We start from the raw sequence: 72,089 nt of genomic DNA, 5'->3' as shown, positions 1-72,089 counted from the left end.
AGTCCGTCCGGGCGCCGGCCGCTCTGGTCCTCAGCCCAATAGTGGATGGCTTTCGCCTCACTAAAGTACTCATGGACGGTGGAAGCGGATTAAACCTAATCTATGAAGAAACACTTAAGAAGATGCAGATTGACAAAAGCCGCATTGAACAAAGTGGCACGACCTTCAGGGGTATTATCCCTAGTCGGGAGGCACGGTGTGCGGGAAAAATCACGCTCGATGTGGTATTCGGTACCCCAAAGAATTACAGGTCCGAAGAAATCACCTTCCAAGTGGCTCCCTTCAACAGCGGATACCACACCCTTCTAGGGCGGGACGCGTTCGCAAGCTTTCAAGCCATACCCCATTACGGGTATATGAAGCTTAAAATGCCCGGACCAAATGGAATCATCACTCTAGCTAGTGATCCAGACGTCGCACTCCACGCAGAAAACAAAACCGCAGCACTAGCCATGGAAGCACTATCCGAAGCCCTAGCGGCAGAAGAATTAATGACGTTGCGCGCCACCGTGGACAGGGACGACGTGATACTCGACAAGCGACCCAAGTCCACCTCATTCAAACCCACAGATGATATAATCAAATTCCAAGTCCACCCAACGGACCCCATGAAGACAGCCTCCATCGGGACACAGTTGAACCCCGTTATGGACGCCGCACTGCACGACTTCTTACGCGAGAATTGGGATATCTTCGCCTGGAACCCATCGGACATGCCGGGCATCCCACGTGGATTGGCCGAACACAGACTTAACATACTGAAGGGATATAAACCTGTTAAACAGACCCTAAGGCAATTTTCGGAGCCCAAACGACAAGCCATGGGGGAGGATCTAGCCAAGCTACTTGAGGCCGGATTCATCAGGGATATCAAACATCCGGATTGGCTGGCGAACCTGGTAATGGTACCAAATAAGGACAAATCCTGGCGCCTGTGCGTCGACTTCAAAGACCTTAACAAGGCTTGCCCCAAGGATCCCTTTCCCCTCCCTTGCATCGATCAAATCATCGATGCCACAGCTGGACATGACTCGCTGTGTTTCCTCAACGCATACTCTGGATACCATCAAATAAAGATGGCAGAGTCCGACCAAGCTGCAACAGCTTTCATAATGCCATATGGCCCTTTCTGCTTCAACACTATACCTTTCGGGCTTAAGAACGCCGGAGCAACCTATCAACGCATGATTCAAACATGCCTGGAAAAGCAAATCGGCAAAACAGTGGAGGCATACATGGACGACGTAGTCATAAAAACAAGACACGTCGAAACCCTAATTGACGACTTGAGGCTTACGTTCGAATACTTACGAACATACGACATCAAGCTGAATCCGGAGAAATGCATTTTCGGCATCCCCTCTGGAAAATTGCTGGGCTTCATCGTTTCCAATAGAGGAATTGAAGCTAATTCGGCAAAAATCCGAGCTTTGTCATAGTAGGCTATACCAACATACCTCAAACACATCCAAAAATTAGCTGGATGCGTGGCTGCTTTGAGCCGCTTTATCTCCAGGTTAGGAGAAAAGGCATTGCCTCTTTATCGCCTCCTTCGGCGCACCGAACACTTCGTGTGGACGGTTGCAGCCGCGGCCGGACTAGATGAAATAAAGACCTTATTGGCCTGTAATCCAGTCCGAACAGCGCCAACTATCGGCGAACCTATGCTGTTGTACATAGCTGCAACACATCAAATTGTAAGCGCGGCACTCGTCGTCGAACGAGAGGTTGACGGATAAAAATTCCCGCTACAGAAGCCGGTTTATTACGTATCCACTAGCCTCACCCCATGCAAATCCCGATACCCACACTATCAAAAAATAGCATACGCAGTCTTCATGGCATCCCGAAAGCTACGACACTACTTTCAAGAGTGTTCGATTACGGTGGCCTCCGAAGTACCACTCAATGATATAATAAATAACCGCGATGCCACAGGCCGGATTGCTAAATGGGCCATCGAACTCCTTCCGTTTGACATAACGTACAAGCCTCGGTGGGCTATCAAGTCGCAAGTACTAGCTGACTTTGTCGCTGAATGGACGGAAGCCGAACTCCCTAAAGAGTACGGCGCGTACTCTAACTGGATCATGCACTTTGACGGCTCTAAACTGCTGGCCGGATTGGGAGCAGGTGTAGTCCTGACTTCTCCCACCGGGGACACGGCGCAGTACGTCCTCCAAATATTATACACAGACTCCAACAATGCAGTCGAATACGAGGCTCTCTTGCATGGTCTCCGGATGGCGGTCTCTATGGGCATTCAATGCCTAGAAGTGCGCGGGGATTCAAACCTTGCAATATCACAAATAAATGGAGACTTTGATGCCAAGGATCCAAAAATGGCGGCCTATCGCAATGCCGTCCTTAAAATGTCAGCTCGGTTCGAGGGGCTCGAATTCCACCATGTGGCTCGAGAAAACAATCAAGCGGCAGATGTCCTTGCACGCATAGGCGCTAAACGCGACCCCGTCCCACCTAACATATTCCTGGAAAGGTTGTTCAAGACATCTGTGGTATGGGAAGGGGAGTCCGGCAATACTAGCACGGATCCGAATACATCCCCAGATACCGAACTACTAGACATAGTCGGAGGTTCTACCACCGAAATAACATCGTCAGCCCACGAAATAATGGTTGTTATCGCCTCGTGGACTGAGCCTTTCTTGGCCTACCTAAATAGGCAGGAGCTCCCTGAAGACCAAAATGAAGCACGCTGCATAGTCCGGCGTTCTAAAGCTTACAAAGTCCATGAAGGAGAACTTTATAAGAAAAGTGCCACCGGAGTGCTCCAAAGGTGCATCTCCGAAGAGGAAGGGCGGCAGCTCTTGGCTGAAATCCACGCCGGGCTGGGCGGCACCACGTTGCGGCTCGAGCACTTGTCAGCAAGGCCTTCCGTACAGGTTTCTATTGGCCGACGGCCCAACCAGACGCACAGGACCTTGTCCAACACTGCGTCGGTTGCCAGCTCTTCGCCAATCAGAGTCATATGCCCCCTACCGCTCTCCAAACAATCCACATAACTTGGCCCTTTGCGGTTTGGGGGTTGGATATGGTCGGACCCCTTAAAGGGGGGAGCCATAAGAAAAAATACTTATTGGTCATGGTTGACAAGTTCACCAAATGGATAGAAGCCAAACCAGTGAAAACGGCCGAATCCGGACCAATCATAGACTTTATATCCGGGGTCGTACACCGATACGGTGTCCCCCACAGCATCATCACCGATAATGGCCCGAATTTCACGGCCGATGAGGTGAAATCTTGGTGTGGCAAAATGGGCATTAAGCTCGACTATGCTTCTGTCTACCATCCTCAAACAAATGGCCAGGTCGAATGGGCAAACGGTCTTATCATGAGCGGCATCAAACCCAGAGTAGTGCGATCCTTGACAGAGTCGGATACTCAGTGGGTCGAGGAGCTCGACTCCGTACTCTGGGGGCTGCGGACCATGCCGAATCGCACCACCGGATACACACCCTTTTTATGGTGTACGACACGGAAGTAGTACTACCATGCGCCATAATACATGATTCGCCACGCGTACGCATGTACGAAGAGAAGGAAGCCGAGTTAGATCGGCATGATAATTTGGATGCCCTGGAGGAGGAGCGCGATGTCGCTAAGGCCCGTTCCACATTCTATCAGCAACAGGCTCGACGATATCAAAGCAGAGAAGTGCGGGCCAAAACTTATAATATTGGAAAACTCGTTCTACGCTTACCAGAGAAGAAGAAGGACAAGCCCAAACCCAAGTGGGAAGGCCCCTTCATCATCAACAAAGTTCTCACAGGAGGAGCGTACCGCTTACATAATGCGTCCGATAATAGACTCGAGCCGAACCCATGGAACGCGGCCAGACTCCGGTGATTCTACGCCTAGCGTCGAACTCAGTGTTCGTCTCCTTAACCCTCCTTTTTCAATTATGCTCCCTCCATTTTTCCTTTATCAATCTCTTTCTTTTCACACAAGTATTTCATACAGTGCGGATTTCTGGATTACTCTGGCCGCACTATGTGTGTAAACTTTACCTGGGGGCTTCCTATACGGTAGCTTAATATAAATTACTTTAAGGGCTTTTTGCCCGTCACACATGCGTTTCTTTTTCCATGTGTGCCTTTTCTTCACCATTATATGCATCGATATGACTTAAGACGTGGCCAAGCTAGGTTGCCTGGCTCCTGTCTTTATGCCCTACGTTCCCGTTAATTCGGCTAGGGCATAAGGGGAGCACCTCTGCGATTGTTACTACCGGTTGAGCCGGATGTGTACCTCAGACTGGGTGAAGCCGAAAGCTAGTTTTCTTAAGAGAATATTCGGTCGGTGAACAAAAGATGTCTTCGTTTATTATAACATTAATCCCCAGAAGTTTCGTACCCTGCGCTTTGGTTCACAGTCCGGACATGTGCCTTGACACATGCTTACCCAGGGAAAGGAACCCTTAACGGAACTATTCTCCCTGGAAGATGTTTCTTGCTAACCATGCAATATAACATAACTAGTTGGGTACTTGTCTGTTCAAGCACTTATGACCCCTACGCCTGATCTCCACGCATACTCCGGTTTTATATAACCAAGCAGGTATTCGGACACACCCCGGACTTCAGGATCCGGGGGCTGAAGCGAAAAGGTCCGCCACGACAAATGATTTTAAATCCGGCTAGGGGCTACTTACGTCCATCAAATTACACAGTCATTTGGACTGAGTATATTCATCCTCTATACCATCCAACAGGCTATCTAACTTACAATCCTGTTGAGAATACATTGCGGCTAACGCCACCTGGTTATATACCAAACTCACGGGAATTTCTTGCCCATCTGGCCCGGCCGGTCCAACTTCGGCCATATGGTTCGGGTCCATCTTGGTGTAGCGCGTCTTCACCATCGCCCATGCTTCTCTTGCACCTTGCCGGCAGGCAGATATCTTCCACAAATGGAAGCGCTGCCGTGATCCCTGAAGCATGTCCACAAGCCCCCCCCCCCATGCCCTTTGGCAGGGAGCTTGACGGCCACAAAGACCGCGCAATGCCCTGCATCACCTGCCGAGCTCGCTCGTGCAGTTGTGAGAGATCCTGCAGTAAATCACCTACACAAGCGGGCATCTCCTCCTCAAGGCAACCCGTCAGCACTCCTGCAAACATAACTTTTTCAATATGCTTCCTCGCCGAACTATACTACAGTTCGTTTTGGCACTTACGATAAATGTCGCGGCGAAGCCTTTTGTTCTCCTTCACAGAGTCCGCCAGCTGTGCGCGGACGTCTTTCAATTCCACGTCCAGCCGAACATTGGCATCTTGGAGCATATTCTTATCATGCTTCACTTGCGTAAGAATGCGCTCACCAGCCTTTAGTTGCCTCTGGAGATGCGACTCGTCGTCTCCCCCGCCCTCCGGATTCACTCCGGGGTTGCCTACAGAACTTTCCGTTAAAATTGCCATACCAGCCAGTTGCCAGCTGGTGCACTTTCATATAGTTACGATAAATGTTACCATATGAGGCCTTCTGGGATTCCTCTAGTTTGGCAACTGTGGCCCTCGGCTGGGTCTTGCACTCCTCTAGCTCCCGAAACAATTGCTCATTCTTATCAACAAGAATCTGCGCATGTATTGATACTTAAAACTGTTGTTTCAACCGTTTCAAGTCTTAGGGGCTACTACTATATATATGCTCATCTAGCTTTCTTACCCGTATATCTTTGGTATATTGGACTGTCGCCCGAGAAAGTCCGCTTTGAGCAGCTCGGATGCATGCGTCTCCAGAATTGAAGGCATTAAACGCCTCTTCAGAAAAGATGTTGTTGCGAAGCACGGCCCGTCGACGCCGATGATCCATGGCGCTCTCTACCTCCGAATTGGTGGTGGAGAGCATATCTGCGTCCTCTGTCGGAGGACTATGCGGCGTCGGCCCTATGTCCGCCTCCTCTCTCGAAGTTGGTCTTGGAGCCCGACTGGTGGAGGTGTGGTTGGCAGGATCTCCGGATATAGTTCGGATACTCCTCTTCCTGCCAAGATGTACGAAGGGCGCTGTTATACTTCAAACGACAACAAAATCGCATGACATGTTGTTTTCTTACCTCTGTAGAGGCGTGTCGGTTCTAATCGCCTTCCTCTTGAGCCTACCCGATCCGGACGGCTGTGGCTGATGGGTCCCTAGGGGCTCGGCCCTGCGCTCTGAACGTCGCTTCTGCAAAAGCATGACATATCAGGGATAAGGTGTGACATCAGGAAAGAACTCTCTTCGGAGGATCAAGTTTTTGGTTTGGCCTACACGTGACGAAGGTAACAGTCCGGGATAATCGGCGGTAATAGCCACTGAGGCGCCGTCATGGCTCACCCGATAAAATATCCCGTTGATAAACTCCACGGCCGCATCTGGGTCTTCTTCGAGTCCTGGATCCAGGGCCCTTTCGGGGTCCTCTAGCTGCAGAGAAGGGCTGGTGATTCCTTCCACGTCCCTCCTCAGTTCCTGCTTGGAAATATCGCCACAGGTAACTTTAGCAAAGAATGCCACAATAAGTGAAGCGATAAAATAAACGACGACTCACCCAACTTGGGGGATTGTACATGGAGAATCCGTCCCGCGGTTTGATATGGAGGAATTCTTCCTCTTCTCCTTGGTACAGGTCGGACAGTATCCTTGCCAGAGCGGTGGGGGAGTCCGGACCCTTACGGCCGCAGCGGGTGGCATCGTCTGTCCCGTTGTAGTGCCACATGGGATTGCTCCGGTATTCAAGCGGTTGCACTCCCCGCATTATGCATACTGCCATCACCTCGACTATCGTCAGTCCGGATTTGGCCAGTAACTTTATCCTATTCATCAGGAAATGTACTTCCCTGGAATCCTCTTCTTGGGGGCCTCGGGGGCGCCAGCTTAGACGTGCCCTCGGCGGGGAGTTACTAAACTTGGGGAGTCCTGTCCGGACTAGATCCGGAAGGGGAGCGTCATCAATATAAAACCACTCTGAAGCCCAGTTGTCTGGAGCCTTCTTGGGAGTACCGGACAGGTATCCAGTCTCAGCAATACGCCATACTTCGGCCCCGCCCAGTTGACATAGGGATTCTCCCTGGTTTCGGGGGACAAGGCAGAACAACTTCTTCCACAATCCGAAATGAGCCTCACAGCCTAGAAATAGCTCACAGAGGGCAACGTACCCTGCTACATGCAGTATGGAGGCTAGGGTAAAATTGTGCAGCTAGAGGCCGTAGAACTCTAGAAGCCCGTGAAGGAATGGATGAATAGGAAACTCGATGCCCCTTAACATATGCGGAATTAAGCATATTCGCTCCTCTGGAGACGGATTGGGGGATCTCTCCGCTTGCTCTCCACCGTTATAGGTGGCAACTCCGGCTCGAACAGGGACCATGAATGTCGGCGGGAGGAGCCCTTGAGTTTGTAACTTTATCAAACGGCTATGAGAAACTGAACACTCTCCCCAGTCTCCCGGCTTGGGGCAAGGGGAGCGAGCAGAAGAGCTGCGACGACCGGCCATGCTGGAATGGTTTTTTCGGGGCGCTCTGTTGGATGCTTGCTCGAGGAGGGAGAGTGAGGTTTGGATCTGGGAACCCCCGTCTCTTCAAATAGACGGCTAGCCCGAAGGACCGAGGGTGGCAAATGCAAAAATGCCTCGACTCCTCACATTTGCTCGACACGTGTAAATAATCATTATGGATGCACTGAAGCCGAGGAGCACAACATTGATGAAGATGCCGGACACTATTCGTCATGATGGGAACCTTGGAGTATTCGGAGAAGGAACCCACCTTGCAATGTCGAAGACAAGACTGCACGTCGGACTCATCATCATTGAAGCCTGGTTCAGGGGCTACTGAGGGAGTCCTGGATAAGGGGGTATCCGGACAGCCAGACTATATTCATCCTCCGGACTATAGAAGCGTCAAGATACAAGACTCAAGACTTCAGCTCGTGTCCGGATGGGACTCTCCTTTGCGTGGAAGAAAAGCTTGGCGATCCGGATATTATGTTTCCTTCCTTGTAAACCGACTCCATGTAAACCCTAGCTCTCCGGTGTCTATATAAACCGGAGAGCATGGTCCTTAGAAGGCCGATCACAATTACAATAATACCATCATAGGCTAGCTCTTAGGGTTTATCCTCTATGATCTCGTGGTAGATCTACTCTTGTATTCCACATATCTTCAATATTAATCAAGCAGGAAGTAGGGTTTTTCCTCCATCGAGAGGGCCCGAACCTGGGTAAACATTGTGTCCCTTGCTTCCTGTTACCATCAGCCTAAAACGCACAGACCGGGACCCCCTACCCGAGATCTGCCGGTTTTGACACCGACAAAGACCTCGGGCGTTTGAGGAAGCCCATCATCGGAATATACAAGCCAAGTTCTATAATGAAAATTCCCACTAGTATATGAAAGTGAAAGCATAGGAGGCTCTCTCTATGTAGAACATGGTGCTACTCTGAAGCACAAGTGTGGTAAAACGATAGTAACATTGCCCCTTCTCTCTTTTTCTCTCATTTTTTTTCTTTTTCTTTTTCATTTTTTTCATTTTTTTTCTTTTTTTTCTTTTTGGTGGACTTCTTTGGCCTCTTTTTTTATTTGGGCTTCTTTGGCCTCTTTTATTTTTCATAAAGTCCGGAGTCTCATCCTGACTTGTGGGGGAATCATAGTCTCCTTCATCCTTTCCTCACTAGGGCAATGCTCTAATAATGATGATCATCACACTTTTATTTACTTACAACTCAATATTACAACTCTCGAACAAAGATATGACTCTTATATGAATGCTTCCGGCGGTGTACCGGGATGTGCAATGATCTAGCATAGCAATGACATCAAAAAAGGACAAGCCATGAAAACATCATGCTAGCTATCTTACGATCATACAAAGAAATATGACAATGAATGCTCAAGTCATGTATATGATGATGATGGAAGTTGCATGGCAATATATCTCGGAATGGCTATGGAAATGCCATGATAGGTAGGTATGGTGGCTGTTTTAAGGAAGATAAATAATGGGTTCATGATACCGGCGAAAGTTGCGCGGCACAATAGAGGCTAGCAAAGTGGAAGGGTGAGTGTGCGTATATCCATGGACTCACATTAGTCATAAAGAACTCATATACTTATTGCAAAAGTCTACTTAGCCCTCGAAGCAAAGTACTACTATGCATGCCCCTAGAGGGATAGATTGGTAGGAAAAGACCATCGCTCGTCCCCGACTGCCACGCATAAGGAAAGCAATCAAAGAGCACCTCATGCTCCAACTTCGTTACATAACGGTTCACCATACGTGCATGCTACGGGACTTGCAAACCTCAACACAAGTATTTCTCAATTTCACAATTACTCAACTAGCACGACTCTAATATCACCACCTTTATATCGCAAAACTATTGCAAGGAATCAAACATATCATATTCAGTGATCTACAAGTTTATGTAGGATTTTATGACTAACCATGTGAATGAACAATTCCTGTTATCTCTCTAAATAGATATAAGTGAAGCAAAAGAGTTTAATTCTTTCTACAAAATATACGCCCACGCTCTACCAAATATAAGTGAAGCAAAAGAGCATTCTACAAATGGCGGTTTTCTTTGTGAAGAGAAACAGGCAATCCAAACTTCAAATGATATAAGTGAAGCACATGAAGCATTCTATAAAGCCACACTCAAAAGATTTAAGTGAAGTGCAATGAGCATTCTATAAATCAACCAAGGACTATCTCATAATAGCGTGGTGCATAAAAGAAAAGAGAAAACTAAATGCAAAAGACGCTCCAAGACTTGCACATAATGCATGAACGAAACGAATCCGAAAACATACCGATACTTGTTGAAGAAAGAGAGGATGCCTTCCGGGGCATCCCCAAGCTTAGACACTTGAATCTCCTTGAATATTTACTTGGGGTGCCTTGGGCATCCCCAAGCTTGAGCTCTTGCCTCTCTTCCTTTTCCTCATATCGAAACCTCCTCGTTTAGACACTTCATCCACACAAAACTTCAACAGAAAACTCGGTAAGATCCGTTAGTATAATAAAGTAAATCACCACTCTAAGTACTGTAGCAACCAATTCATATTTTATTTTTTCATTGTGTCTACTGTAATATAACTTTTTCATGTCTTAATCCACTAATATACATTGATAGATTCATCAAAACAAGCAAACTATGCATCAAAAACAGAATCTGTTAAAAACAGAACAGTCTGTAGCTAGCAATCTGAACATCCACCATACTTATGTTATCCCAAAAATTCTACCAAAATTAGGACAAATAAACAAGTTGTATAGCAAGACAGTGCAAATGGAATCAGAACCGTTTGACATTCCAGGTAAAAATGTCAAATCGCGCACTACAGCCAAAGTTTCTGTCCTGGACCATACAAACCAACAAGCATTGTAAACATCCTAAAGGCAAACCTTGGCACATATTTTTATAATAAAAAGGAATTGTACAAGGGTATAATTATTTTTGATGAAAAGTTTCTGTAATCAAGATTCACAAAGTTTCCGTGAGCATGAACAAAGTTCAAGGCTAGCTCCCACTTCAACAATGCTTGTCTTTCTCACTTTCACTTTCCTTTTTGAAAAGTTTTTAGGTTCCCCTCTTTATTTATTTTTTGTTTTTAAACTATATGAAAGCACTCAACAGAAATAAATGAATCTAAAACTTCCGGGTTGTCTCCCTGGCAGCGCTTTCTTTAAAGCCATTAAGCTAGGCATTTAGTGCTCAAGTAATGAATCCACCCGGATCCCAAGGTATATCAAAGCCAATTTTAATTAACAATGATTTGTAATTTAGTAGTGAGCACAAAGTAACATATATCATGCAACAACGAAGTCTAACTCTCTTCCTATGCATCGGCATGTCATAAAAGAACAATTCATGCACACCAAGTAAAGGCCAATGCATAGTATAAGCAGATTCTTGCAATTCTATCGTGTTGGAAACATAAAGAGGCGGAGATGTAGTTCCTCATAATAATTGCAAGTAGGGAAGCAAGCACATCATATTACATTCATCAAAATCATCATGTGCAATGGTAAAATGCAACCCATCAATATAATCCTTAATAAGCGCAAACTTCTCCGATAAAGTGTAGTAGGGAGAATTCAAAAAGATAATAGGACTATCATGTGAGGGTGCAATAGCAACAATTTCATGTTTAACATAAGGAACTATAGCAAGTTCATCTCCATAAGCATAATTCATATTGGCATCTTGGCCACAAGCATAGCAAGCATCATCAAAAGGGGATATTTCAATAGAATCAACGGGATCATAGCTATCATCATAGCAATCATCATAGTAATCATCATAGCAATCATCCTTCGGTAAGCACGAAGGGAAATTAAACAATGTATGAGTTGAAGAGTTACTCTCATTAGAAGGTGGGCACGGGTAGCTAATCCGCTCTTCCTCCTTTTGTTCTTCGCTCTCCTCATCATCGTTTTCATCCACAGTTTCATCAATTTCTTCTTCCATAGCTTCCTGCAAAATATTAGTCTCTTCTTGGACAGCGGAGAAGACCTCAATATATGGTTTAACATAGGCATTAGAAGCATAATTATCATAACAATATTCAAGTATGGCAAATTTTTCAGATTTGTAAAGAGTAGCATCATACTTTTCAATCAAAGAAGCAATTTCATAAGCACCCTTAAATGCAACAAATTCTTTAATTTGTTGAACAGCATAGTAATTATAAACACCCTTAGCATAAGAAGATACGATTCCATTATCACTAAACAAGCATTGGTAGAGTAGGTGTTTCTTAGGGTCTTCAGAACAACAAGTAAAATCATATAATTCACATAAAGTCCAAGCATAGCATTGCAAACATTGAATTTGATCCCATAATAGTTTCCCTTTTTCAGATATACGGTGTCGCACATAACAAGCATGCTCATCTAAAGATTTTCCCTCAACTAAGCTAGTTTGGTTTCAGCACGAGCACAAAGGGATCGAAGATTATCCAAGTAAAAAGCTTCAGTAGTGTGATAGATTTTGAGTGGTTCTTCAACCATTGGTGCAGTAGGTACAACTAATTTTTTTGGTATTTTGCGTTTCCTACCCATAACAAAAGATAGAAAACAACTAAGAACGGTTGGAAATATGCCCTAGAGGCAATAATAAAATGGTTATTATTATATTTCTTTGTTCATGATAATTGTCTGTTATTCATGCTATAATTGTATTATTCAGAAATCGCAATACACGTGTGAATACATAGACCACAACATGTCCCTAGTGAGCCTCTAGTTGACTAGCTCGTTGATCAACAGATAGTCATGGTTTCCTGACTATGGACATTGGATGTCATTGATAACGGGATCACATCATTAGGAGAATGATGTGATGGACAAGACCCAATCCTAAGCATAGCTCAAAGATCGTGTAGTTCGTTTAGCTAGAGCTTTTCCAAATTGTCAAGTATCATTTCCTTAGACCATCAGATTGTGCAACTCCCGAATACCGTAGGAGTGCTTTGGGTGTACCAAACATCAAAAGTAACTGGGTGACTATAAAGGTGCACTATGGGTATCTCCGAAAGTGTCTGTTGGGTTGGCACGAATCAACACTGGGATTTGTCACTCTATATGACGGAGAGGTATCTCTAGGCCCACTCGGTAATGCATCATCATAATGAGCTCAATGTGACCAAGTGTCTGGTCACGGGATCATGCATTACGGTACGAGTAAAGTGACTTGCCGGTAACGAGATTAAACGAGGTATTGGGATACCGATGATCGAGTCTCGGGCAAGTAACGTACCGATTAACAAAGGGAATTGCATACAGGGTTGATTGAATCCTCGACATCGTGGTTCATCCGATGAGATCATCAAGGAGCATATGGTAGACAACATGGGTATCCAGATCCCGCTGTTGGTTATTGACCGGAGAGGCGTCTCGGTCATGTCTGCATGTCTCCCGAACCCGTAGGGTCTACACACTTTAGGTTCGGTGACGCTAGGGTTGTAGAGATATGAGTATGCAGTAAACCAAAAGTTGTTCGGAGTCCCGGATGAGATCTCGGACGTCACGAGGAGTTCCGAAATGGTCCGGAGGTAAAGGATTATATATAGGAAGTCAGGTTTAGGCCATCAGGAAAGTTTCGGGGGTCACCGTTATTGTACCGGGACCACCGGAAGGGTCCCGGGGGTCCACCGGGTGGGGCCACCTATCCCGGAGGGCCCCATGGGCTGAAGTGGGAGGGGAACCATCCCCTGGTGGGCTGGTGCGCCCCCCCCCCCTTGCCCCCCCCCCCTGCGCCTAGGGTTGGGAAACCCTAGGGGTGGGGGCGCCTCCACCTGGCTTGGGAGGCAAGCCACCCTCCTGGCCGCCGCCCCCTCCCCCTTGGAGATCCCATCTCCTAGGGCCGGCGCCCCCCCATAGGGGCCCTATATAAAGGGGGGGAGAGAGGGCAGCCGCACCCATGCTCTTGGCACCTCTGTCTCCCCTTGCTACACCTCTCCCTCTCGCAGACGCTTGGCGAATTCCTGCCGAGATCGCTGCTGCATCCACCACCACGCCGTCGTGCTGCTGGATCTTCATCAACCTCTCCTTCCCCCTTGCTGGATCAAGAAGGAGGAGACGTCTCCCTGACCGTACTTGTGTTGAATGCGGTGGTGCCGTCCGTTCGGCACTAGGATCTCCGGTGATTTGGATCACGACGAGTACGACTCCCTCAACCCCGTTCCCTTGAACGCTTCCGCTCGATCTACAAGGGTATGTAGATGCACTCCTCTCTCTCGTTGCTAGATGAACTCATAGATTGATCTTGGTGCAACCGTAGGAAAAAATTTATTTTCTGCAACGTTCCCCAATAGTGGCATCATGAGCTAGGTCTATGCGTAGTTCTCTTTGCACGAGTAGAACACAAATCTGTTGTGGGCATAGATGTTGTCAACTTTCTTGCCACTACTAGTCTTATTTTTCTTCAGCGGTATTGTGGGATGAAGCAGCCCGGACCGACCTTACACGTACGCTTACGTGAGACAGGTTCCACCGACTAACATGCACTAGGTGCATAAGGTGGCTAGCGGGTGTCTGTCTCTCCCACTTTAGTTGGAGCGGATTCGATGAAAAGGGTCCTTATGAAGGGTAAATAGAAGTTGACAAATCACGTTGTGGATTTTACGTAGGTAAGAAAACGTTCTTGCTAGAACCCTATTGCAGCCACGTAAAACTTGCAACAACAATTAGAGGACGTCTAACTTGTTTTTGCAGCATATGATTTGTGATGTGATATGGCCAAAAGTTGTGATGAATGATGTATGATATATATGTGATGTATAAGATCATGTTCTTGTAATAGGAATCACGACTTACATGTCGATGAGTATGACAACCGGCAGGAGCCATAGGAGTTGTCTTAATTATTGTATGACCTGCGTGTCATTGATTTAAACGCCATGTAATTACTTTACCTTATTGCTAAACCGTTAGCCATAGTAGTAGAAGTAATAGTTGGCGAGCAACTTCATGGAGACACGATGATGGAGATCATGGTGTCATGCCGGTGACGAAGATGATCATGGAGCCCCGAAGATGGAGATCAAAGGAGCTATATAATATTGGCCATATCATGTCACTATTTAATTGCATGTGATGTTTATTATGTTTATGCATCTTGTTTACTTAGAACGACGGTAGTAAATAAGATGATCCCTCATAATAATTTCAAGAAAGTGTTCCCCCTGACTGTGCATCGTTGCGAATGTTCGTCGTTTCGAAGCACCACGTGATGATCGGGTGTGATAGATTCTAACGTTCACATACAACGGGTGTAAGACAGATTTACACATGCAAAACACGTATGTTAACTTGACGAGCCTAGCATGTATAGACATGGCCTCGGAACACAAGAGACCGAAAGGTCGAACATGAGTCGTATGGAAGATACGATCAACATGGAGATGTTCACTGATGATGACTAGTCCGTCTCACGTGATGATCGGACACAGCCTAGTCGACTCGGATCATGTATCACTTAGATGACTAGAGGGATGTCTGATCTGAGTGGGAGTTCATTAAATAATTTGATTAGATGAACTTAATTATCATGAACTTAGTCTAAAAACCTTTGCAAATATGTCTTGTAGATCAAATGGCCAACGCTCATGTCCACCTCAACTTCAACGCGTTCCTAGGGAAAACCAAGCTGAAAGATGATGGCAGCAACTATACGGACTGGGTCCAGAACCTGATGATCGTCCTCATAGCTGCAAAGAAAGATTATGTCTTAGAAGCACCGCTAGGTGAAGCTCCCATCCCAGAGAACCAAGACGTCATGAACGCTTGGCAGTCTCGTGTTGATGATTACTCCCTCGTTCAGTGCGGCATGCTTTTTATAGCTTAGAACCGGGGCTCCAAAAGCATTTTAAGCAACACAGAGCATATGAGATGTTTGAAGAGCTGAAAATGGTTTTCCAAGCTCATGCCCGGGTCGAGAGATATGAAGTCTCCGACAAGTTCTTCAGTTGTAAGATGGAGGAAAATAGTTCTGTCAGTGAGCACATACTCAAAATGTCTGGGTTGCAGAACCGCTTGACTCAGTTGGGAGTTAATCTCCCGGATGACGCGGTTATTGACAGAATCCTTCAGTCGCTTCCACCGAGCTACAAGAGCTTTGTGATGAACTTCAATATGCAGGGGATGGAAAAGACCATTCCTGAAGTATATTCAATGCTGAAATCAGCAGAGGTAGAGATCAAAAAGGAACATCAAGTGTTGATGGTGAATAAAACCACTAAGTTCAAGAAAGGCAAGGGTAAGAAGAACTTCAAGAAGGACGGCAAGGAAGTTGCCGCGCCCGATAAGCCAGCTGCTGGGAAGAAGTCAAAGAATGGACCCAAGCCTGAGACTGAGTGCTTTTATTGCAAAGGGAAGGGTCACTGGAAGCGGAACTGCCCCAAATACTTAGCGGACAAGAAGGCCGGCAACACTAAAGGTATATGTGATATACATGTAATTGATGTGTACCTTACCAGTGCTCGTAGTAGCTCCTGGGTATTTGATATAGTTGCCGTTGCTCATATTTGTAACTCAAAGCAGGAGCTGCGGAATAAGCGGAGACTGGCGAAGGACGAGGTGACGATGCGGGTCGGGAATGGTTCCAGAGTCGATGTGATCGCCGTCGGCACGCTACCTCTACATTTACCTACGGGATTAGTTTTAAACCTCTATAATTGTTATTTAGTGCCAGCTTTGAGCATGAACATTATATCTGGATCTCGTTTAATATGAGATGGCTACTCATTTAAATCCAAGAATAATGGTTGTTCTATTTATATGAGAGATGTGTTTTATGGTCATGCCCCGATGGTAAATGGTTTATTCTTAATGAATCTCGAACGTGATGTTACACATATTCATAGTGTAAATACCAAAAGATGTAAAGTTGATAACGATAGTCCCACATACTTGTGGCACTGCCGCCTTGGTCACATTGGTGTCAAGCGCATGAAGAAGCTCCATGCTGATGGACTTTTAGAGTCTCTTGATTATGAATCATTTGACACATGCGAACCAGGCCTCATGGGAAAAATGACCAATACTCCGTTCTCCGGAATAATGGAGCGAGCAACCAACTTATTGGAAATCATACATACTGATGTGTGCGGTCCAATGAGCGTTGAGGCTCGTGGAGGATATCGTTATGTTCTCACTCTCACTTATGACTTGAGTAGATATGGGTATGTCTACTTGATGAAACACAAGTCTAAGACCTTTGAAAAGTTCAAGGAATTTCAGAATGAGGTAGAGAATCAACGTGACCGAAAGATAAAGTTATTATGATCAGATCGTGGAGGATAATATTTAAGTCACAAATTTGGTACGCACTTAAGGAAATGTGGAATCGTTTCACAACTCACGCCGCCTGGAACACCTCAGCGTAACGGTGTGTCCGAACGTCGTAATCGCACTTTATTGGGTATGGTGCGATCTATGATGTCTCTTACCGATTTACCGCTATCTTTTTGGGGATACGCTCTAGAGACAGCTACATTCACTTTAAATAGGGCACCGTCTAAATCTGTTGAGACGACACCATATGAATTATGGTTTGGGAAGAAACCTAAGCTGTCGTTTCTAAAAGTTTGGGGATGTGATGCTTATGTCAAGAAACTTCAACCTGAAAAGCTCGAACCAAAGTCGGAAAAGTGCGTCTTCATAGCATACCCTAAGGAAACCATTGGGTATACCTTCTACCTCAGATCCGAAGGCAAGATCTTTGTTGCCAAGAACGGGTCCTTTCTGGAGAAAGAGTTTCCCTCGAGAGAAGTAAGTGGGAGGAAAGTGGAACTTGATGAAGTACTACCTCTTGAACCGGTAAGTAACACAGCTCAAGAAGAAGTTCCTGTGGTGCCTACACCGACTGGAGAGGAAATTAATGATGATGATCAAGGTACTTCGGATCAAGTTGCTACTGAACTTTGTAGGTCCACAAGGACACATTCCACACCAGAGTGGTATGGCAACCCTGTCCTGGAAATCATGTTGTTAAACAACGGTGAACCTTCGAACTATGAAGAAGCGATGGTGGGCCCAGATTCCAACAAATGGCTTGAAGCCGTGCAATCCGAGATAGAATCCATGTATGAAAACAAAGTATGGACTTTTGACAGACTTGCTCGATGATCGGCGAGCGATAGAAAACAAATGGATCTTTAAGAAGAAGACGGGCGCGGATGGTAATGTTACCATCTATAAAGCTCGACTTGTCGCTAAGGGTTCTCGGCAAATTCAAGGGGTTGACTACGATGAGACTTTCTCTCCCGTAGCAAAGCTGAAGTCCGTTCGAATCATGTTAGCAATTGCCGCATACTATGATTATGAGATATGGCAGATGGACATCAAAACGGCATTCCTTAACAGTTATCTTAAGGAAGAACTGTATATGATGCAGCCGGAAGGTTTTGTCGATCCTAAGAATGCTAACAAGGTATGCAAGCTCCAGTGATCCATTTATGGGCTGGTGCAAGCATCTCGGAGTTGGAACATTCACTTTGATGAGATGATCAAAGTGTTTGGGTTTATGCAGACTTATGGAGAAGCCTGCATTTACAAGAAAGTGAGTGGGAGCTCTGTAGCATTTCTCATATTATATGTAGATGACATACTTTTGATGGGAAATGATATAGAACTTTTGGACAGCATTAAGGCCTACTTGAATAAGTGTTTTTCAATGAAGGACCTTGGAGAAGCTGCTTACATATTAGGCATCAAGATCTATAGGGATAGATCAAGACGCCTCATAGGTCTTTCACAAAGCACATACCTTGATAAGATATTGAAGAAGTTCAATATGGATCAATCCAAGAAAGGGTTCTTGCCTGTATTGCAAGGTGTGAGATTGAGCTCGGCTCAATGCCCGACCACGGCAGAAGATAAAGAAGAGATGAGTGTCATCCCCTATGCCTCAGCCATAGGATCTATTATGTATTCCATGTTTTGTACCAGACCCGTGTAAACCTTGTCGTAAGTTTGGTAGGAAGGTACCAAAGTAATCCCGGCAAGGAACACTAGACAGCGGTCAAGAATATCCTGAAGTACCTGAAAAGGACAAAGGACATATTTCTCGTTTATGGAGGTGACGAAGAGCTCATCATAAAGGGTTACGTCGACGCTAGCTTACACAGATCTGGATGACTCTAAGTCATAAACCGGATACGTGTATATTTTGAATGGTGGGGCAGTAAGCTGGTGCAGTTGCAAGCAAAGCGTCGTGGCGGGATCTACATGTGAAGCGGAGTACATGTCAGCCTCGGAGGCAGCGCATGAAGCAATCTGGGTGAAGGAGTTCATCACCGACCTAGGAGTCATACCCAATGCGTCGGGGCCGATCAAACTCTTCTGTGACAACACTGAAGCTATTGCACTTGCCAAGGAGCCCAGGTTTCACAAGAAGACCAGGCACATCAAGCGTCGCTTCAACTCCATTCGTGAAAACATTCAAGATGGAGACATAGATATTTGTAAAGTACATATGGACCTGAATGTGGCAGATCCGTTGACTAAACCTCTCCCTAGGGCAAAACATGATCAACACCAGAATTCCATGGGTGTTCGATTCATCACAATGTAACTAGATTATTGAACTCTAGTGCAAGTGGGAGACTGTTGGAAATATGCCCTAGAGGCAATAATAAAATGGTTATTATTATATTTCTTTGTTCATGATAATTGTCTGTTATTCATGCTATAATTGCATTATTCGGAAATCGTAATACACGTGTGAATACATAGAACACAACATGTCCCTAGTGAGCCTCTAGTTGACTAACTCGTTGATCAACAGATAGTCATGGTTTCCTGACTATGGACATTGGATGTCATTGGTAACGGGATCACATCATTAGGAGAATGATGTGATGGACAAGACCCAATCCTAAGCATAGCTCAAAGATCGTGTAGTTTATTTAGCTAGAGCTTTTCCAAATGTCAAGTATCATTTCCTTAGATCATCAGATTGTGCAACTCCCGGATACCGTAGGAGTGCTTTGGGTGTACCAAACATCACAACGTAACTGGGTGACTATAAAGGTGCACTACGGGTATCTCCGAAAGTGTCTGTTGGGTTGGCACGAATCGAGACTGGGATTTGTCACTCCGTATGACGGAGAGGTATCTCTGGGCCCACTCGGTAATGCATCATCATAATGATCTCAATGTGACCAAGTGTCTGGTCACGGGATCATGCATTACGGTACGAGTAAAGTGACTTGCTGGTAACGAGATTAAACGAGATATTGGGATACCGACGATCGAGTCTCGGGCAAGTAATGTACCGATTGACAAAGGGAATTGTATACAGGGTTGATTGAATCCTCGACATCGTGGTTCATATGATGAGATCATCGAGGAGCATGTGGGAGCCAACATGGGTATCCAGATCCTGCTGTTGGTTATTGACTAGAGAGGCATCTCGGTCATGTCTACATGTCTCCCAAACCCGTAGGGTCTACACACTTAAGGTTCGGTGACGCTAGGGTTGTAGAGATATGAGTATGCAGTAAACTAAAAGTTGTTCGGAGTCCCGGATGAGATCCCGGACATCACGAGGAGTTCCGGAATGGTCCGGAGGTAAAGAATTATATATAGGAAGTCAGGTTTCGGCCATCGGGAAAGTTTCGGGGGTCACCGTTATTGTACCGGGACCACCGGAAGGGTCCCGGGGGTCCACCGGGTGGGGCCACCTATCCCGGAGGGCCCCATGGGCTGAAGTGGGAGGGGAACCAGCCCCTGGTGGGCTGGTGCGCCCCCCCTTGGGGCCCCCTACGCCTAGGGTTGGGAAACCCTAGGGGTGGGGGGGCGCCTCCACCTGGCTTGGGGGGCAAGCCACCCCCTTGCCGCCGCCCCCCCTTGGAGATCCCATCTCCTAGGGCTGGCGCCCCCCCCCCCCCCGTAGGGGCCCTATATAAAGAGGGGGGAGGGAGGGCAGCCGCACCCATGCTCTTGGCGCCTCCCTCTCCCCTTGCTACACCTCTCCCTCTCGCACACGCTTGGCGAAGCCCTGCCGAGATCGCTGCTTCATCCACCACCACGCCGTCGTGCTGCTGGATCTTCATCAACCTCTCCTTCCCCCTTGCTGGATCAAGAAGGAGGAGACGTCTCCCTGATCGTACGTGTGTTGAACGCGAAGGTGTCGTCCGTTCGGCGCTAGGATCTCCGGTGATTTGGATCACGACGAGTACGACTCCCTCAACCCCGTTCCCTTGAACGCTTCCGCTCGATCTACAAGGGTATGTAGATGCACTCCTCTCTCTCGTTACTAGATGAACTCATAGATTGATCTTGGTGAAACCGTAGGAAAAATTTTATTTTCTGCAATGTTCCCCAACAAGAATAGCAAATAAAAATTATTTAGTGATAAAGGAAACAAGCACACACGAGAATAGTCACCCCACGCTATGACTCCCCGGCAACGGCGCCAGAAAAAGGTCTTGATAACCCGCAAGTATACGGGATAGTTGTAGCCTCTTTCGATAAGTAAGAGTGTCGAACCCAACGAGGAGCTAAAGGTAGAACAAATACTCTCTCAAGTCCTATCGGCCACTGATACGACTCTACGCAGGCTTACTTTGTAGGTGTTGTTGGATAGGTTTGCAAGATAATAAAGAGCACGTAAATAAAAGCTAGGGGCTGTTCAGATAAAGATGCAAGAAAGTAGATATAGCGAGTGTGGAAAAGTGGTGGTAGGAGTTGTGAAATTTTCCCTAAGCAATTGACTACTTTACTATACCGATAGCAAGTTTTATGTGGGAGAGGCCACTGCTAGCATATCATCCCTGACTTGGAATTCTATGCACTTATGATTGGAACTATTAGCAAACATCCGCAACTACTAACGTTCATTAAGGTAAAACCCAACCATAGCATTAAGATATATTGGTCCCCCTTCAATCCCGTATGCATCAATTTCTATGCTAGGTTGAAGCTTCTGTCACTCTAGCCCTCCAATACATAGTCCTATCAACATACAACTAACCCTATGGTGTGATCCACGCGCGCGCTCATATGATGAGCACCAAAGGACAGCAACATAACCACAAGAAAATTAAACCAATCATAGCAATTCATCAATCACCAATAGGACAACGAAAATCTACTCAGACATCATAGGATGGCAACACATCATTGCATAATAATATGAAGCATAAAGAACCATGTTCAAGTAGAGGGTATAGCGGGTTGCGGGAGAGTGGACCGCTGGATATAGATGGGGGAAGGTGATGGAGATGTTGGTGAAGATGGCGGAGGTGTTGGTGAAGATCGCGGTGATGATGATGGCCCCCGGCGGCGTTCTGGTGCCACCGGAAGCAAGGGGGAGAGGGCCCCCCTTCTTATTCTTCTTCCTTGACCTACTCCCTAGATGGGAGAAGGGTTTCCCCTCTGGTCCTTGGCTCCCATGGCTTGGGAGGGGCGAGAGCCCCTCCGAGATTGGATCTATCTCTCTGTTTCTGCGTTCCCTGATTCTACCCCTTCACTGTTTCCCTTATATCTAGAGATCCGTAACTCCGATTGGGGTGAATCTTTCGCCCAGATCTTTCTCATAAAATTAGCTTTCTTGCGCCAAAAGAAGAGCATCAACCGCCTTACGGGTGGCGCACGAGAGCCCAGGCCGCGCCCAGGGGGGAGGGCGTGCCCCCTGTCTCGTGGCCACCCAGGACACTGTTTCGAGTTGATTTTACTTCCCAAAAATCATAAATATTCCAAAAAAAATCTCCGTCCGTTTTTATCCCGTTTGGACTCCGTTTGATATTGGGTTTCTGCGAAACAAAAAACATGAAACAGACAGGAACTGGCACTGGGCACTGGATCAATATGTTAGTCCCAAAAAATAGTATAAAAAGTTGCCAAAAGTATATAAAAGTTGAATAATATTGGCATGGAACAATCAAAAATTATAGATACGACGGAGACGTATCAATATCTTCACCAACTTCGCACTCATATAGTTGGTCTTCACTGGGATGAAATGATCTACTTTCGTCAATCGATCGACTACAACCCATATAGAGTCATAGCCTGAACGAGTCCTAGGCAATCCCGTGATAAAGTCAATGCCAAGCTTGTCCGACTTCCATCGACAATGGTTGTAGCAATCCTACTGGCTTCTGATGCTCTGCCTTAACTCTCTGACATACATCACATAGTGCTACATACTCAGCAATATCCTTCTTCATTCTTGTGCACCAGAAACTATCCTTCTAATCCAAATACATCTTAGTGTTTCCTAGGTGAATCGAATACCGCGAATCATGGGCCTCCTACAGAATCAACTTCCTGATGTCAGGATCATTAGGCACATATACGTGATCCTCAAACCATAAAGTATCGTTCTCATCCTCATGAAATCCTTTAGCCTTTCCTTTGCTCACCCTTTCCTTTATCTTGTTAATCTCCTTGTCAGTCTTCTGGGCTTCTCTGATCTTATCCATCAAAGTGGAATGAACTTCCAATGCTTCTACATAACCTTTCGGAACTATTTCCAAACATAGCTCATGAAGATCCTCTGCTAACTCCTTGGGTAATCCTCCATTCATGAGCGTATTAACATAACTCTTGTGACTCAACACATCGGCTACTACATTAGCCTTTCCGGGATGATGGTGCAATTTCATATCATAATCCTTAATGAGCTCCAACCTTCTCCTTTGCCCGAGATTCAACTCCTTCTGCGTGAAGATATATTTCAACTCTTGTGATCCGTGTATACCTCACAGTGGTTTCCGATGAGGAAATGTCTCCATGTCTTCAACGCATGCACTACGGCTGCTAACTCCAAATCATGAGTAGCATAATTTAAATCATGAGGTTTAAGCTGTCGTGAGGCATATGAAACAACTCTTCCCTCCTGCATAAGCACTGCTCCAAGTCCTCGACGATAAGCGTCGCAATACACTTGATAATCCTTACGTTGGTTTGGAACAATCAGCAACGGGGTTGTAACTAAACGTTTCTTCAACTCCTGAAAACTCGCTTCACACTCCTCAGTCCATTTGAACTTGGTGTCCTTCTTCAACAACTCTGTCATGGGTTTTGTAATCCTGGAGAAATTCTCAATGAAGCTCCGATAATATCCTGCGAGTCCAAGAAAACTTCTGATCTCTCCAAATGACATGGGTGCCGCCCATTTAGTCACAGAAAAAACCTTGGTAGGGTCTACTGCTATTCCTTCTCCTGATATAACATGTCCGAGAAATCCAAATTCCTTCAACCAAAACTCACATTTGCTGAACTTGGCATATAACTGATGTTCCCTGAGCTTCTCGAGAACCAAACGCAAATGCTCCTTATGCTCCTCTTCATTCTTCGAGTAGACCAATATATCATCAATGAACACCATGACGAACTTATCCAAAAACTCCATAAACACCTTGTTCATCATGTTCACCCTGCAGCGGTGAGCTCCTTTCCAATCTTGCAGAGCCAATCATCTGCAACAATCTGCTCGGTGCTACTACAGAACACCGGCGGATTCAGCCTTAGGAAACGGGCTAAGTGATCAACAGGTGGTGGTGATTGTGGATTGTTGTTGTTGTTGTTGCCTTGGTTCTGATTCTGGACTAGTAGCTGCATCAATGTATTCTGCTACTGGATCAATTGGGTGAGCTCTGGTGGGAAGGCAAATCCATTGTCACGTCTCGGAGGCATCTAATGGGTTTAGAAAAGATGAGAAAACGAAATATAATGAGGGCTAAAGGGGGAAAACACTACCCATATGCACATGATACAAACACAATCATATCACACCAATCAATTCAAACAAGGGCTTATAATCGGTCTAACTATCGTTACAAAAGTGCTCGGACTACTCTATATACATGGGGTATACTGCTAATAATATGGTGGTCGACTAGAAGTTTTGATCGGTGGAAGACTCCATGATATCCGCTCCAGCTTCATCAACGTAGTCATCATCGCTATCGTCGGGGTCAGAATCGATGCCGTCGGTGATGATGTTGTCCTCTGAACGAATGTCCTTGGAGTGGTCATCATCTCCTCCTAGCGCAGGGTCTCCCATGAATACTCCCAGCTTCCTTGTCAGGTCATCATTCTCCTCCACTAGTATCGTCATTTCCTCCTCATATCCGTCGTGTGTAGACTTGAGTTCCTCTTCTAGCTCCCAAAACCTAGTCATTGCCTTCTTCAGATCTATCATGCTTGCGCACATCTGGTTCTCCTGGCGGCGAATGTGCTGGTTTAACTCCTGGATGAAAGCTGCAATGGACCTATCCCTCCTGGTGTTGATCATCTCCCGTTGCTCATCTCGGCGCCCACATATCTGGTAGATAGTGCCCTTAATATCCTTGTGATAAACTTCTCCAATGCGTCCCATGGCGATGTGGGCTACCATGCTCTTTCCTAGACTCCAGGTTGGTGCATCAAAGGAAAACACTATGGGCTCAGTGACTGGCATGAACGTCCTTCCTGGAGCTTGAACTCGAATCATCCAACGCTCCTCTTCTGGTAAAGTGGCAATGTAGGTCCCGGTGAAGCTTGGTATTCCGATGTTCAGGTACCCAGTAACTTCCTTCAAGTGTCATTCAAAAAGGGTATCTTCATCCGGTTGTGTAAACTTGTTCCTTGAGTCCGCCATCCTATAGAGTGGAAAAGGGGAGAGGAGTCAGAAATGAGTAGAGAAGAGTGACCTATGGTTTATCTTAATGGTCGTATCCTACAGTTAGTGTGTGCTCTGATACCATCTTGTAGCGACCAGACCTCAAACAGTCTAGTCTCTGTGCATCAGTGTCATCCCTAGATCGGTAATGCTAACACGCACAGTACTCAAGGATTTATAATAGAGTTTCAATCACACACTTATTACATCGAATGTCTCAAAAGAGACTTTATTAGAACAATATGGCTTAAGGCCATCTAAATAAGATAACAACGGAAGGCTTGGAAGATAAAGTGAGTCCATCAACTCCAACGGCATAGCTGACTGAACGACAACGACCTATGGCACCTTACTCGCTGTCTGAAAAGTCTACAACATGATATGTTGCAGCCCGAAACGGGTTAGCACATGGAATATGCTGGCAATGTAACACATACAGTACTGAACAGAATAAATGCTATCACTACATGCATATATGGCTGGTGGAAGGCTCTATGGTTATAGTTTTGCATAAAGCCAATTTTTTCCTACAACAAAGGAATATATTTTATTTAACTATCATGGTGGTTGTTAAACATTGAGAAGGTTCCTCCAACTCAATCCCAATTAAACAATATCAAATACCCAACAAAATTTACTTAGAGTGATGAGATCAACATGATAATCCAAGAACCAGATACTCAAGATGTCCATAACCGAGGACACGGCTAACCATGATTAGTTTGTATACTCTGCAGAGGTTTGCGCACTTTTCCCCACAAGACTCGATCTCCTCCATTGAATTTCTCGCACTACATTGTGTTTGAGAAATGGATGATGAAGGCACAGTCTTTCAGAAGCATTAATTCTCTACTCCAGATAGACAGTACCACCTACATCCCCTACATCTGCTAGTCTACCTCTTCAAGAGCTCACGCAACATACTCAACTATGCCAGAGCCCATAATGGCTTGTGGCTGCACATGGAAGTTTCTAGCATGAATAATCTTATGATCCCTTTGAGCATGGGTGGCGAACCGTAGGATGATCACACGGGTACTCCGGGATATCCTAGGACAACACTGGATTCTCCAGGTGCCCGCAACCAATCCACCCAGATTTGTACTTAAGTAGCCACCTTAAGTTAAGCATTAATTAAAAATTCTCACATCTGTCATGGATACACTCACCCAATCCACGTCTACGAGCATAGCATAGCAATCCTAAGCATAACGTAGAAGTAACTCCCAAAGGTTTTATAGTAAACAGGACAATAGGTTCTACCTCATCATCTACTTCCCAAACCCACATGTTAATCAGATCCTAACCATGCAATGTTTGAGGATTGAACTAATGCATAAAAACTGGGTAATAAAGGGATATGATCAAAGTGTTACTTGCCTTGCTGATGATCCGCAAAACCTAGAGACTCGTAGTAGCGCGCTTCGCACTCCGGGAATTCTATCGCAAACAAACAATAGCATACATAATCACTCAAACAAGAAGCACGGGTAAAACTCAAATAAGAATATCTAACTAGAAAGTTCAACTGAAGAACTCTGGTTTGCAAAAAGAATCAAATCAAACGGAGCAACGAAACTCAAACTACGAACGAAACAAGCTTCGTTTACTAATCTGGATTAAAGTCAAATTTTAAAGTACCAAAATCATGTTTAAGTTGGTTAAATAGAAAGAGGGCTTCGAGACGAAGATTTAGGCGTTGGTTTCATCTAATTTGGATAAACGAGCGAAAAGTTATACTAGATTGAAGATCAGGACAGAAATCGCGATTGAAAATAATCACAGATAAACCCTGGAAAATAAAACGAGACGAACAGGCTAACGAACGAACCTTCGCTGTCTGAGACTAACCGACGAACATCGTTAGTTAAAACGAATGAACGAGGGGATGCTCGCTAAATAACTAAACCGAAAAAAACCGGGTCAATCTATTTAAAAAATAGATCTAGGGTTTAAAAAAACAAACGATTAACCGGAAAAAAACGACGAATGGTGGCGGCTACCTCCGGCGAGGTCCCGCAAAGCAAGGCGCGTGCGGCGGCGGCTCCGAGCGACGGTGGGCGGCGCGGGAGGCGGCGGGTGGTGCGGCGGCGGCGTGGAGCGGCTGCGTCGGCGCGGCAGGAGGTGGCGGCGGCGGCGGCGTGCTGCTGCTGCAGCTTGCGGGGCGGGGCGGGATGGCGATGTGGGGCGGTGGCAGCGGTATTTAAGGAGGGAAGGGGGCGAGGTGGCTTGGGGGAGGGGTTGGCGGCGGCGGGAGTCCGAGGTGGCGACGGCGGCCGGCGCGCGCGAGCGGGAGTCCGGCTCGGGGTCGGAGGCGCGAGCTGGGCCGGCTGGGCTTCGGCCCAGTCGGTCCGAACAGATTTCTTTTTTTAATAATTCTTTCGAAACAGAAAAATCCTAATAAATTATACAAGAATCTAAAAGTGCCAAAAATAATTTTGAGTGTCTAAGTAGAATATTTAGAACAAACTGAACATTTTTCTGGCCTAAAAATGCAGTTTGGAAAACATGCATATTTTTCTAATTCAAATAAAATAGCAATAAACAACCAAATAAAATAAAATTTGATTTTAATATTTTTCCTCCAATATTTCTTTTATTTTGGAGAAGTCATATTATCTCCTCTCTTTTGTTTTGATATTGGAAATATTTTTGGAGAGAAAATGATTAAAACCAAAATGATCCTCTTTTCAATATTTCAGAAAATTCAAATATGAAAATAACGAAATCCCCAACTCTCTCTGTGGGTCCTTGAGTTGCTTAGAATTTCTAGGATAAACCAAAATGCAATAAAATATGATATGCATATGATGACCTATGTATAACATTCCAAATTGAAAATTTGGGATGTTACATTTCGAGAATGCCGGTTGTAACATTATCGATCATTGGTTGCCGTTTTTACTGTTGCGCAACGGCCAACCCAACTTTCTCGTTGCCAGTGCTAGCTTCTCTCGTCGCCGGCTGCAACGTCGTCGTCTGTGGTTGTAGCTTTTCTCATCGCCGGTCGTAGTTTTTTTCGTTGCCGGTTGCAACATCGTCGTCTCTGGTCATAGCTTTTCTCATCGCTGGTTGCAACATCGTCTTCTCTGGTCGTAGCTTTTCTCGTTGCCGGTTGCAACATCGTCGTCTCTGATCATAGCTTTTCTCGTCTACGCCGGTGGCATAGGAAGCAGCGGAGCAGGAGGAGAGGTTTGTTGAGAAGGTGGCGTGGGAGGCGGCGGCCTTCTCGCCGGAGGAGAAACAGGTGAGCAACGGGAAAGGGATCGCCCTCATGCTGACGGGAAAGGAAGGCCGCGACTCCATGATGGCCGGCAGACGAGATCCGACAGGGGGGCATGCCGGCTTGGAGGAATAGCATGGATCATGCCAAAGGCGCTCGGCAAGGGGGTGGACGAAGGCTGTAGTCGCCATGAATGAGGCTGCGACGCTTTTTACCGAAATAAAGAAGGGGAGAGAGAGATGATGCTTTGATAATTTCGCTTCAGGTCCAAACCTATGAGGCTATGCTGCTCATCTCGTTTTAGGACAGGAAACGGCAGGAAAGATGAAGGTCTGGGGCGACAGCAGCTGGCACACAGCGACAGCCGAACCAGGACAAACCGCAAAGATGGGCGGAGTATGGGCCGAGGATATGTAACCATGCGCTACGCATAGTAATCTTTCTTCAGAGGTCGAATATGTGTCTTTTTTCTGAGTTGATCGAACATGTGTCATTTGAATTGAATGAAACTCAAAACAGGAACTAGTATAAAACTTGGGAATAGTTTGATCTCAAACCATAGTTCTAATTTGGTTTTTCAATTGGGCTGCTTTAGTTTGGTTGTAATGGGCTGAGCCGCTGTTGCAGTTTGGTTTGGCCTGGGCTTTAGTAATTAGTAGATTGGTTTGGTTTGGTCTGGACTGAGACAAATCGGTCTCAGACTGGTTTCAGTCTACCTAGGAAAACCGGTCGAGCCACCAATTTCTACCTCAACACGAGACACCTGCCAATACTTCGCGCTTCCAGCTTGGGTTAGGGATCGCTGGCCACCGGCGGCAGCTGTAGTTCCGACCGCAGCTTCCCCCACCCATCCGCTGTTGTCGCAGCGCCTCCGGACTTCTCCATCGCCATGCACGCCTGCTCATAGCTGTTGTCGTCTCCCCGCCAGTGCGCCGCTCCGAATAGAAGCTGTCGCCACCTCGCTGCCGGTGCGTCGGCCGGAATCGTAGCTACCACTGCCTCCCCGTTCCCCGGATGCTCCATCCCACCTTCGTCCTCCTCCCTCCCTCCAAACGATGTTCTTCCCATTTATTCAGAAATTTGAGATTTTTTTTTCTAGAGTACGCCAATGGCGTACCTTAGCTGTATAGAAGAGAGAAAAATATGTACAAGAGATTGTATGATAGATCGTCACAAACCGACGATCCCATCCAACCAGTCCCCTACCCTAGGCGGACTACTCACAAAAACGTTGGACTCCTACCACTCCCGCTAACTTCCAGAGATGTATCTCCTGGAAGATTAGATTCACCATCGCAAACTCATCGCAAATAGTACCGGATTGAAACACCCTAGCATTCCTTTGCTTCCATAACTCCGGCAGATCAACATGACAAACGCGTCGAAGCCCTTCGTGTCCGCGGAACTCACCTGCTTGCGCGCATTCATCCACCATTGTTATAGCAAATCATGATGCACAGGGCTCAGGTTGGTATCGATGCCAACTTTGGCAAAGCATTGGTACCAGACCTGTCGCGCGAAGGCACACTGAATCATGAGGTGATCTACATTGTCCTCCTCCTGGTCGCAAAGAAAGCACGTGGAGGCCGTGTCCTGCAAACCATGCCTGAGTCTCCGGTCCGACCAGATGCGGTTTTGGATAGCTAGCCACATGAAAATCTTATAGGTTAGGGGGGCTCCGTTTTTCCAAATGGCGGCGGCAGGTGCAAAACTGATACCACCGGAGCAGAGCATCCGATAAGCCGACGCCGCAGAATAGCTACCAGACTCATGCCATGCCCAGATCGCCTTGCCTCCACCGCCAGGAGAAATATCTATGTGCATAAGTGCGTCCCAAAGATGTATAAACTGCATCAGCTCCTCTGTCGATAGATTCTCCGGCAAGTCCTTGAGCCACGCATGCTGGTGTAGCCCCTCGCTGACTAGCCATGAATTGACAGTCCTCGTCTTGACCTTAGCTACCAGGCCAGGGGCCATCTCAGTGATCGTGTAACCTTGCACCCATCTGTCCTTCCAAAATAGAATTCTCGTGCTGTCTCCGATCTCCCACTTCACCAGGCTATTGAACTGTGGTGGACCTGTTTATCAGTTGTGAGATTCAATCCTTGCCATGACCTGCTATCGTCCAGCCTGCGTAGCCATTCCCATCTCAACCGAAGGGCAAGACCGTGTTTACTGAGGTCCAAAATGCCCAAACCACCCAGCTGTTTAGGGCGACACACTCTCCGCCAAGATACTGTGCACTTCCCGCCACTGAAGGCATCAGAACCAGCCCAAAAGAACGCACGACAGCCCTGATCCACTTTCTCGATCGCCCACTTCGGTGCCTCCGCCACAATTAGGTGATGCGTGGGACGCGCCCTCATCACTTGTTGCACAAGAATCAGCCTTCCCGGACATGTAACCAGGCCTCTTTGCCATCCTGGCAAGATTTTGAGCGCTCCATCCACCATGCATTGCCATTCAAAACGAGTCAATTGTTTGATCCCAAGCTGTAGACCCAGATATTTACACGAGAAGTGGTCAATCTTCCACTGTAGCACGCTTCTGACCACCTCCTCGTCCTGCTCCTCTCCCCGGATCAGAATTGCTGAAGACTTGGAAAAGTTAACTTGCAATCCTGAGGCCTTTCCAAAGATCATGAGTACTTCCTTGACAAAAGCAATATCTTTCCGAGAAGGTCTAATGAAGAGTACCACGTCATCTGCATATAGCGATAACCTTTGCAAGGGCTTGCAACCATTCAAGTTCTCCAAAACTCTGAGCTCATGCGCCTTGATTATGATCTCCGTGAGGGTCTCCATAGCAATAACGAAAAGCAGCGGAGAGATCGAGTCTCCCTGTCTAAGGCCACAAGCATGCCTGAATTTGTCCGTCAGACACCCATTCACCACGATCCTCGAGCTGGCAGTAATGAGCATGGTTGCCAACCAATCGAGCCATCTCTCCGGGAAGCCCTTAGCACGAAGCACCTCAAAGGCCAAGATACGGAATCAAAAGCTCGAGCGATATCCAACTTGAGTAAAACACCCTTAGCTTTCCTTTGGTGCAATCTTCTTGCCATGTGCCTGACAAGCAAAAAGTTGTCATGGAGGTTCCTACCACGAATGAAAGCAGACTGGTTAATGCTCACCAGCTCTCCCATCCGCGGGCACACCCTGCTAGCCATCAACTTTGAGGCCAACTTAGGAAAGCAATGCACCAAGCTGATAGGTCTGAAGTCATTAACACTACATGCTTCCGGGTTCTTTGGAATGAGAGTGATTAGAGCCTGATTAAGCCGACCAAAGCCACGGCCATTATTAAGGACTAACTTGTGTAGCACCGCCATCACATCATCTTTGATAATATCCCAAGCCATATGGAAGAACACTCCAATGAATCCATCCGGTCCCGGGGCACGATCCTTAGGCATATCCTTGATAACCGCCCAAACTTCCTCCTCCGTGAAAGGGCGATCCAGCTCAGCTAGATCAACTTGCCGTATGTTGAGCGCCTCCAAATCTAACGTGTGGTCTCTAGTTGTGCTTTCAGCCAGCATAGCTCTGTAAGCTTGGAGAAAGGCCTCCTCCTTTTCTCTTTGGTCCGTCTGGCCATCAACAACAATGGCGGAATGAAGTTCTTCGTCTTCCTGCCATTGGCTACTAAGTGGAACAACTTGGTGTTGGCATCCCCATCTGCGAGCCAACGTATCCTTGATCTCTGACGGGCAATAGTCCTTTCAAGCGAGGCGAGACCAAGAACCAGTTGTTTGAGCATGCCTCGCAGCCACCTCTCACCCGGAGAAAGCAACCCCACACCCTGCGCAGAGTCCAATTTGAGAATGACCAACTTGGCCACCCCAAGTTGTAGCTTGATATTTCCCACTTTCTTTTGGCCCCACGAGGTTAGCGCACGAGCCGTGTTTCTCAAGAGGACGTCCAACCTATGGTACGGGTCCACAATCGTAGGTTCACAAGTCCATGCCTGTTGGACCACCTCCAGAAATCCCTCCAGTTTTGTCCAGAATAATTCGAACCGAAACCTTCTCTTCGATTCCATGCGCTCCTCCAAGGATAGATATAGAGGGCAATGGTCAGACGAGGCCGTCGACAGCGCTTGCAATAGGCTGTCGGGATGATCAAGTTCCCAATCTATTGAGACAAACGCCCTATCAATCTTTGTAAGTGTAGGCACCTCCCTCTCATTACTCCACGTATAAAATTTGAGATTAGCCTGTACAAAATTGCATACAAGCTGTACTAGCGCAGTTTAGAAGATGTACCAATTTGTCCATGGTTTGAGTTTGTGGATTCAATCGGAAATTGAGGAATGGTTTGGATTGGATTGGGTTGAAAAAACTACAGTTTGGTTTGGTTTGGGTTCTAGCTGAATTCTTTTGGATTTGGTTTGGATCCTGTGTGTGTAGTCATATGGGCTGCTCTGGCTTTGGTCTGGATGTGAAACTATTCACAGGGTTAACTAGTATAACATGCTCCGCTGACCTAATCTCCCAACGCGACAAGCTTATCATCAGAATCGGAATGTAAAAAGCACAGACGACGGTCTATCACTCTTCATCTTTGAATCAACATTACATGGTGTCCTTACGCACCACAAACCGCTCACTCAAAAAAGTCAAGATCAAAATATCGTTATGATCGTTACATAGCACCGGCTCGCGAAAACGCCGGCGGGAATAAACAGCTCGCTAGTGGTCAAAAAATTACGCTCACAAAGGCACACATATCTATGGAAACAAGAGTTTTTTATCCCTTTTCCATTATTGAAAAAATGTATGGTATGCTTTGGACTATGTAAGGTATGTCCCACGGGCAGGACTTACGCCGCGGCCAACTTCATCTCCTGCTGGTCCTCGAGATTCAGAACATCGAGCAGCTTTGGCCAAGATTCAGGGATTCCTCCAGGTAAATCGAACTCGAGAACCTTCCCCTGCTTCTGGTAGAAATCCTCCACAGGTTGACTCTGAAAAGACAAAATGCTACTTGTGAATACAGTTCCATAAGTATGCAACAATGTAGCGCTACTGGTGCTGCTTGGCACATTAACAGAGTGCAAGAACCGTATGCTTCAGGAACTAAATTTAACTAGCTGGAGTAAACAGCAAGGAATTATGTAGCGACAGTGGAAAAGCAGAGAGTGCAATACCATTTGGTTGTAGATCCGTAGGCGATTTCTAACAACCTCTTCAGTGTCATCATCTCGAGTAAGAAGCTTCGACATGCAGTTATTGGGGGGTAACAATGGTGACATGTAGATCGGTGGTAGCCCATTTTCGGCCTTGACATCAATGCAGGCCAAATTGAAGTTCTTACCACATTGGCCACAAATACGTCTACCAAGGCACTTCTGTACTATAATATCTTCTCTCAACTTCAGATTAACCACCATATCAATGTCTGTAACCCCATCAAGAATTTCCTAAGCAAGGCATATGGCAGAAAACATTATTAGTTTGGACCATCATGATTAAGTAAACAACCATCAAAGATTATCTGATTGCAGCTTTTGCTTGAGACAGCCAGTTAATCAAAGCGTTATATATCAGCAAGCTAAGCAGAAAGTACTCATGCAATCACACCTCTAAATAAAGATTTTTAGATATATTGCATTGCACTTCTGTATATCAAGCCGGCAGGAAAACAACTAATTAAAATAGATGGAATCCAATCACCAAGTTCTCCCTACCAGGCAGAAGGAATAAACAAGGCAGAAATGACTCGTGATATGTAAAAAATCCCTCACCGCTTGATTTACAGTGCGTGGAAAACCATCAAGAATAAATCCTGATTCGCCCTTCTCTTCTCCTTTCTTAAGCCGTTTAGATAAAAGATTGATGATAATTTCATCAGAAACCAGCTTTCCTTGATTAACAATTTCCTTAAGCTGCAAACAAAAAACCAACCATGTCATTTCCAAAGGAAAACAAAAGGATAGTCAGATAAAGAGCAAAGCTAATATAGCACGATCATGCAGCTTCCATGTGAAGACACATAAAAAAGGGCCTTCCAGTGCATGAATTATTGCCATAGATTAAATAAGAATGATGCATTCATGGTCTGTAACCACCTTAGCAATAGACTCTGGGGCAAACAATAGGATAAGTATATGTTTTACTCTTCCTGTCTATTCAGGATTGGACGTATTAGAAAAAGTCCTAGTGAATAGCCTGCTATGCTATCCAAATTGGAAGTATCAGAACGTTTTTTCAGTGAATAGGCTGCTATACTTTTCCAACTGGAATAAAATAGCCAAAGGCAGAATCATCCCTGAAACACCATCCTATAATTCAAAAACAATATTACTCTACTTTTGCTTGGCATTTTCGTTATCCATCTACATCTATAGAAGATGCAAAAGTTCCACCAAATTACGATCTCAGGTCTGCAATGTAGGCGAAATGGATCGCAATAGCATGCGCTGAGTTCAAATGGCATATCGTGTCCAACTCAAGTTCAAGCAGTCCCCGACAAGATCCTGACGATTAAGTCTGAATGTTCAGTACAAAATCATACTCCCCCCTTCCCGAATTACTTGTCTTAGAGTTGCCTAGATAAGGTGTTACGTACATCCGTATCTACAAAAATCTAAGACAAGTAATTTGAAACGGAGGCAATAATATTTACCTCTAGATCTAAATGAAAACCATTCGGGTCCTACTTCACAGCTAAAATAATAATCGTGAATCACTTAGAGCAAGGCCACCACACCACAATTAGGCACATCTCTACTGATCTGTGATATATAAAACATAGCAGAAACAAGCCGCGAATCCCGATCCAGAGATCCAGATCGGGATCTGGAAACCAGCGGAGAGGGAAATGGGGGGAGGGGCAGTCACCTGCACGGCGTCCGGGCCGGTGGAGGCGAGCTCGTCGCGGACGAGGTCGCCGGTGGCGATGTGGGGCACGCCGAGGAGGCGGGAGAGGCGGCTGGCGTAGGTGCCCTTGCCGACGCCGGGGCAGCCGAGGAAGACCCACTGCACGTTCCTCTCGTGCGCCGGCCGGCGCCTCCTCTCCGCCCCGGCGAACGGGAAGGCCGGCGCCCCCGCGGGCGTCTGCTCGGGCGCCAGCGACGTCGCCATGCGCCTCCTGCCCGCCGCGGCGGCGGCGGAGGAGGAGGAGGACGACGCCGCGGCGCGGAGCAGGCGCTGTACGGCCGCCATGGTGAGGCAGGCGCGTGGCGGAGACGGAGGCGCGGGGTTTTAGGGTTTGGTGGCCCCTCGCCGTTTCCTCCGCCGGGTATTTGTACGCGCGCGCGGCGGCTTCGCGAGCACAGATGTGACGAGGATGGGGGGGAGGGGCTGGGAGGAGAAGACGATGCCGGGCTGAGGCGAGGGGGGCGTGGCGCGGGTCCAGTGCCAACGCGTGCACCGGCCCTACCTGTCGTTCCCCGTGGTCCTCTGGACCGGGTGCATACGTGGCGCGCGCGAGGTTAAAGCTGTTCGTGCCGAACGGCGGTAGTAGTACGGTTTCACCGTCCGATTCGAATCTGGATGTTTGTGCCGATGCGAATCTGGATGCCGGAGAATATCCTTTCTCAGCATCTGCCGGACCCTATTTCCTCCGTAAACTCCTCAACATCCGCCCGGTCAAAAATGTTTGATCAATCGGACCTCACATTTAGAGATCTCCAACAGACGTGCTAAATAAGCGCCGCGCTGAAAAATTAATTCTTTTTGCACGCGCTACCACTCCGGGCACTTCAATAAAGGCGCAAAAAACGAGCGCGCGGCATAACTAGTTCAGCGCGCGGGCAAAATGCCATCGCGCGCCGTTTATTTGCTGCGCCCGCTTTCGTGCGCTGGACACTCGAGCGCCCGCTCGCAACTTCACCTACTCCATCCAGCCGCTGGCGCCACCGCCGCCCGCGCCACTCCATTTCTTCCGGCGACCGTTCCGGCGCTTCCCGGCCTATCCCCGCGCTGCCGCTGCTTCTTCCGTCTCCCTCTAGTCACCGCCGCCCCTCGCGTGCGACAGTCCACTGACGAACAGCGCCCGGCCGACCACTGCCGCTTGGCGCCCGCAAGATATTCAACAAAACGCCCGCAAGGTATGTATTGCTTCAACTTCGCATTTTTTACATGAACCTGATGCATGTTGTTTGTAGTTTTTATACCCTAGTTTAAATTGAACATTGTAGATGAGTTCATCATATGATTCTTTCAAGAAGAATTTGATATGAAAGAGGAGGAGGATCTTGCAATGATCCTAGCTATGCACATCAATAAAAAAACCGAACCATGGTGGTTCGGGTATGGGTCGGCAGAAAATTGGGAGGGATAGGATCGATGCCTGTCGGTGTCAAAACCGGCGGATCTCGGGTAGGGGGTCCCGAACTGTGCGTCTAAGGTCGATGGTAATAGGAGGCGGGGGACACGATGTTTACCCAGGTTCGAGCCCTCTCTATGGAGGTAATACCCTACTTTCTGCTTAATTGATCTTGATGATATGAGTATTACAAGAGTTGATCTACCACAAGATCGTAATGGCTAAACTCTAGAAGTCTAGCCTATGAGGACTACGATTGTGTATAGGTATGCCTCTACGGACTAAGCCCTCTGGTTTATATAGACACTGGAGGGGACTAGGGTTGTACAAAGTTGGTTACAGAGAAAGGAATCTTCATATCGATCGCCAAGCTTGCCTTCCACGCCAAGGAGAGTCCCATCCGGACATGGGACGAAGTCTTCTGTCTTGTATCTTCATAGCCTAACAGCCTGTCTCACATCAATAGTCCGGCTATCCGAGGACCCCATAATCCGGGACTCCCTCAGTTGTGCCATCATGGCTTGCCTGGTAAAACACCCCGTCTTCAAGCTCCACAAATATATCCGGATCCTCTTTGAATCCGGGGTCGAGGTCCCGATTGTGGTCTTCTGGTTGTGGTGCAGGGCTCTTGAGCTCCTTGGTGATTTTTCGCCATTCCTGTTACAAATGGGTGAGTTAATGTCTATGGAAAGCAACTCTAGGAGCAGAATAAGAAGGGTAGTGGGATTAAAACTTACCCGGCTAGGAGGATTGTACATGGAGAATCCATCCCGACGCTTAATACAAGCGAATTCCTTTTTCTCCCCTTTGCATAGTTCGGCCAGTATTTTGGTCAAAGCGGCAAGGGTGTCCGGACCCTTCCGACTGCAGCGGGAGGCGTCATCTTCCCCATTACAGTGCCACATGGGAAATCGTCTGTATTGAAGCGGCTGAACCCCTCGCGCTATGGAAGTCGCCATTACCTCGACTATTGATAATCCAAACCGGGCGAGCGTCTCTATCTTGCTCATCAATTGACAGACTTCTACACTATCTTCCTCCCTGAGGCTCCAAGGGCGCCAACTGTGGCGTTTCTTCAATGTAGCTCTTGAAAATTCAGGAATACCCATTCAGACTGGGTCAGGAAGGGTGATGTCCTCAATATAAAACCATTCGAAAGGCCAATCTTTGGATGCCTTCTTTGGCGTGCCGGACAGGTATCCGGTCCCGACAACGCGCCACACTTCGGCTCCGCCTACTTCAAATATCGATCCCTTTTGGTTACGAGGGACGAGGCAGAAAAGCTTCCTCCATAATTCAAAATGGGACTCACAACCCAGAAACAGCTCACAGAGGGCGACATAACCCGCAATGTGCAGGATGGAGGCAGGAGTAAAACTGTGCAGTTGTAGGCTATAGTACTTCAGAAGACCTCGAAGGAATGGGTGGATTGGAAATCCCACGCCTCTCAACAAGTAGGGGACAAAGCACACTCGTTCCCCCTTGGATGGATTGGGGAAGTTCTCCGCCTGAGCCCCGTTGTTGAAGGGAATCAATTCTGCTCTAATGGGGGCAAGATTTGCGGGGGGAAGAAATCCCTGTTTCTGCAGTTCCACTAGTTGACTATGGGATATGGAGCATCTCTCCCAATTGCCTTTTTCGGGGCCATCGGAGCGGGAGGAAGAGCTGGGAGCGCTGGCCATGGTGGAATGGTTTCTCCTAGCAGATTCTGAGGATCCCTCGCTTAGTGCGGAATGGATCTGAGAATCCCAATCTCTTTGAATAGATGCCTTTCTTACATGGATGGGTGATAAGTGCAAAAATGACCTGACCTTTCATATTCGCTTGACACGTGGAAGCTTAAGACGCGAAGGTGTGGAAGCCTATGAGCGCGACATTAAATGGGAAGCCGAATACTGCTCTCTTAATCAGGTACTTTGAAGAAACCGAAGGAGAAACCCGCCTTCCAATGCTGAAGACAATCTGCGCGCCGGACACCTCATCATTGAAGGCTGGTTCGGGGCTACTGAGGGAGTCACGGATTATGGGGTCCTCGGATAGCCGGACTATTGATGCGAGCCGGACTATTGGGCTATGAAGATACAAGACAGAAGACTTCGTCCCGTGTCCGGATGGGACTCTCCTTGGCGTGGAAGGCAGGCTTGGCAATCGATATGAAGATTCCTTTCTCTGTAACCGACTTTGTACAACCCTAGTCCCCTCCGATGTCTATATAAATCGGAGGGCTTAGTCCATAGAGGCATACCTATACACAATCATAATCCTCATAGGCTAGACTTCTAGGGTTTAGCCATTACGATCTTGTGGTAGATCAACTCTTGTAATACTCATATCATCAAGATCAATCAAGCAGGAAGTAGGGTATTACCTCCATAGAGAGGGCCCGAACCTGGGTAAACATGGTGTCCCCCGCCTCCTATTACCATCGACCTTAGACGCACAGTTCGGGACCCCCTACCCGAGATCCGCCGGTTTTGACACCGACAATGCCCACAACAGATTGGCCATGCACTATTTTGCGGATAATCCCGTGTACTCCGAGTCGTACTTCCGGCGCCGGTTTAGGATGAGCACCGAGTTGTTCAGGCGCATTGCAGAGAAACTAGCAAGCCATGACCGGTTTTTTAGCAAAGGAGGAATGCCGCCAGAGAGCTCGGGCATAGCACCTTTCAAAAGGTGACAGCCTCTTTGTGTATGTTGGCATACGGTATCTGTCGGTGTCAAAACCAGTGGATCTCGGGTAGGGGGTCCCAAACTGGGCGTCTAAAGCTAATGGTAACAGGAGGCGGGGGAGACAATGTTTACCCAGGTTCGGGCCCTCTCTATGGAGGTAATACCCTACTTCCTACTTGATCGATCTTGATGAATATGAGTATTACAAGAGTTGATCTACCACGAGATCGTAGTGGCTAAACCTTAGAAGCTAGCCTATGATTATGATTGTTGTTGTCCTACAGACTAAACCCTCTGGTTTATATAGACACCAGAGAGGGCTAGGGTTACGCGAGGTCGGTTACAGAGAAAGGAATCTACATATCTGAATCGCCAAGCTTGCCTTCCATGCAGTGTTTACCTAGGTTACAAAGAAAGGAATCTACCATCGTTCTAAGCAAATAAGATGCATAAACATGATAAACATCACATGCAATCAAAAAGTGACATGATATGGCCAATATCATTTTGCTCCTTTTGATCTCCATCTTTGGGGCTCCATGATCATCAACGTCACCGGCATGACACCATGATCTCCATCATCATGATCTCCATCATCGTGTCTCCATGAAGTTGTCTCGCTAACTATTACTTCTACTACTATGGCTACCGGTTAGCAATAAAGTAAAGTAATTACATGCCGTTGTTCAATGACACACAGGTCATACAATAAATTAAGACAACTCCTATGGCTCCTGCCGGTTGTCATACTCATCGACATGCAAGTCGTGATTCCTATTACAAGAACATGATCAATCTCATACATCACATATCATTCATCACATTCTTTTTGTCCATATCACATCACATAGCATACCCTGCAAAAACAAGTTAGACGTCCTCTAATTGTTGTTTGCATGTTTTACGTGGCTGATATGGGTTTCTAGCAAGAACGTTTCTTACCTACGCAAAACCATAACGTGATATGCCAATTGCTATTTACCCTTCATAAGGACCCTTTTCATCGAATCCGATCCGACTAAAGTGGGAGAGACTGGCACCCGCTAGCCACCTTATGCAACAAGTGCATGTCAGTCGGTGGAACCTGTCTCACGTAAGTGTACGTGTAAGGTCGGTCCGGGCCGCTTCATCCCACAATGCCGCCGAATCAAGATTGGACTAGTAACGGTAAGCATATTGAACAAAATCAACGCCCACAACTACTTTGTGTTCTACTCATGCATAGAATCTACGCAATAGACCTAGCTCTGATACCACTATTGGGGAACGTAGCAGAAATTCAAAATTTTCCTATGAGTCACCAAGATCTATCTATGGAGAGACTAGCAACGAGGGGAAGGAGAGTGCATCTACATACCCTTGTAGACCGCCGAGCGGAAGCGTTCAAGAGAATGGGGTTGAAGGAGTCGTACTCGTCGTGATCCAAATCACCGGAGATCCTAGTGCCGAACGGACGGCACCTCCGCGTTCAACACACGTGCAGCCCGGTGACGTCTCCCATGCCTTGATCCGGCAAGGAGAGAGGGAGAGGTTGGGGAAGACTCCGTCCAGCAGCAGCACAACGGCGTGGTGGTGGTGGAGGAGCGTGGCAATCCTGCAGGGCTTTGCCAAGCACCGCGAGAGAGGAGGAGGACTTGGGAGAGGGGAAGGGCTGCGCCAGAACTTGGGTGTGGCTGCCCTCCCACCCCTCCACCATTTATAGGTGGGGAGAGAGGGGGGGCCGGCCGCCCTAGATCCCATATAGGGTTGGGGCGGCGGCCAAGGGGGGGGGAGGAGTGCCTCCCAAGTCAAGTGGAGGCCCTCCCCTTTAGGGTTTCCCCTCTCCCATGCGCATGGGCCTTGGGGGGGCTGGTGCCCCTGGCCCATTAAGGCTAGGGCACCCCCTTACAGCCCATGCTGCTGTATTGGATGTGGTGGAACATTTTCCGAACCTCCGGACCCCTCCGGAATCTTCCGGAACCTTCCGGAAGCTTCCCGGTACAATACCGGAAAAAACCGAACTTTTCCTGGAACCCGAACAACAACTTTCCATATATAAATCTTTACCTCCGGACCATTCTGGAACTCCTCGTGACGTCCGGGATCTCATCCGGGACTCCGAACAACATTCGGTAACCACGTATATCTATTCCCTATAACCCTAGCGTCATTGAACCTTAAGTGTGTAGACCCTATAGGTTCGGGAACCATGCAGACATGACCGAGACGTTCTCCGGTCAATAACCAACAGCGGGATCTGTATACCCATGTTGGCTCCCACATGTTCCACGATGATCTCATCGGATGAACCACAATGTCAAGGACTCAATCGATCCCGTATACAATTCCCTTTTTCCAGCGGTATTGTACTTGCCCGAGATTCGATCGTCGGTATGCCGATACCTTTGTTCAATCTCGTTACCGGCAAGTCTCTTTACTCGTTCCATAACACATCATCCCGTGATCAACCCCTTGGTCACATTGTGCACATTATGATGATGTCCTACCGAGTGGGCCCAGAGATACCTCTCTGTCAACCGGAGTGATAAATCCTAGTCTCGATTTGTGCCAACCCAACAGACACTTTCGGAGATACCCGTAGTGCACCTTTATAGCCACCTAGTTACGTTGTGATGTTTGGTACACCCAAAGCATTCCTAGGGTATCCGGGAGTTGCACAATCTCATGGTCTAAGGAAATAATACTTGACATTAGAAAAGCTTTAGCATACGAACTACACGATCTTTGTGCTAGGCTTAGGATTGGGTCTTGTCCATCACATCATTCTCCTAATGATGTGATCCCGTTATCAACGACATCCAATGTCCATGGTCAGGAAACCGTGACCATGTATTGATCAACGAACTAGTCAACTAGAGGCTTACTAGGGACATGGTGTTGTCTATGTATCCACACATGTATCTGAGTTTCCTATCAATACAATTATAGCATGGATAATAAACGATTATCATGAACAAGGAAATATAATAATAATAACTAATTTATTATTGCCTCTAGGGCATATTTCCAATAGTATCTTCATAGTCCAACAGTCCGGCCCATGCATATAGTCTGGCTATCCGAGGACCCCTTAATCCAGGACTCCCTCAGTAGCCCCTGAACCAGGCTTCAATGACGATGAGTCCGGCGCGCAGATTGTCTTCAGCATTGCAAGGCGGGTTCCTTCTTCGAATACTTCAAAGTAGATCTTGAACACAAAAATCGTGTCCGGTTCTCCAAAACAAATTCCACATACCACCGTAGAGAGTATAATATTTTCACGAGTCCAACCCGCTGACAATTTTTTGCAACGTGACATTACGTCATCGTCCGACCATTATTTTGAATCATTTTTCCAGCCTTCTACTCCACGCTTCGTGAGGCGGTTCTATCGGCACGTCTTGTCGAAGCAGAGATTGTGTCCCCTTATCACGGGATTCTCATTAACACAAGCGTGGGTAACCCAACCATTCAGTTGGTATGATTCCTTGGGAATAGGCATGTTTTAAGGCCACATAGGGACGTTTGATATTCATCCTCTTTATAAAGAGGCCAAGACCTGTCTTTTTCCTTCCACGCTAATCCTCTCCTCCTCCTACCTCAAGTTCCAACACCCAAGGTCTAACCTAGTCGCTTCGGACCTCCGGCCATGTCCGGATCCAACCTTCAAGGTCGGTGGACGGCCTCTTTTGTCATAGAGGAGGACATCACGAAGCTCAGGGAGGCAAGGTACTTGACTGCGGAAATCCTTCACAGGCTTCCTGCTCAAGGGCAGGTTATCCCTACTCCCAGATCCAATGAGAGGGTTGTGTTCATCTCTCACTTCCTCCAAGGGCTAGGTTTTGCTCTTCATCCCTTTGTCCGAGGGCTCATGTTCTATTACGGGCTAGATTTTCACGATCTAGCTCCAGACTCCTTCTTTCACATCTCGTCATTCATTATCGTGTGTGAGGCCTTCCTCCGTATTTCTCTGCACTTCGGCTTATGGCTCAAGACCTTTAATGTGAAGCCGAAGATAGTCAATGGGAGACACGCGGAGTGCAGAGATGCTATAATAAGTAAATTTACCAATATTTCTTGGCCAAAGGGTTCCTTTCCGGAAACTTTCGACCTATGGTAACGGGAGTGGTTTTATATCACAGAATCCCGTGGTAAAAAGTGGGCAGCTACACCTGCCTTCCGATCTGGCCCTCTGCCACATCTTGCATCATGGATTAACAAGAGGCTAGACTGGGGATCGCTTGATGAAGTGCATACATTGCAAAGCCGCATTCGGGACCTTATTGAGAAGGACACCGGTCTCGTCAAGGTAATCCAAGTAATGCTAGTCCGTCGGGTCCTACCATGCCAGCGACGACCTCTCCGCATGTGGGAGTTCAATCCGGAAGGACTGCGAACCATTCAGAACTTCTTCGGCACGACGCTCGAAGGGATGTATAAATTATTCTTCGGATCACGAAAAAAGTGTTCGGACACCACAGAGGACGCATGCCTCAACTGCAACCATCTGGATACCTCGATAAGCACTCAAATCCCGAACACATTTCCGTTTTCTCATAATAATATTCTAAAAAACATACTTAGCCAGGGCTGGATAAAGAAGGCGGAGAGGATCAGGTGTTTGGCCCCTCTTTCCGAAGATTCAGCAGATCCGGTGTTAACCAGGATGCTAGCTCGGGCACCTTATCAAGTGCCATCGAGGGAAGACAAGGAGAGGAGTGAGAAGGCCCAGAGCGGCCCCCATACTAGAGGTATGTCGTGCACCGCATCCAGGGAGATTGGAACTCCCGCTTCCTAGGATGAAAGGGAAGGAGGAACAGACATCCCCACTCCCCATGGGAAGAAGAGGACCGCCTCCAAAGATTTGGAGGTAGAAACTTCCAAGCGGGGGAAGAAATCCCTGTCAGGGGGTTCTGGTTGGGGAGGCAATCTTGTCATGCAGTGTCCACATAAGACCGTCCTTTAGCTGAATCGTAAGTGAACAAAGCTATTTTAAGCATACCCCGTTCTTTTCCTGGTTGTGCGGGTAATATTTAAAACGTATGTTTTGCAGTTCGCCTGCTGCCTCCCTCAACAATGTTCTTCCTCGGGGGATCTTCTTCCGGAGATTATGGAGAGCGAAATGCCTCCACAGACTTCCCCGCCCCATAGGGCGGACGACCCCGAGGTGTCGTCCGGAGGATCTCTCCCGATCCACAAATGAAGACTATGCCAGAAGGTGAGACTTCGGCCGCCCAGGGTCCGGGGTGTTCGGCTCCTAAAGAGACCAACAATAAAAGCTCCGGACTATCTGATATACAGCCAGATATATTGACAGACATTCTGCGACAAGCGCCTATCTCAGAAGAACATCGTACCCTGATGGGTACGGTGATTGAGAGAGTTGTATCCGCGAAAAGCGAATTGCATGAAGCTTTTATGAGCCTGCTAAGAGGCTTCGAAGTACGTAATGTAATATTTTCAATTGTGCTGCAAACGCAAGGTGCGCCTGTGTATAGATAGTAGCCCCTGAGACTCTGGTTGTCGTCCAGACGGGGGCGATCAGAGGATCAAAAAAGGTAGATAAGCTTAAGAAATAATTCTACCAATTGACACACATGTTGTTTCAGCCCTGGCAACTGCCCGGGCTAGAGAGGTTGCCGAACTGAAGCGAAAACTTGATGTGGCGGATGATGATATCACGCTCATGAACAAGCGGCTCGACGAGGCACAAGGTATGTCTTCGGAGCAGTCAGTAAGTATGAATAGGAGCATGACGCTGAAAATTGTAATGTGCTTAACTGCAAATGGTGCTACCGTCGTGGAGACCCTTTGGGCTGAGCTTGCCCGGGTCAAGGAGCAAGCAAGGATGAGTAATGCGGCTGCCAAAAAGGCGGCTGCTGAATTAAAAACCGAACAGGCTGCTCGGTGCCAAAGCGAGGAGAAAATATCTAATATGGCGCTTGAGCTAGAAAATGCCACTACCGATATGAAATTCTCGAGAAAGAGAGCCAAACAATAGCGACTGACCTTGAGAAGGCCTTACAAGCGGCAAAGGAAGCCCGATCTGAGTCTAGAGCGGCTCGGGAGGAGATCCGGCAAGCTGGGGAGATCGTGGCTGGGAAGCCCTTCTTATTGCGAACTAAATTCGGCGATCCGAAGTATGCTCCGCTTGATCCAATGTGGATTTCTCCGGACACATATTTGGACTTGTCGAAGAGTGCTTCTGATGCAACACAGTTTTTCCAAGCCCAAGAAGGACATGAGGCGAAAAAGCTTTTCTAGTCGCAATTTAACATGCAGAAGCGTCAGCTCTTGCTAAACGAACAGGTGGACGAATGGGCCGAGCTCCACAGGATATCCGGACACGCTATGAAGGCTGTCGTGGACCGGCTGTGGCCTGGAGAACCAAGTCCAAATAGTTATTTTGGTTTGGTGCAACGACTTGTTCATGCGGTGTCGCATATCGTTGCTGTCAAGCGTTCGACGTGCATAGAAGGTGCACGAATGGATTTTGCCCGTGTCAAGACATACTGGGCGAAGATGAAGGCCACTGATATTGCCACAAAAGTTCCACCCGAAGGCAAGGACACACCTGAGCATTATTTTGAAGAAGTCTTAGAGGGCGCCCGCTTGATAGAGGGTCAGTGCTCGAAAGATATATGTTTGAGTAAAATCTATCCAAATTGTAAAAATAATGTTTATGATAAACGAAGGCTTTATTTATACTTTTACCTATAAAGTATTTTAATGCCTCATATGCGGCCGTTTTGTATATATATTATCTGAAAGTTTACCAGACGTCGGCTTCAGCCCCCTTGCGTATAACGCAGGGGTGTTCGGAGAATAATTGATCACTCTTAACCCAATGTCTTGGTCCATTAAGGAGGTGTCAACGCGGCGAACCAGACAATCGGACTATAAGGCTTTAACACTCTCACTTAGCCATAGGAGTTTGACAGTGGGGCTATGATATAGCCCCTGGTATGTACGCAATTGTCTAAATATAGTGCGTTGTTCATACGTGACCGGAAAATCGGTCATTCGTTAATGCAGAAGGAATCGCGAGGATTCCACTGAGTCATCGAGTGGTTGACCAGCTCTGGCCGCATCATGACAGCCAGTTTTCGGCTTTCTCTACTGAGGTGCTCATCTGGAAGAACCAGGACACAATCGCAGTAGTTCTCCCTTTACAACCCTAGCCGATATAGCGAAACATAGGGTAGCAAGCACAGGAGCTGGGCAACCCAATTGTCGGTGTCAAAACCGGCAGATCTCGGGTAGGGGGTCCCGAACTGTGCGTCTAGGCGGATGGTAACAGGAGACAAGGGACACGATGTTTTTACCCAGGTTCGGGCCCTCTCGATGGAGGTAAAACCCTACTCCTGCTTGATTAATATTGATGATATGGGTAGTACAAGAGTAGATCTACCACGAGATCAGAGAGGCTAAACCCTAGAAGCTAGCCTATGGTATGATTGTTGTTCGTCCTACGGACTAAAACCCTCCGGTTTATATAGACACCCGAGAGGGCTAGGGTTACACAGAGTCGGTTACAATGGGAGAAGATCTACATATCCGTATCGCCAAGCTTGCCTTCCACACCAAGGAAAGTCCCATCTGGACACGAGACGAAGTCTTCAATCTTGTATCTTCATAGTCCAGGAGTCCGGCCAAAGGTCATAGTCCGGCTATCCGAACACCCCCTAATCCGGGACTCCCTCGGTAGCCCCCGAACCAGGCTTCAATGACGATGAGTCCGGCGCGCAGATTTGTCTTCGACATTGCAAGGCGGGTTCTTCTCCAAGTTCCATATACCTATTGAATAATGTCCGGCTTATGGTGAATGTTGCGCTCCTCGGCTTCTGCGCTGTAACGCCCGGATAATCATGCTACAATAATCTCACGTTAATGGTGCCACGTCACCTCTGTCACTATAGTTATTCTCGGGTTAATTCAAAACCGTTTCAAAAATCAAATTCAAATTAATGTCAACAAATAAAGTTTTCAAAAGTTGAAACAAAAATGTTCGGACAATGCCAAATATGGCATAGACAATTATGGTGTAGATGACACAAATTTATAAAATACTTAAATGCCCAAATTAAATAGAACAGAAAACAAAGATAAAAAGAAAAGGAAAAGAAAGGGAAAAAGAAGAAACCCCCCTTCCCCCCTGGGCCGAAAGGCCCAGCTAGTCAGCAGCCACCCACCCAACCGGCCCAGCTCCCCTCACCGCACCCTCTCCCTGTTCCTCGGTTCCGCGCCGCTACAGGGCGCGGTCGCCACCGGACCACCTCGCCGGCCACGCCACTACAGGCGCCTCGGGGAGGATAAGGGCAGCCCGACGCCTCGGGCTCCCTCCCCACTCGCCCACTTGCCGCCTCTTCCCCAGATCCAGCTCTCTCCTCTCCCCGTCCTTCGTTCTGGAGAGGAGACCGACGCGGTCGCCGCCATTCTCCGTCGTCCTTGCGGCCACCAAGACCCGTTCGCCTCGCCGACCTGTCCAACCGCTCCGCCTCCCTCGGCTACGCCTCCCCGACGAGCTGCAAGACGCCGGGCGCCCCCGAACGCTCCCCCGGCCTCGTCTTCCACTTCGGATCACAGGAGCTCGCCGACATCATCCACTGCAATGCAGCTCCTAAACCTCCGTGGGCCACCGTGTGTGCCGCCCGGTGAGCCCCACTTCTCCTCCCCTCGCTCCCCTAGCTTCTTGCGCTACCGTAGCCACCGCGCCGCCATGGCCGAGCTCGGCTCCGCCGAGCAGCTGGCCGCCGTCGTTGCCATGCTCGCCTGAGCACGGGGGACGTGCTCAGTGCAGCCCGCCGAGGCCGCCCGTGCCGCTTGCCGACCTCGTCGCCCCCCGTAGCGCGATCCCGACGAGGTCCCGAATCCCACCGCCGCCTCCACTCGTCGCCGACGTAGTTTCGGCCAGCTGCGAGCCCAACCGACCACACCACGCGACGCGGCGTTGAGCCCTCGTTCGAACGCAAGCAAAACCGCGCGAAACGGTGCCCTGTAGCAATTTTCCGAGCATCTCCGGCATGCTCGCCGCCGCGGAAGGCCACCGGAGCAACTCCGGCGCCGGCCATTAGCGTGGCTAGGTGGACCCTGCCCCTGGGTTACTAGCTAGACGGCCCTGGGGTCCCCGTTGACTGGGTTGACCCAGTCAATGTGCTGACTGGGCAACCCCAACCACTGACATGTGGGCCCCCCCTTTGTTATATTAGTCTAATAATGTTTCATAAATAAAAATGATTAGTTAACCTAAAACACTCACTGACGCCTGGGGCCCACTCCTCTAATTGACCCTGTTAGTTTAGTTAATCCACTGTTAAGCCATCAGAGGCTGACATGTGGGTCCCAATGCCCCCATTGGTCAGCTTTGACCAGTCAACCGGACTGTTGACTGCTGACGTCACACCTATGTCATACTGATGTCATAATTCCTTTTCTGTTAATTTAGGTAATTCTAGAAAATTGTTTAATTTTTAATAATTCATAGAAAATAAACCGTAACTCTGATGAAAATGTTTTCTATATGAAAGTTTCTTAGAAAAATCCAACGAATCCGAATACGCGGTCCGTTCATCTGTCACATGCCCCTAGCATGCTGAACATGGGACATTCCCCTGCGGTCGTCTGTCTGACACAGGTCCGGAACCGGGAAAGAATTCCCGGTTGATTTCCCCCCTTCACCTTTATCGTGTAGCCATACGTTAGGTCACTCCCGGCACAGCATATTGCCACATTCTGCTTGTGATGCTATGTTTGCTTTATATTTACTGTTTATTCCCCCTCTTCTCTCTGGTAGACCCCGAGACCGATGTTGCCCCTGTGATCGACTACGTCACCGACGACCCCTCCTTCTTGCCAGAGTAACCAGGCAAGCCCCCCCTTGATCACCAGATATCGCCTATTCTCCTCTATACTGCTTGCATTAGAGTAGTGTAGCATGTTACTGCTTTCCGTTAATCCTATTCTGATGCATAGCCTATCATTGTTTCTACAGTCATTGATACCTTACCCGCAAACCTAAATGCTTAGTATAGGATGCTAGTTTATCATCCTTGGCCCTACATTCTTGTCAGTCTGCCTTGCTATACTATTCGGCCGTGATCACTCGGGAGGTGATCACGGGTATATACTATACATATATACATATTACAGATGGTGACTAAAGTCGGGTCGGCTCGAGGAGTACCCCCGAGTGATTCACGGATTGGGGGCTGAAAGGACCTTTGTCCCGACGGCCCTCTGTGTGGATCTTTGTGGCGGAGCGACAGGGCAGGTTGAGACCACCTGGGAGACAGGTGGGCCTGGCCCTGGTCGGCGTTCGTGATTGCTTCATAATAACACGCTTAACGAGATATTGGTATTTGATCTGAGTCTGGCTACTGGCCTATACGCACTAACCAACTATGCGGGAACATTTATGGGCACTCGACGTCGTGGTATCAGCCGAAGCCTTCGTGACATCAGCGACTGAGCGGCGCGCGCCAGATTGGACCGCGTAACGTGACTTCCTTTGTAATGGAGGTTGCTAGGTCTGCTTCCGGCCGCGTACGCAACGTGCAGGAGTGCAATGGGCGATGGGCCTAGACCCCTGCGCACATAGGATTTAGACCGGCGTGCTGACCTCTCTGTTGTGCCTAGGTGGGGCTGCGACGTGTTGATCTTCCGAGGCCGGGCATGACCCAGGAAAGTGTGTCCGGCCAAATGGGATCGAGCGTGTTGGGTTATGTGGTGCACCCCTGCAGGGAAGTTAAACTATTCGAATAGTCGTGATCTTCGGTAACAAGACGACTTGGAGTTGTACCTTGACCTTATGACAACTAGAACCGGATACTTAATAAAACACACCCTTCCAAGTGCCAGATACAACCCGGTGATCGCTCTCTAACAGGGCGACGAGGAGAGGATCGCCGGGTAGGATTATGCTTTGCGATGCTACTTGGAGGACTTCAATCTACTCTCTTCTACATGTTACAAGATGGAGGTGGCCAGAAGCGTAGTCTTCGACAGGATTAGCTACCCCCCCTCTTATTCTGGTATTCTGCAGTTCAGTCCACCGATATGGCCCTTTACATATTTACCCATGCATATGTAGTGTAGCTCCTTGCTTGCGAGTACTTTGGATGAGTACTCACGGTTGCTTTTCTCCCCCTTTTCCCCTTTTCCTTTCTACCTGGTTGTCGCAACCAGATGCCGGAGCCCAGGAGCCAGACACCACCTTCGACGACGACTCCTACTACACTGGAGGTGCCTACTAATACGTGCAGCCCACTGACGACGACCAGGAGTAGTTTAGGAGGATCCTAGGCAGGAGGCCTGCGCCTCTTTCGATCTGTATCCAGTTTGTGCTAGCCATCTTATGGCAACTTGTTTACTTATGTCTGTACTCAGATATTGTTGCTTCCGCGGACTCATCTATGATCGAGCACTTGTATTCGAGCCCTCGAGGCCCCTGGCTTGTATTATGATGCTTGTATGACTTATTTATGTTTTAGAGTTGTGTTGTGATATCTTCCCATGAGTCCCTGATCTTGATCGTACACGTTTGCATGCATGATTAGTGTACGATTGAATCGGGGGCGTCACATGCGCCCAATAATGGCCATCTTCCACATGTCAAACGAATGCGAAAAGCCAGGGTGTTTTTTCATTTACCCCCTAGGTGCGCAAATGGTCCGCCTATAAAAGAGACGGGGATTTAGATCTGAATCACACCATCTTCCCTCCGCGAGCATTCATCAAAGTGCATTCGACAGAGATCCATTCCATCATGGCTGGTCGATGCAGGTCCTCCTCTCGACCCCCAGCCCTCGGCCTAGACATTGGGAAAGGTGTTCCATTTCGCACAGCGAGCTAGTGGCGCTCCAAGCCAAGGGGCTTCTCCCCCAGCCTACATGGTCCCGGTTCGAGCCAGGCTTACCACCTATAATGGCGGAGAGCAAGCGGAGAGCGTCCCTAATCCCTCCAAAGGAGAGCGGGTATGCCTTGTCCGTTATTTGATAAGAGGGCTCGAATTTCCAATTCATCCATTTCTCTGGGGGCTGCTGGAGTTCTATGGCCTCCAGTTGCACAACCTTACACCTGCCTCCATATTGCACATTGCGGGCTTCATAGCCCTTTGCAAGCTGTTTTTGGGCATCGAGGCCCATTTTGCGCTGTGGAAGAAGTTGTTCTGCCTCGTGCCCCGTTCTCAGGAGGGGTCGATATATAAAGTGGGCGGAGCCGAACTATGGCGCATCGCCGGGACCGGATATCTATCCGGAACCCCAAAGAAGGCGTCCGAAGACTGGCCTTCAGAATGGTTTTATATAGAAGATGTTCCCCTGCCAGACCCTGTTCGGATTGGCCTCCCTGAGTTCGATAATGCTCCTTTGAAGAAGCGCCTAAGCTGGCGTCCACGTAGCCCTCAAAAGGAAAATGACAAGGACGTCCTTTACCTGATGAACCAGATAAGGTTGTTAGCTCATTCCGGACTGACCATGATCGAGGTCATGGCCACATGCATTATGCGGGGGTGCAGCCACTTCAGTATAGGGGCAACCCCATGTGGGATTTCAACGGGGAGGACGATGCCACCCGGTGCGGCCGTAAGGGGCCGGAATCGGCTGCCGCTCTAATAAAGATCTTGTCCACTTTGTACAAGGGAGAAGAGGAGGAATTCCTCCGCGTCAACCCGTGGGGCGGATTTTCTATGTACAATCCTCCAAGCTGGGTAAGCGGACACTTCCACTCGCCCGTCCGTTTCATATTCCCATAGTTAAGTATTTAGTCTAGCAACTTCAAAGCAGGAGCTACGCCAGGCTGTAAAGGAGATAAACAGCCCTCCTCCACAACCCGAGGACCCGAAACGGTCCTTCGACCCGGACTCCCAAGAGGACCAGGACTTATGTGTGGAGCTGATCGATGGGGTGTTTCATCAATTGAGCAAGGACAACACCTTAGTGGCCATTACGACTTATTATCCCGGACTACTTCTAGCCTCACAAGTAACCGAGACCGAAGTCCCAGTACTTATAATATGGTCCATCCGTGCTTATTTTTGATCACCATATACAAATGGCGTTTTTGCAGGGGAAGTCCTTGAGGCGGAGGGCCGAGCCTTCGGTGGCTAGCCAACAAGGGGCATCAAGGCCCAACAGGTTGAAAAGAAGTGCGGCCCGGATTGAGACACCGGTGCAACGGTATGGCGTGCCATTTTATTCCCAGGTTTTATTCCCTCAAGGCATACTAACGCTCGTGCTTTTTTCAGGAAAAAGAGCGCTCGCCGGACTATATCCGGAGAGGTTGCCAATCGCGCCTCCACCGGCCAGGCTCCAAGGCCGGGTCCAGAAGCGGAGGCGAACACGAGGCGCGCACCGGACGCTCCTCCGACAAAGGATGCGGACAGGCTGTCTGCCACCAATTCCGAGGTGGAGAGTGCCATGAACCACAGGCGTCGCCGGACAATTCTTCGTGACGCTTGTTTGTCCCAAGAGGCATTGGATGCCTTCAATACGGGAGATGCGTACCTCTGTGCCTCTCAAAATGGTCTAGCCAGAGCCACAGAGCAGTATGTAAAAGACATACGGGTGAGAAAATTTGATGGTTATATATATGTCAGTAGCCCCCGAGACTTGAAACAGTTAGAATAGCTGATTTAAGGATCATTTGTTATGCAGGATCTTACAGAAAAGAATACCCAACTGTCCCAGGAGCTAGAAGAGTGCAAAGCCCAATTTGAGGCCGCACTAGCCGCGGCGGGGGAGGCCAAGGAGACCCCCTCTGGTAATATGTGCTTCGAAAGATAAGTATGTTGAAAAGTGCGGCATGCATGAAAATCTGACAATAACATTGCAGATGGCGCTGGAGTGGATCTGGACAAACAACAACTCTTGCGCCGGTTAAAGGCCGGTGAGAGCGTGCTTACGAGAGTGAGGCAAGAGAAGAATAAGCTCCAAGATGCCAACACCCAGCTGGGCGAGGAACTAAAGGATGTTCGTGCTCAGCTGTCGGACTCCATGAAGGAGAATCGGCGGCTTCGACGCGGCATTTTTAGTAAGTGCTTGAATGAACTTCGAAAAAAGAGTTCAGCGAGGAAGTCGATTGACAGAGTTATGTCTGCAGGTATGCTGACAGATTGACCTGTAGAGGAAATGCCCGGTTCTATGGGTGACCTTCTTTCCGAGCTCTCACAACTAAACGAACGAGTTCGGCAGGTGATGCAAGGCGTCGCCCAGGCCTTGTGGCCATCCGTCTCCATGCCCGAAGGCCTTGGAGAGCTTGTAGAGAAGCTGAAGGGAGCGCGGCGGCGCTTCCAATTATGGAAGATATCTGCCTGCCGTCAAGGCGCCAGGGAGGCCTGGGCCATGGTAAAGACGCGGTACACGAAGGCTGACCCAAACCACATGGCCGAGGTCGGACCTGTGGGGCCCGATGGGAAGGAGATCCCTGTGAGTTTAGTGTACGGCCAGGTAGAGTTGGCCGCCAAATATTCTCAACAAGACTGTAACCTAGACAGCCTGTTGGATGGTATTGAAGAGGAATATACCCAGTCAAATTGACTATGTAATTTAAGATGACATGTAAAATGCCTTCTAGCTGGATTGTAGATCGTTTGTCATGGCGGACCTTTTCGCTTCAACCTCGGGACCCGATAGTCCGGAGTGTGTCCGAATACCCTCTCGATTATGTAAGAACCGGGGCATGCGTGGAGACCAGGCGTAGGGGTCATTAGTGCTTGAACAGACAAGTGCCCAACTAGTTATGTTATATTACATGGTTAGTAAGAAACATCTTCCAGGGAGAATAGTTCCGTTAGGGGTTCCTTTCCCTGGGAGGCATGCCCTAAAGTGCATGTCCGAACTGCGAAAAAAGCAGAAAAGCATCTGGGGGCGGATAAATAAACGAGTGAGAAATCATCTTTTAGTTCACCGATCGAATATTCCCTTAAGAACGCTAGTTTCCGGCTTCACCCAGTCCGAGGTACACATCCGGCTGACCCGGCAGTAACAATCGCAGAGGTGCTCCCTTTACCACCTAGCCGAATAATCGAGAACGTAGGGGTAAGCACAGGAGCCAGGCAACCCAGCTTGGCCAAAACTTAAGTCATATCGATGCATATAATGGTGAATAAAAGGTACATGCGGAAGTGTGACACATGTGTTGGGCATGAGGCCCGTATAAACAAGCTTCTGTTAGAGAAGCCCCCAAGTATTATGAGCGCGGATAGCGCGTCAATTGTATGCGAACAAGGCGCAAATGAGCCCTTAAAGGCTGTAAGAGAAAAGGAGGGAGAAGGAGAGAAATATAAGACAACTAATGTGTAAAAAATAGACAGAGGAAGGAGACAAACATAGAGTCCGGTGCTAGGCGTAGAATCTTTGTAGACGTGCTGCGTTCCATGGGTTTGGCTCGAGTCGGTTATCCGATGCATCTCGCAGACGGTAGGCTCCACCAGTCAGGACTTGGTCAATTATGAAGGGACCTTCCCATTTGGGCTTGAGTTTGTCCTTTTTCTTGTTCGGCAGGCGTAGAACTAACTTGCCAACATTGTAAGTTTTGGCCCGTACTTCTCTGCTTTGATATCTTCGAGCCTGCTGTTGATAGAATGCGGAACGGGCTTTTGCCATGTCGCGCTCCTCCTCCAAGGCGTCCAAACTATCCTGCTGATCGAGTTCGGCTTCTCTTTCTTCGTACATGCGCACGCGAGGTGAGTCATGAATTATGTTGCAGGGCAGAACTGCCTCTGCGCCGTATACCATAAAGAATGGTGTGAATCTGGTAGTGCGATTCGGCGTGGTCCGCAGCCCCCAGAGTACAGAGTCGAGCTCCTCTACCTAGTGCGTGTTAGATTCCTTGAGGGACCGCACTAATCTGGGTTTGATGCTGCTCATGATTAGACCATTTGCTCGCTCGACTTGACCGTTAGTTTGTGGGTGATAGACTGAAGCGTAGTCGAGCTTGATGCCCATGTTTCTGCACCAAAGTTTTACCTCGTCGGCCGTAAAGTTCATGCCGTTATCAGTGATGATGCTGTGGGGGACGCCGTAACGATGTACGACCCCTGATATGAAGTCTATCACCGGTCCGGATTCGGCTGTCTTAACAGGCTTGGCCTCTATCCATTTGGTGAATTTGTCCACCATGACCAGTAGGTATTTTTGCTTGTGGGTTCCTCCTTTAAGGGGTCCAACCATGTCAAGCCCCCAGACCGCGAAGGGCCAGGTGATGGGTATAGTTTGGAGGGCGGTGGGTGGCATATGGCTTTGGTTAGCAAAGAGTTGGCAACCGACGCATCATTGGACTAAGTCCTGAGCATCTGCTCGGGCCGTCGGCCAATTAAACCCTGTAGGGAAGGCCTTGCTTACAAGGGCCCTGGCTGCGGCGTGGTGCCCACCGAGTCTGGCATGAATTTCAGCCAGAAGATTCCACCCTTACTCTTCGGAGATACACCTTTGAAGGACTCCATTGGTGCTTTTCTTATAAAGCTCTCCTTCATGGACTTTATAGGCTTTAGATCGCCGCACTATGCAGCGCACCTCGTTTTGGTCCTCGGGGAGTTCCTGCCTAGTTAGGTAGGCTAGGAATGGTTCTGTCCACGGGGCAGTGACTGCCACTATTACGTGGGCTCAGGATGTTACTTCATTGGCGGAGCCTCCCGTTGTGTCAGAATGTTCGGTGTCGGGCGGTGCGGCTGGGTCCGGGCTGTTATTTCCGGATTCCCCTTCCCATGATACGGATGGCTTGAATAGCCTTTCCAAGAAAATGTTGGGGGGGGGGGGACTGCATCGCGCTTTGCGCCGATGCATGCCAAGACGTCTGCTGCCTGATTGTTTTCTCGGGCTATATGGTGAAATTCGAGCCCTTCGAACTGAGCTGACATTTTTAGGACGGCGTTGCGATAAGCTGCCATTTTTGGATCCTTGGCATCAAAGTCTCCATTTATTTGGGATATTGCGAGGTTCGAATCCCCACGCACCTCTAGGCGTTGGATGCCCATGGAGACTGCCATCCGAAGACCATGTAGAAGGGCCTCGTATTCGGCTGCATTGTTAGAGTCCGTATACATTATCTGTAATACATATTGGACTGTATCTCCTATTGGGGACGTCAGAACGATGCCAGCCCCCAGACCCGCTAACATTTTGGAGCCGTCGAAGTGCATGATCCAGTTGGAATATGTGTCGTACTCTTTAGGGAGTTCGGCTTCAGTCCATTCGGCGACGAAGTCGGCCAAAACTTGCGACTTGATAGCTCGCGTTGGCTTATAGGTTATGTCAAATGGAAGGAGCTCAATGTCCCATTTGGCAATCCGACCCATCGCGTCGCGGTTGTTTATAATATCGTTAAGAGGTACTTCGAAGGCTACTGTTATCGAACACTCTTAAAAGTAGTGTCATAGCTTCCGGGGTGCCACAAACACCGCATACGCTATCTGTTGATAATGCGGGTACCGTGACTTGCATGGAGTGAGGACAGTGGACACGTAGTAAACTGGTTTTTGAAGGGGGAATTTGTGTCCGTCCGTTTCTCGTTCAACGACGAGCACTGCGCTTACAACTTGATGAGTTGCCGCAATGTCTAATAGCATTGGTTCGCCGATGTTAGGCGCGGCCAGGACCGGGTTTGTTCCCAATATGGCTTTTATTTCTTCGAGTCCGGCCATGGCAGCATCTGTCCACTCGAAGGGTTCAGTGCACCGGAGGAGGCGATAAAGGGGTAATGCCTTTTCTCCTAAGCGGGAGATGAAGCGGCTTAGAGCCGCCACGCATCCAGTCAATTTTTGTATTTGTTTGAGGTCCTTTGGAATATCCAATTGTGACAGAGCTCGGATCTTGGCTGGGTTTGCTTCAATTCCTCTACCGGATACAATGAAGCCCAAGAGCTTTCCGGCTGGTACGCCGAAAACGCATTTTTCTGGGTTAAGCTTGATGTCATATGCACGAAGGTTATCGAATGTGAGCCTCAAGTCGTCTACTAGAGTTTCGACATGCTTGGTTTTGATGACCACATCATCTACATATGCTTCAACTGTTTTGCCGATCTGGTTTGCCAGACATGTCTGAATCATGCGCTGATATGTTGCACCGGCGTTTTTGAGCCCGAAGGGCATTGTGTTGAAGCAGAATGGGCCGTATGGGGTGATGAATGCCGTTGCGGCTTGGTCTGGCTCCGCCATCTTAATTTGATGGTAGCCGGAGTATGCATTGAGGAAACACAATGAATCGTGTCCTATGGTAGCATCGATAATTTGATTGATGCGAAGGAGGGGGAAGGGATCCTTTGGGTAAGCCTTGTTGAGGTCTTTGAAATCAACACATAGGCGCCATGATTTGTCCTTCTTTGGTACCATCACCAGGTTTGCTAGCCAGTCCGAATGTTTTATATCTCTAATGAATCCGGCCTCCAATAATTTGGCTAGCTCCTTTCCCATGGCTTGTCTCTTAGGTTCGGAGAAACGCCGAAGAGCCTACTTGACAGGCTTGAATCCTTTTAGGATGTTTAGGCTGTGCTCAGCGAGCCTGCGTGGGATTCCTGGCATGTCTGAAGGGTGCCAGGCAAAAATGTCCCAATTTTCGCGTAGGAAATCTCGTAGTGCGGCGTCTACATCAGGGTTTAATTGCGCCCCGATGGAGGCCATTTTTGTATGGTCCGTTGGATGGACTTGGAATTTGACTATTTCGTCCGCCGGTTTAAAAGAGGTGGACTTGGATCTTTTATCGAGTATCATGTCGTCCCTGTTCACCGTGGAGCGGAGCGCAGTCAGTTCTTCGGCCGCTAGGGCTTCGGATAGTGCCTCAAGGGCCAGTGCGGTTGTCTTGTTTTCGGTGTGGAGTGCTATGTCCGGGTCACTAGCAAGAGTGATGATTCCGTTGGGTCCGGGCATTTTGAGCTTCATGTACCCGTAATGGGGTATAGCTTGAAAAATTATGAATGCCCCCCGCCCTAACAGAGCGTGGTATCCACTGCTGAACGGGGCCACTTGAAACGTGACCTCCTCAGACCTGTAATTATCCGGCGTGCCGAACACCACATCCAGTGTGATTTTTCCTGTACAGCACGCTTCCCGACTGGGGATTATTCCTCTAAAGGTTGTGTTGCTTCGCTCAATGCGGCTCCAATCTATTTCCATTTTTTGAAGGGTTTCCTCATAAATGAGGTTCAATCCGCTGCCACCGTCCATGAGTACCTTGGTAAGGCGAAAGCCGTCCACTATTGGACTGAGGACCAATGCGGCTAGTGCTCGGGCTGTTCGGAATTTAGGTTCATCACTGGCATTAAAGGTAATAGCCGTGTCACTCCATGGGTTTATTGTTGCTACTTGGTAGACTTCGGTAAGGCTGCGGAGTGTTCGTTTCCGCATATTATTTGATGCGAAAGTCTCAAAGACTGTTAATACCATACTAGTCTCCCTGGGCTGGTGCTCTGCGGATTCTGGAGTTAGAAGCTCCTCGCCACTTATGGCCACCTACCAGAGTATCCAACATGTTGTAAGACTATGAGTTGGTGTGACGCCCTCTGTACTATGAATTTTACAGGGTCCATTGAGCCATCCCTCCAGTACGGTTCCGTACCCTATAGAGGGTTTTTGCTTTTTGGTGTTTAGCCCAGGTGCCTGGCGATAATGCGCCCTTTTATTTCGGACTGGGGTTGTATTCAGGGCCGGATTGTCCTAGAATTTTATTTTGGTTTTCCGGACGCTTTCCATCGCATAGTACTTTCGTACTATGGATGCCAAGTCAGTGAAGCGTGTAATCTCACGGTGACTTATGGCGTTGAGGATTCCGATGTCTGTGCAATTATTGCAGAAGAATGAAATTGCATCCTCCTCACGGCAGTCCTCTATCCTGTTCATAACCAGGAGGAATCTGGCCCAGTAATGGTGTACTGTTTCTGTGGGCTCTTGCCGAATTTGGGATAGATCCCTTAGATCATCTCCAACAGCCGCGGTAAGCACCGCATGCAAAAATCCTGTTTGCCACGCGCGCTTCAGCTGGTTTAGCGCGGCCACCAGCGCTGGCTCCAGCAGCTGCGCTATAATGCAGCGCGCGCGCGCCGCTCCAGCAGAGCGCAAAAATACAGCGCGCGCGCCGCACAAACCACATATACATTTCAAAAAAGAAGAGCAAAAATGATCAAACAAACAAAATAAATCAACAATAAATAGTTCAATTTAGTTATCATTACAACTCAAACAAATAGTTTATCGTTCAGTACAAAAAATAATGCAATAAACACAACAAATAATGCAGAAATCATGATGCTCTTTGTCGTCCATACCATGCCCACCACTCTTCAATCAGATCATTCTGAAGTTCATTGTGCGTTGCGGGACGCCGAATGGCATGATAGGAGGCAATAAAACGGGCTACCCTTTCAGCCCTCCATTGCACTTGCACGGGATGTCCCAAGAGTTCATACTATGAGTAGTCTAAATCTTGGCCACGCTCATTCTCGATGATCATGTTGTGCATGATCACACAAGCGTGCATGATGTACCAAAGCATTTGTTGATCCCAAAATCTAGCCGGTCCTCTCACAATAGCAAATTGTGCTTGCAAAATCCCAAATGCTCTCTCCACATCTTTTCTAGCCGCCGCCTGAGCATTGTGGAAATCAAGATATTTCTTACCTTCCGGCTTTTTCAACGGCTTCACGAAGGTTTGCCACTTTGGATAGATGCCATCCGCTAGATAATAGCCATAATTGTACGTACGGCCATTTGCTACAAACTGCACAGGTGGCAACTCACCTTTGCAATCTTATTCATCAATGGTGACCGGTTGACAACATTTATGTCATTCAAAGATCCAGGCATTCCAAAGAATGCATGCCAAATCCAAGTCTCCTGATCGGCCACCGCTTCAAGGATTATAGTGGAACCCTTTTTTTGGCCATGGAATTGCCCATGCCATGCCTTTGGACAATTCTTCCAACTCCAGTGCATGCAATCTATTGAGCCAAGCATGCCAGGAAAGCCGCGCGCTTTGTTCATCGCCAATAGCCTTGCGGCGTCTTCAGCAGTGGGAGATCTCAAATACTCCTCGCCAAACACTTGCACAATTCCCACTGCAAAGCGCTTGACACATATGATGGCTTGGCTCTCACCCATAGCTAAGTGATCATCAACTAGATCAGCCGGGATACCGTATGCCAACATACGCAAAGCGGCTGTCATCTTCAGAATAGTGCTATGCCCGAGCTCTCCGGCGGCATTCCTCCTTTACTGGAAAAACCGGTCATGGCTCGCTAGTTTCTCTGCAATGCGCCTGAACAAGTCGGTGCTCATCCTAAACCGGCGATGAAAATACGACTCCGGGTATGTGGGATTCTCCATGAAATAGTTCTTCATCAATCTGTTATGGGCATCAATCCTATCTCTCCAAATTTTCTCTCGACCCATAACCGAACCACCGTGCTTCGGTTTTTTATTAATATGCATAGCTAGGATCATTGCAAGATCCTCCTCCTCTTCCATATCAAATTCTTCTTCGGAAGAATCAAACAACGAACTCATCTACAATATTCAATACCATACTATAAAAACTACAATTCAAAACATGCCCCAAATTCATGAACTTTGAGCAATGCATACCTTGTAGGCGTTTTGTCGAACACCTTGCGGGCGCGGCGCGGCAGCGAGCGCTCGGGCGCTGTTCCTCGGACGACGGAGGCGCGCAAGCGCCGGCTGGACTAGGAGGGGTTGGGGCGGAAGCGCGGCGGCGCGGGGATAGGCCGAGGAAGCGCCTGAACGGTCGCCGGGGGGGGGGCGGGCGGCGGCGGCGGCGCGGTCGGATGGGGGTGGAAGCGGGGGAGGAAGTGCGAGAGCGAGCGCTCGAGTGTGCCGCGCGCTGCAGCGGGCGCCCGAAATACACCGCGCAGGGCAGTGTTTCCGACAGCGCGCCCAACTCGTTTTAGCGCGCGCGCAGTTTTTGTGCGCCCGCTGGAGCGACCCGCCGTGTTGCGCGCGCGCTAAAACCGACTAATTTGCAGCGCGGCGCTAGTATAGTGCGGCTGTTGGAGATGCTCTTATATTTGGGTGGGCGGGTGGAGTTAAACCAGGAACCTCGCCCAATCCGAGACTTAGGGGCCAAGGAGTTTCCGAACTCGGAAGCTTGGGTTCTTGGATGTTGTCCAATGAGTCTAGCCTGCTGCCTGAATTTAGGTTCAGGGCTTGAGTGACGTCCTCCCCTCCGTGGGTATCCGGCTTGGAGGGATCGGGAATTCGGACATAACTAGTCCTTAAGATGGGTGAAGATTTTCCGCATTGTTCCTCCACCACTACGACGTGGTGGGTGACCTAGGGTGTAACACCCACAATGCGGCTATATCTCCCACGTGTCGAAGCACGACTTAGAGGCATAACCGCATGGTGGTTTTGTCGCAATAAGGGTCATCTTGACACAATCCCATGTAATGAACAAGAATGGGATAAAGAGAGTTGGCTTACAATCGCCACTTCACACAATACATAATTAAGTTCATACATCATCCAAAATACACTCATAGACCGACTACGGTCAAATCCAAATGAAAAGAAGACAACCCCAAATGCTAGATCCCCGATCGTCCCGACTGGGCTCCGCTACTGATCATCTGGAAACGAAACATAGTAACGACGAAGGTCCTCATCAAACTCCCACTTAAGCTCGGTTGCGCCACTTGCGCTGGTATCCTCTGCACCTGCATCTGTTTTGGTAGAATCTGTGAGTCACGAGGACTCAACAATCTCACACCCGCAAGATCAAAACTATTTAAGCTCATAGGTAGGAAAAGGGATAATATGGTGGAGCTTCAGCAACCACTAAGCATCTATGGTGGCTAACATACGCAAGTGAGAGCGAGAAGAGAAGCAACGCATCGGTCGAGAAGCTAGAAGCGATCAAGAAGTGATCCTGAAAATACTTACGTTCATACATAACCCAAATCATTCTCACTTCCCGGACTCCGCCGAGAAGAGACCATCATGGCTACACACACGGTTGATGCATTTTAATGAAGTCAAGTGTCAAGTTATCTACAACCGGACATTAACAAATACCCATCTGCCTCATAACCACGGGCACGACTTTCGAAAGATAAAATACCCTCCAGGGGTGTCCCAACTTAGCCCATCACAAGCTCTCACGGTCAATGAAGGATATACCTTCTCCCGGGAAGACCCGATCAGCCTCAGAATCCCGGTTCGCAAGACATTTCGACAATGGTAAAACAAGACCAGCAAGACCACCCGACTATGCCGACAAATCCCAATAGGAGCTGCACATATCTCGTTCTCAGGGCACAACGGATGAGCAGTCCGTACAACTAAAACCAGACTTCGAGTTTCCCCGAGGTGGCGCTGCAAAGGGCTCTAGTTTGGACCAACACTCGGAGGAGCACTGGCCCGGGGGGGGGGGGGGTAAATAAAGATGACCCTCGGGCTCGCGAAAACCCAAGGGAAAAGGCTTAGGTGGCAAATGGTAAAACCAAGTTTGGGCTTTGCTGGAGGAGTTTTATTCAAAGCAAACTGTCAAGGGGGTCCCATAAATCACCCAACCGCTTAAGGAACGCAAAATCAAGGAACGTAACACCGGTATGACGGAAACTAGGGCGGCAAGAGTGGAACAAGACACCAGGCATAAGGCCGAGCCTTCCACCCTTTACCAGGTATATAAGGTGCATTAATTAAACAGGAGATAATGTGATATCCCAAATATAACCATGTTCCGACCAGGAACAAACTTCATCTTCACCTGCAACTAGCAATGTTATAAGAGGGGCTGAGCAAAAGCGGTGACATAGCCAAACAACGGTTTGCTAGGAAAGGATGGTTAGAGGCTTGACATGGCAATATGGGAGGCAGGATAAACAGTGGCAGGTAGAGCTAACATAACGATAGAGCGAGCAACTAGCAAAGCAAAGATAGAAGTGATATCGAAGGTATGGTCATCTTGCCTACAAGGTTCTCAAAGTTGTCGAAGGCTTGATCCTCGTTAACGTACTCAACAGGTTCCTCGTGCACGTACTCGTCTCCCGGCTCTACCCATATCAAGAACACAAGCAATGGAACCACAATAAATCACGGTGCAATGCACAAGTCACATGATGCAATACATGTCATGATATGCGAGATGTGATATGCAATGCGTATGCGGGCTCCGGAAGGGAAAATGATGAACAAGGCATCAAATTGGCAAACCAAGTATGTCGCTGGAAAGATGAGATGATTTCGGTTGAGATCGATATAAAGATCACCGGGAACGGATGCACGGTTTGCAAATGGCAAGCAAAACAAGAATGACACAAATCTGCGATTAACAGCACGATGCTACTTAGCATGCAACAAGTAACTATGCTACATCACCCCAACATAAAAACAAAGCATATGGCAGTGATCTACAGGAGATGCTTGACAAAATAGGAACAATGAGCTACGGCTAAATCACACCATAACAGGTTCAAACAAGCATGGCAAAAGTACAAAAGATATCAGTTTGGACATGGCATAAACAACATCAGGTAGCAATGTTCAGAGCAAGCAATTAACATGCTACAGGAACTTATAATAGCAAAACAAGGCATGAAATGATTCTACTCAAAGCATAGAACAAAAGTCCCTTATTGACCATGAGCCAAAAAGGATCAGAAGATATGATGGCACCCATGTAAACATAGCAAGTTTCGTTAACAGATTCAGCAAACAGAGCATGGCATTGACAGAATTATGAAGGCATCTTCGCGAGCTCGATTCACTCACCACAAGTCATTGCATGACAAGATAAGCATAGAATCAGCAAGAACACATGTTTATGAAACTAACCATGGCAAGAACAAGTCCATAGCATGCAAGGATCAACTACAACAACCTTGGCAAAATTGAATAACATGTAAACAATCTGCCAGGAAACATTTTATAGCAAAAGTAGAGCACGAAAATGACATGCTAGACTACCCCATAATTGCAAACAGGGGCATTAATGGATAGAGCATAACCATATGTTCAAAACATCCTTATTGAAGTATCTCAAAATATGCATGGATCTCTCTGTAGCATCATGTTTACATGGCATCAAAATAACAGCAGAACAGGGACTAAAATCAGCAACATCACGAAGCATCGTTTGCATGCTTGTGCTAGTCACCACATTGATCACAAAAATACATGTTAAGCACCTCTGTAAAGATGGGATGGCATAGAACAAAACACCTGTAGAGCTCATGCCCATAAGATGCACACAATAAATGTAGCAAAAATGACAAATGCACACATTCTGTTAAGAATCAGGAACTAACATTATATAGCACTCTTGCATCAGAGATTTGGGCATCTAGATGACCTCAAATGAACATGGCCCAATGGAACAAAATGAAGAGCACGACCCGATGAACATTTTGATATATTATGCATATGAACCGGAGCTACGATGACGGAGTTATGATGCGATGAACATGGCTGTAAAATATGACAGAAAGTATGACTTAGATGATTTCGGGGTCAACCTAGATTTGACCCGATCCAGATCTGGGGCACGGAAGACGAGGTAGGCCGGATGCTCGCCGGAGCTGGAGAGGAGGAGGCCGGTGGAGGACGGGGGCGGCCGGATCCGGGCGCCGGTCGACGGCGGGAGCCGGCGGCGCGGAGAAGCGCGGGGGGCGGTGGCAGGCGGCGGACCAGGGCGGCGGCGGGCGGCCGGGGCGGGGCCGGGCGGCGCTGGCGGGCGGGCGAGCCACGGCGGCGCGTGGGCAACGGAGGCGGAGGACCGGGCGGCGGGGCGCGGGCTTCGGGGCAGCGCGGTGCGGGCCGCGGGGCAGCGCGGTGCGGGCCGCGGGGGCGCGCCTCGGGCCTGGCGGGCTTCAGTGGTGGGAGGCGGCGGGCGGCCACGTGGTGGAATGCGGTTGGTCGGGCGGCGTCGCCCGGACGTGTCCGGCGGCGCGAGGGGAGCGGTGGCTAGGGTTTGCCCGTGATTTCGAAGGGGGGGATGTGTTTTTATAGGTAGAGGGAGCTAGGAGACTCCAAATGGGGTGTAGTTTTCGCCCACACGATCGTGATCCGACGATGGAGAGCATGGAAGTGACTTAGATGGGTTATTGGGCTGTTTTGGAGGGGTGTTGGGCTGCAACCCAAAAGAAGCCTTTGTGGTTATGCGGTTAACCGTTGGAGTATCAAACGACCCCCAAATGGCACGAAACTTGACAGGCGGTCTACCGGTGGTATGCCAAGGCCACTTGGCAAGCCTCGGTCCATTCCGAGAACGTTCAACACCCGCACACTAAAAGAGACAAGAGGAGTGCACCGGTGCATGTGGGAGTGTCAGATTGCAAAACGGACAACGGGGAAAAAGCTCGGATGCATGAGACGAACACGTATGCAAATGAGATGCACATGATGACATGATATAAGATGCAAGACATGAATAAAAATGCAAAACAAAAGACAAAAACCCAACCACGGAAGGAATATCATAACACATTGCCGAAAATGGCAAGAGTTGGAGTTACAAAGATGGAAAGTTACATCCGGGGTGGTACATAGGGAGAGTTAATATCTCTCGGATCGGGTTTAAGCCCAATTTGATCGTAGTCTGTAGCGACTCCCAGGGCGGCGATGCGATCCAAGAGCTCGTTTAAGGAAGAGAGATCCATTGGATCTAACTGCTCGGCAAGTTTCGAGTTGACGTGGAGTTTGCTTTCGATGACCCAAGAAGTCATCGTCAGCGCGGCGGCCGAACATGCGGTCATAAGAAAACCATCTAGCCGGAGAGTTTGGCCGATAGCCAAATCTCCTTTAGCAACAGTGCCATCCTTAAAGACGGGATGAGGCATCCTTCCTGATGGCGACGGCACAACGGAACTCTCAATGAAAGCACCAATGTTAGTGTCAAAACCGGTGGATCTCAGGTAGGGGGTCCCGAACTGTGCGTCTAGGCGGATGGTAACAGGAGACAACAGACACGATGTTTTTACCCAGGTTCGGGCCCTCTCGATGGAGGTAAAACCCTACTCCTGCTTGATTAATATTGATGATATGGGTACTACAAGAGTAGATCTACCACGAGATCAGAGAGACTAAACCCTAGAAGCTAGCCTATGGTATGATTGTTGTTCGTCCTATGGACTAAAACCCTCCAGTTTATATAGACATCGGAGAGGGCTAGGGTTACACAGAGTCAGTTATAGTGGGAGGAGATCTACATATCCGTATCGCCAAGCTTGCCTTCCACGCCAAGGAAAGTCCCATCCGGACACGGGACGAAGTCTTCAATCTTGTATCTTCATAGTCCAGGAGTCCGGCCAAAGGTCATAGTCTGGCTATCCGAACACCCCCTAATCCGGGTCTCCCTCACCAACTATTGACCAAAGACATGATTCAGAGCTGATGCATATATGGCCAAACTCGCGACACCGAACACTCCCTAAGGTGTTCGGACTTTTGACCATATACCGGGCTGAATACAGCCCCTGGTAATGGACACTGGATTCAAGGCACATGTGGCAATCTGGTGTGGGGAAAGAATGCCGGTGGTGAGAAAAATAAAATTTCACACTGTATGCCATCATTAAGATGGCAAGCTGTATTCTTACAGATAGTGCCGATGACCTCCTTGGACATTTTATATGCCAGGAAAGTGTAAAACATAAAGAGATAAAAAAGGTTTACACAGGGTCTTAATCTAAAAAAGAAACCTTATTGCGGGGCCCTGCTGCACGTCTGCACCTTTTTCTCCGTTGTGAAGTGTCCTTGAAGGGTATAGTGTGGCGGCCATCTGTAAAAAGGGGAAAACCAGGCGAAAGAAGCTGGTGTGGCCGTAAATAAAACTGGTTCATTTTAATGAACCGTGAGATATAACTTCTGGAATCCGAATAGGGTCTAGCTGAACTATGGACTTTTTGTGCGCAGTGTGCCCCCGGAGCCACCTAGGGAATTTTGAGTGTACATTTATGTATACATGGCACGTGTGCTATTTCCTTATGGTTGGTGGGGGAGTGTCTGCTAATCGAGCTCAGGTTTATCTGTGTTGCCGCACTTAAGTGTGCATCGGGCACGTTTAGCTGTGTCTACGGTCTTAATGACCGATAAGCTGTTCGGTTTGAAGAGGCCATTTTGTGCTTCAACTGCCAGAGCTTCCGTATATTCTTCTGTACGGAGAGAGCGCTTTGTGTTTCCGTTGACCGTAATGACGCCACGAGGTCCAGGCATTTTGAGTTTTAGATAAGCATAATGCAGGACTGCATTGAAATGGGCGAAGGCCGTTCTTCCGAGTAGTGCATGATAGCCACTTCGGAACGGAGCTATGTCGAAGATTAACTCTTCGCTTTGAAAGTTATCAGGAGAGCCGAATACGACTTCCAATGTTAGAGAGCCCGTGCAGCGAGCTTCTACGCCCGGTATAACTCCTTTAAAGGTAGTGCTGCTTGGCTTGATTCTTGACGGGTCTATCCCCATCTTGCAGACACTGTCCTGGTATATCAGATTGAGACTACTGCCGTCGTCCATGAGGACTAGGGTGAGGTGGTATCCGTCGATTATTGGGTCGAGCGCTAAGGCAGCCGAACCCCCATGACGGATACTAGTCGGATGATCCCTGCGATCAAAGGTGATCAGACAAGCCGACCATGGGTTGAATTTGGGGGCGACTGGCTCGACAGCATAGACGTCTCGGAGTGCGCATTTCCGCTCCCTTTTTGGGATATGAGTGACATAGATCATGTTCACTGTTTTGATCTCCGGTGGAAATTTCTTCTGTCCCCCCGTGTTTGGCTGGCGAGATTCGTCCTCGTCTTCACTTTGAGGTCCCTTCCCTTTTTTTTCGGCGTTGAGCTTGCCGGCCTGCTTGAAGACCCAACATTCTCTGTTGGTATGATTAGCTGGTTTATAGGGAGTGCCATGAATCTAGCAGGGCCTGTCTAGAATTTTGTCCAGGCTGGATGGATCGTCTCTGTTGCCTTTAAATGTCTTCTTCCATTGACCGGGTCTGGAGCCCCTAAATCCGGCATTTACCGCTGTATTGTTTGGGCTTTCTTCATTGTTTCGAAGTTTTTTTTATTGTGTCGTGGCTTTCCATTGCCATCCCTGACTTCGGATGTGCTAGGATCGCTGGTGCTACTACGAGCTAGCCAACTATCCTCACCTACGCAAAAGTGGGTCATGAGCGTAGTTAGGGCTGCCATTGTCCTTGGCTTTTCCTGGCCGAGGTGTCTGGCTAGCCATTCATCCCAGACACTGTGTTTTAAGGCCGCTAAGGCTTCGGCGTTCGGACAGTCGATGATTTGGTTCTTCTTAGTGAGAAACCGGTTCCAAAGCTTACGGGCTGATTCTTCGGGTTGTTGGATTATGTGACTTAGTTAGTCTGCATCCGGAGGTCGGGCATAGGTCCCTTGAAAATTGGCCCGAAAAGCGTCCTCAAGTTCTTCCCAGCTTCCAATGGAATTTTTGGGAAGGCTTTTCAGCCAGTGCCGAGCTGGTCCTTTTAGCTTGAGGGGTAAGTATTTGATGGCATGGAGGTCATCTTCGCGAGCCATGTGGATGTGAAGAATAAAGTCTTCTATCCAGACCGTAGGGTCTGTCATTCCGTCGTATGCCTCGATATTTACGGGTTTAAACCCTTTTGGAAATTCGTGATCCAGCACCTCATCGGTGAAGCAAAGGGGGTGTGCGGCACCGCTATATTTGGCTATGTCGTGGCGTCGGTCCGACGGTTGGAATGTTCGGTGTTGGTTTTGAACTGGCAAATGACCGACATATTTGGTTTGATAATCATGGTCCTATGTAGGAGCATGTTTCCTGGATCCATAGATAGACCTGGTTCTGCCAGCCTTTCTGTCCATGTTCTCACATAGATCGTGTTTCTGGTCCTTCATCGCAACCTCCCTTCCTTTACGTGGAGGGGGTGTGGGTTTGTGTGCAGCGTTGCTAGCCGCTCTGTCTCGACCATGAGGTGGTCGGTCCGGTATGTTGGCCGTATTATTTTTTAGCGGTATGGGCGCAATAGCCTCATCGTCGAATTCGGGTAGCAGTTTTCGCTTAGGATAGCTTTTTCTTTGGCGATTACCACCGTATTTTTCCTCAGTGTCGAGCACTTCGTTCCATCTATCATTGAGTGTATCCTGTGCGACTTTAAGTTGCTACTTCTGCTTCTTCAAGCTCCTCACGGTGGTGATAAGTCTCTGGTGGAGGCGCTTTTGTTCCAAAGGTTTTTCCGGGACGATGAATGCATCGTCGCCCTGACTACTCTCCTCTTCGGAGGCGGGTTGATAATTGGTATCTTCAATGTCGCTGTGGTCGGACACCGGCCCCGGACTGTGTTCGCCGTCATCTCGCTCATCCTGCTCCATTGTTGGGTCTGCGGGGTCTTCATTGTTTTAAATGTCGTCCGGAGTGTTATTTTCTCTCGTGACGGTATCGCTGTTTTTACCATGGCGTGGTTTAGAGCGGCGCCGCTGACGTCGGTGCTTCAGCTGCTTCTCAGGAGGCTTATCCTCAACTGGATCTTTTTTGTCATCGACATTGTTCTCTTTGGGTGTATCCACCATGTATATGTCGTATGAGGAGGTGGCTATCCAGCGCCCAGTAGGCGGTGGTTCCTGTTCCTCTCCGGCATCGCCGTCCATACCGTTGATGTCTTCGGAGTCGAAATCAAGCATGTCGGTTAAGTCGTCGACATTGGCTATCTAGTGGGTGGTGGGTGGGAAACGAAGTTCTTCGTCACCCGCTTCCTACTCGAGCCGGACATAGTTCGGCCGAGATTGTCCTGACAAGGAGAGGGATTTTAATGAGTTTAACACATCACCTAGAGGTGAGTGTTGGAAGATGTCCGCGGAGCTGAACTCCAAGATCGGCACCCAGTCAGGTTTGATGGACGCGGACGACACGGTCCGGAACCTAAAGCCGGAAATAAGTCCGAGGTTCCGGTGACACAGGCCCAGCTTGATGTTGGGTCTGTGTGCGGCTCGAGTGCCACTGAATCCACGGCTTCCGAGGCGGGGTTAGGCTTCCCGTCTTCGGATGATGCAATCTGTTCCAGACCTAGGGCCGGAGTGCTTACATGCGCTATCTCCTGAGTGTTACCAGATGATAGATTTAGGTCATGTTCATCGTGGCCGCAGGGGGCAGCCGTCAGGGGCTCGAATCCGTCGAAGATCAAGTCTCCACAGATATCGGCCACAAAATTCAGGCTTCCAAATCTGACCTGATGGCTAGGGGCGTAGCTATCGATCTACTCTAGAGGGCCAAGCGAGTTGGCCCGCAGTGCAAAGCCGCCGAATACGAAGATCTGTTCGGGGAGAGAGATCTCCCCCTGGACTGTGTTGTTATAGATGATTGATGGAGCCATCAAGCCTTCTGATGACGACACAGTGGAACTCTCAATGAAAGCACCAATGTCTATGGCAAAACCGATGGATCTCGGGTAGGGGGTCTCGAACTGTGAGTCTAAGGCTAATGGTAACAGGAGGCGGGGGACACAATGTTTACCCAGGTTCGGGCCCTCTCTATGGAGGTAATACCCTACTTCCTGCTTGATTGATCTTGATGATTATGAGTATTACAAGAGTTGATCTACCACGAGATCGTAGTGGCTAAACCCTAGAAGCGAGCCTATGATTATGATTGTTGTTGTCCTACGGACTAAACCCTCCGGTAGGGATGGCAATGGGTCGGGTTTGGGGCGGGTGGAGCTGGTCCAAATCCAACCCATGAACCATCTTCCTACCCTCTTCCCATCCACCCAATTATCCATGGGCACAACTTGTGCCCATGCCCAAACCCGTTGGATACCCACATACCCATGGAGCTCCATGGGCATAGAAAATTCAGCATGAATCTTCCCAAAGATCAAATTAACTCACCAGCATTCACTCAAAAATGTCAACATAAGGTACATTCATAAGTAGGCAACAAGTAATATGATGAGTCCTTAAGTTTCACATACCAGAGGTTGATTCTGCAGCATATAGATTATGGCACCAGTTGCATATTGCATGCCATTTCCCATTGATCCGTTCTTTCTATTGTCACTGGCATATGGCCCCACATGTCATACAGGTATCCATTGGATATCCATGGAGCACAAACTACAACCATGACCAATCCGGCTATTCGTGGGTATCCATATCCATGGACCCATGGGCAGAAATGCGCTCCATACCCTTGCCCAACCGGGTTGGGTATCCATGGGTACCCAGATCCATGGATAAAATTGCCATCCCTACCCTCCGGTTTATATAGACACTGGAGAGGGCTAGGGTTACACAAGGTCAGTTACAGAGAATGGAATCTACATATCCGAATCACCAAGCTTGCCTTCCACGCAAAGGAGAGTCCCATCCGGACACGGGACAAAGTCTTCTATCTTGTATCTTCATAGCCCAACAGTCCGGCCCATGCATATAGTCCGGATGTCCCCTTAATCCAGGACTCCCTCAGTAAACCCGCTGATCTAGCTGATGATCACTTGGCCATGGGTGAGAGTCAAGCCTTCATGTGTGTCAAGCGCTTCGTAGTCAGAATTGTGCAAGTGTTTGGCCAGGAGTATTTGAGATCTCCCAATGCTGAAGACATCGTGGGACACCCCCAATTCAATCGTACACTAATCATGCACGCGAATGTGTACGATCAAGATCAGGGACTCACGGGAAGATATCACAACACAACTCTAAAAACATAAATAAGTCATAAAAGCATCATAATACAAGCCAGGGGCCTCGAAGGCTCGAATACAAGTGCTCGATCATAGACGAGCCAGCGGAAGCAACAATATTTGAGTACAGACATAAGTAAACAAGTTGCCATAAGATGGCTAGCACAAACTGGGATACAGATCGAAAGAGGCGCAGGCCTCCTGCCTGGGATCCTCCTAAACTACTCCTGGTCGTC

At 48.2% G+C, this 72,089-nt stretch overlaps 1 protein-coding gene across 1 annotated transcript; it reads right to left on the bottom strand.

Annotated features, from left to right (window-relative positions):
- Positions 1-32,866: 32,866 nt before the first annotated feature.
- Positions 32,867-35,650, bottom strand: LOC123093588 (probable adenylate kinase 1, chloroplastic). Its single transcript, XM_044515574.1, has 4 exons — positions 35,182-35,650; positions 34,086-34,226; positions 33,489-33,761; positions 32,867-33,305 (listed from the first exon to the last, which is right to left on the bottom strand). Exons 1-4 carry the CDS (start codon positions 35,503-35,505, stop codon positions 33,162-33,164), a joined length of 882 nt encoding a protein of 293 aa, XP_044371509.1. The 5' UTR covers positions 35,506-35,650; the 3' UTR covers positions 32,867-33,161.
- Positions 35,651-72,089: the final 36,439 nt, after the last annotated feature.

Source organism: Triticum aestivum, chromosome 4B, assembly GCF_018294505.1.
Source record: "Triticum aestivum cultivar Chinese Spring chromosome 4B, IWGSC CS RefSeq v2.1, whole genome shotgun sequence".
Lineage (NCBI taxonomy): Eukaryota > Viridiplantae > Streptophyta > Magnoliopsida > Poales > Poaceae > Triticum > Triticum aestivum.
The sequence above is the reverse complement of the archived record's forward strand: the minus strand, read 5'-3'. Positions and strand labels throughout refer to the sequence as shown.

Bases quoted from the DNA above. Each gene is read 5' to 3' on its own strand.
- LOC123093588 (XM_044515574.1), bottom strand. From the start codon at position 35,505: ATGGCGGCCGTACAGCGCCTGCTCCGCGCCGCGGCGTCGTCCTCCTCC. The intron at 34,227-35,181 runs GTGACTGCCCCT...TTTTGTTTGCAG, and splicing joins CCGGCCCGGACGCCGTGCAG to CTTAAGGAAATTGTTAATCA. The intron at 33,306-33,488 runs GTATTGCACTCT...TTGTCTTTTCAG, and splicing joins TACGGATCTACAACCAAATG to AGTCAACCTGTGGAGGATTT.